The following is a 72,089-nucleotide window of genomic DNA, read 5'->3' as shown; positions in this document are numbered from 1 at the left end:
AACATTTTTAAAAGGATGAATGAAGTTTAAATGAATTTTGAACTTCATCTCTAAATTTACTTTTGCATATGCTAAGTTAAAATTCTATCAATAATGGACTCATTTGCATTATTTGATTATTATAGTTGTTTTTGAGTCCTAAAGAAGCCATGTAAACCATTATCAACATCACATTTTATTTTTTCATAGAACTATAGTCTTATATAGATTGTTTATGGGATGCGTAAACACATTACATTTTTTAATGCTGATTATATGAAGATCTTGTGCACTCATAAAATTCATTAATTATTGATTGGATTATTGTGAACTGTTTAGTGTAAACACCCAGGTTTCGAACATATCTATATGGAAAGTGTCCTATTTACAGGAGAAATGCTGCCAAAATTTCTCAAAATTGATAAAACCTTAGCTATTTAAAATTGTATCATTTATTTTTTAACTTTGTCCGAATGTCTAATTATATTTCTATCAAATCATTGATACTTATGGTCAAAAATCGTATACTAATTTTCTTCATAATTCTTAATTTATAGGGTTTGCGGGTGTCACACCTTCAACATGATGTCATACATTATAGAAGGACGCAACTTTTGATTTTTTTTTTTTTTGCATTTTTTTTTTTGTTTTTGTTATCTGAACATATTAGATTCATGTATAAAATATTTGAAATTTGTATAATGTATTTTTATTTGATTTTTAATTAGAATTTTTATTAATTTATGAATTTTTTTCAATAATTATGGTTTAATGTTATCTATGCAAAAATGTAATTACAGATTTTCATAGGAATTAATGATTTTAAAAAATATTAATTTCAAGTTATTAGCGACGGTTTCTATAGATATAAGTGAGGGATCAAAACTGTCACTAATACTATACTATTAATGACAAATATTGATCGTTTACTAAAGGCCAAGTATTAGTGACGATTTTGATTCTTCACTAAAGCCCAACTATTAGTGACGAATTTAAAACCGTCACTAATACTACACTATTAGTGATGAATTATAATCCTTCACTAAAGGTTAATAAGTATTAGTGAGGGTTTTGATCCTTCACTAATACTCTACTATTAGTGAAAAATTTGAAATCGTCACTGATACTACACTATTAGTGATGAATTATGATCCTTCACTAAAGGCTAGTAAGTATTAGTGACGGTTTTGATCCTTCACTAATACTCAACTATTAGTGACAGTTTTGAAATTCGTCTCTAATACCCCACTATTTGTGACGAATTTGTGTCAAGCCAATATAGAATTTATAGTGATGGTATTGGGGTTTTAGTGACGGTTATAATCTACCACTAATACTACAATATTAGTGACGATTTCAAAAATTTTCACTAATAATTAGTAGTAATGACAGATATAGCAACTAATTTAAAACTGTCACTAATACTTATAAATTTGTCACTAATAGTGATGAATTTATAAGTATTAGTGACGGTTTTGATCCTTTCACTAATAACCTTATTTTTTGTAGTGGTATGTACTTCTCAATTAGTCTTTGTTTTGAAGCTCTTAGGATAATTATGTGGACTTAGATACCTTTTCAAAGACTTGCAAAATATTTTACAAAGTCCAAATATCATTTCCAAAGGATAAAAATCAGTTTTGGAATCAAAATATTAAGAACATTGAATTTCAAAGTGTTCGGGTGCCTAAGGCTTATGCTCTGTCGACTGAATGCAGGAGTTTGAACAAACTGATTTGGCATTAGAGAGTTCGGGCAACCAAACAAATGGTTTATTCGATCGAATGGTTACTGCCATTGTTGAAGTTTCAGACAGTGTTCATTCGGGTGATCGAACCTCGTGTTCATTCAACTGAACAGGTTCGGACAACCAAACTTAGAGTTCAGTCAACCGAACATGTTCAAGCAACCAAACTTAGAGTTCATTCGACTGAAAGGTTACTGCGAGTTTGAAATTCATAATTTAAACTGGTTCGAGTGATCGAACTACCAGTTTAGTCAGCCAAATTGCACGATTAATTTTGTGAATGGCCTAAAATCTTTTCGATTGTGAAATAAATGTTACCAAAAGTTGCACAAATGGTTAGTATTCAAACCTAACTATCTATAGCTAACCCTAATCGTGTTAGGGCAATAAGAAAGTAAGACCTAAGTTTTTATCTTTGTATATCTTTTTGATTGATGTCAAAAGGGGGATAAATATTTTCTAGAGCAAAAATATTTTTTCTTTTAGCAATAGGGAGAGAAATGGAAAACAAGTGTTTTTGGGCATATTGCAAATTGAAGCATATTTTAAGTAACACCGAGCATATTTTTTTTGGTAAGAAAATTTGGGAGAGACTAAACTGTGTAAACTTCTTCATATGTCATATTCTACAACATATCTGGATCACACTGCAATATTATCAATTATGCATTATCTTAGGGGGGGCCTTGTTTGGCTTAACCTACTTTTGCTTGTGTATTTGTCATCATCAAAAAGGGGGAGATTGTTGACTCTATGAGTCTTTGTTTAGATAATGACAAATCACTTGGTATTTTACCTGTGCATTGAGTTTTTGAATAGGTTCTTGACTTAGCATGCACGGAGGGTAAGTATGCTATGGAAGCCACGAGGAACACAAAGTGCATATAACTTGGCTCAACTCATGGAAGTCGAAGAGCACAAGGATAAAGGCAATCCAATTTTCCAATTGTAATATGCATTAGGTTTTATTGTATTTGCATATCTCATATGATATGGTTGGAAGCTCAAAATGACTTATAGATTGACCTTAGGATGCATGTTTTTCATGACATATTCACATGCATTAACCTAGGTTGGACCGAGTTGAACAACAGGCAGCTCGTTAACGATTCCCCTGGTCTTGTCGAAAAATGACTGCAGGCCACTAGTCACCGAATGCTCTGTTCTCATCAACGAAAAAATACCGAGAGCTTAAAATTTTCAAATAGTCCACCCATTGACAAATCCCTGGTTTTGTCACCGAACGAGTGTTGAACACTCATCGACGAATGTGTTAGCTTTATCGTGATCTCAAGAGGGGGGTGAATTGGTATTTTAAAACTTAAACCCCTAGGTATTCCTCCTAACACCAGTATGTTCACACCCTTAAGGACAGTCTAGTGCAAGTAAAGTAAATATGCCAGAAATTAAGTAAAGTAGATTGAATCAAAACCCTATGCACCAGAAAGCAGTAAAGTAAAAGTGACACAAGATATGTTATCGAGGTTCGGCCAACTACCTACGTCTTCACCTTGGCTAACCAACACAAGGATTATCACAATAACTTGCTCACTTAAACGGGTGAAGCGGCACCTATACAAACCAAGTCAAATTATCATAGGGCTGACCTCAACCTTAACCAATCCTTACCGGGCTAGATTACCACCCCCTTAGGTCACACCTGGAATCTCTCAGATATACGATCGAAAGGTACAATATTGGGGTGCCTTCATGTAAAGTAAATTTGTAGCACAAATGCGCACAATATCACATACACCACAGATGATTTAATAATGTAAGCTCAGTGTGATCTAAGTAGTTCAACTCTCAAATAGATTTTCTATCAGTGTAGTACGCACGTGAGAGTGTCAATAATAATCTGTGTATTTCAAAATATTCAATCAAATATGTTCACACAGAATATCAAATAAGCCTTAAGAATGTCAATCAGTAGAATATCTCAATCACACAAATATGTATATGCTTGGACTTGCAAAATATATATGATCTTTGTTTTTAGCAAAAATATATAAGTGAATAAATATTACAACAAAGATGTTTCACCTCAAACACAAATATCTCCTCAAATGGTTTTCAAAATAAAGAGCGATAGATATTTGTAAATGATTTTGAAAATATTTCACAACCAAAAGCAAATATGAGTTTCTCAAGATATTGCAACGAATATGCAATCTCAGAAGACCTAGTAAAGTCTTCTTAGGATGAACTTATTGGCTAAGTCCCCTAAGAATCCTTTTGGTTCAGCTCTCAATAAAAATAGATCAATCTCACAATCAAAGAGAGAGCAAACCTTCCTATTTAAACACTCAAGAACACTTACAGATGATCTAATGAGTTTTGGATGTAAGATAGAGTGTCTTTGGAAGAGTATGAGCAATGAGAATCAAAAGAGAGTATTTTTGCTTGAGAGAAATTTTCTTAATCTTTTTTCTAATCGATGCTTAATTCTCCCAAATGAAAGGATATATATAGACACACTAGGATTTTTGACCATTGGGAACCTATTAGGGATTGTTAGAAAAGTTTAATGACATTTACCCCATTTTAACCCTATTTAAAAAATATTTAACTGCAGTAAAAATAGGTGCAACCCGAGAGGTTCGGTCGATTAGAACAAGTTCGGTCGACCAGGACTCATATGGTTCGGTCGATTAGGGGAATTCTGAACTAAGTGGTGGTTGACCAAAAGGCCTTTTCCAAAGGCAATTTTTCATTTCTTCGAGATTCGATTGACTAGGCCTTTTTGAACTGGCTGGTTCGGTTGACTGGACCGCTGGGATTTCTCCCGAGGACCCTCTGGTTGACCAGGTAGTTGGAGAACAAAAGTGTTTGGTCGACCAGATGGTTAAAATGTTGACTAAGGAGGCTTTCGGTCGACCAGGGATTTTTGAACTGAGTTGATTCGGTCGACCGGGGCCTTGGTCAACAGTTGACCCAAGTCTGGTTCGGTCGACTAGGCCAAAAATGAACTGATTTGGCTGGTCGACCGAAAGTGCAACAAGTGTGCATTTCGGTCCTGCCTTGACACAATCAAACCCTATTCGAGTGCCTAACAAACATATATACAAATTTTTGTATCCTAGGGTCACTTGGGGTCCAAAGTTAAGACACCGAAATAGTCCGGTGTCAGTCGACCGAAGGGTACACCCTAAGGTCATGCTAAGGTCATTTTTGGTTTGTATCTGGTTTGAGCTTACAAAATAAATCATACGTGTGATGTGTGTGTTTATTACAAACCGAATACCCTAATTACTATTACAAACAAATTTCACTACAAAATATTACAATTAAGATCATAAATTTGTCTTCAAGCTTTGAGCTTTCACATGCCATCAATGTATCTTCTAATATAGACCTGCACATGAACTAGATGTTTATTAAATACAAGAGTATTTGTCATTATCAAAACCGGGGGTGACCTATAAGGTCAACAAAACGTATCCACTCGTCAATGAGTACGTCGCATCGAACGATGCTCTAGCATGGACACAGATGGAAATTCCTTATTATAAATGATCCAACGGCCAGAAATCTTTCAAATCGTGAGAACAATTATAAATACAAACTTTGAACCCTAGGTCGTCACTTTTTGCATACTTCTTGAGAGCTTTGAACTGAATGTTAAACTTTTGCCTGCATTCCAAAGCATTCACATCAATGTTCAAAGGGCATTCATATACACATCTTGCAAGCAATCCTTGGGTATTGAGGTTTGATACATAAGTAATTTCTCTATGTATTCAATATTTATATCAAAATTTTTTTCATATCTCATATTCTTATATCTATTATTTTATTGAGAACAAAAACTCTTGTTCTTCATCTATCTATTACTTAAAAATTTTATTTGGGAAAAGTTTTTGCTAAAGGTCAAATCTCTAAAAGCACTCACACGTTTATACTTTATTCAAATATTTCATCGTAATTTATCTTTGCAAAAATTATTTGAGAGTAAAATCCTAAAATCTCCAAAATACATAATCTTGATATATTTTTTGTGGAGAAATTTTTTAAATATAGTTTAGATCTTTGGAGCAAGCTTATCATATAGATTTTATTTACAAAGATCATATATTTGGAGAAATCTTGACATATATTCCTTTCACACAAAGGTCATACATTTTTTATTGCAAAAACATTATTGAAAACATCTCATACACTTATTGAGCTTCATATTATATCTGGTGAGTGTGTTTTAGGAATTTATTGTACTCACTAGCTTGTTAAGGAACATTTGAGTGTGTAGAAAATTTTATTCAATTATTGTATTCACGGTACAGGTTGTGAACCAGGGTGAGGAGGAAGCTACGCCTCCTGTAAGCAGCGAATTGTAATGGAAAGTTCCATCCCAGTTAAAGGAGCAGGTTAGTGGAATCCTTGGGTGTTTTGCTCAAGGCGAGGACGTAGGCCAGGGTAGGCCAAACCTCATAAAAATATGGTGTTTGTATCTCTCTTCCCGTATTTCTTTTTATTTTTCCGCTTGTGTTTGATTGCTAATCTTATATGTGTTTATGTTTTAAATATTATGTGCACTTGAGATTAATTAGGTGTTACTAAATTTATTGAGATATTATTTTTATTAAATCTATTAGGTAGTGTAATAATTGAAATCTAAGTATACCCAAACTTGTGCTTGTTTTATCGAAAATTAAATTAGGGGTTAAGAGCCAAATTAATTTTTTTAAATACCTAATTCACCCCTGTCTTAATATTACACCAAAATTAACATACATTGATTTTAAGTTGAAAATCTTTTGTGCGTCATTCCCTTTGCTAAAAATATTTTTTTTCTGGATTATACTTCAATGTTCTTAGCTTCTAAACCCAAAAAACTGAGCCAATCTCCTTGAGCATCATAGCAAATACTTTCTGAGAGTATTATAGTGTTTATTTGTGTACAAATCCGCTCTATTAAGAGAATTTTTCATTGTACAAAATCAGTTATTGATTTCCTTGTAAACTGATGGTTCTGGTTGTGAAAAGTTGACAAGCGAGAGGATTGTTCTTGCTTGAGAGGTGTCTCCTCCTACTAAAAAAGAGAGGTGTCTCCACCTATTGAATGGAGATAGTGATTCCTCATAGCAAGTTGCTTGAGGCAAGGACGTAGGCACGGTTGCCGAACCTTGTAAAAAAAAATACTAGTGTCACTCTTTTCCTTATCTCGTTTATTTTCTCAACATATTTATATTGAAGTATATATGTTGTGTATGTTGTGAACATTTTATTTTGATTTGGGAATGTTGTGATTGTTGTGAATGATTTGAAACCCCATTTTGATCAAACTTTGTTGTAGTTAGGAATTTAAGTTTCATTTAATCTGCTGGAATTGTATTGTATTGATTCATTACTCACTCAGGCTCTAGCATAAATTTTAGTGTGGTTGACTATATTCTTTATTTATCAATATTAATCTACTATAAGTTTTGTTAATGGTGTGTAATTGATTACATATTGAAATCTCAGTTTAGGTTATCTTATGCTTAGGAAAATTGATATTGGCATAGTTATTTGCTGAAAATACTTTGTGGTCATTAAAGTATTTAAAGCATGTGTAAAATAAGTTTTAAAATCGATTAAACTACCGTGCAAAAAATTTTAAAATACTAAATTCACCCCCTTTTGGGATTACACCTTAACTTTCACTACATTATAAGATGCGCATGTCATGGCCTATTTCTCATAGTAGTCCAATAGTCAACATGCAAGTGGTAATGGAATATAGGAACATATAAAATACATCATAAATCTATTTTTGGGATCCATCCTTTAGGCTTATGGATATCCTTTCTTTTTAAAAAACTATAGCACTATTGAGTTATTCTTCAATTTTTCTTTTGATCTAAATGACTCATTTTTTAAACTCAAAATGACATTATGGCTATGATTTTTGGAGTGAAGGAAAGGAAGTTTCTCTCTCTCTCTCTCTCTCTCTCTCTCTCTCTCTCTCTCTCTCTCTCTCTCTCTCTCTCTCTCTTTCTCTCTCTCTCTCTCTCTCTCTCTCATCCTACTAATCATTTAACATATTAATTAATACTATATATACAAATGTTTGTTTGTTTATTAGGGGTTCTTATATTAAGGCAGGGCTTCAAAGATGTGTGAAGAGTTTCCATTTGAAATGGATCAACTACTTAAGACCTGATATTAGAAGATAGAGGTTAACTCCTAATGAGGAAAAGTTTATTATCAACCTTCATGGTATTGTGAGAAATGGGTTCATTAATTTAACTGTAGAAATACACTCACTCACACACACACACACACACACACACACACAAATATATGTATATATCTTCTTGCTCTATCTCCATTATTTACCCTTCTTTTCATTGCACCCAGACTAGTTCTAGGTTATTGTGTGTTCTTACTTACACATAAAATTAGTACCAATTTAATTAATTTAGATGTGTAATATGTGCAAAAATATGCATGCCTGCATTTATCTCGACCTTCATTATTTTCTAGAATTTCAACTAGGCACTATTAAAAAAGACTTCTCTACTTAAAATAGTATTCGAACTTGATTGTTGTTCTATGCAAATTTTGAATTGGATAATGAATTTCAAAGTTACATTAGTGGTTTTGTATATTTTTCTTCTCATGTGTGGGAAATGCTTATTTAATTTTATCACTTATTTGTAATGCGCTAACATGTAATGTTCCCTATGAAACCTAAGGTGTAGTCCCAAGAGGAGGGGGGTGAATTGGGTTATTTAAAATTCCTTATAGAGTCTTTTTATGAGTTCTTGACTTTTTACAATTCTTTTAAAGACTTCTTATATTATTGCTTGTTAGGAAATCCACACAAATATTTACTTCTTCTATTCAATCCACAACCACAACATACACAACCAATTGATTAACTGTTCAAACCAAACAAACACAATACAAGTAATCAATATATGCTTTGCAATATTCAGCAACCCTGTATATGAATGTGCAAGTCCAGTAATTGGCCTTTGAACTAAAAATTAAAATAATATCTAGTCACTCTTTTCAATAACTCAGATTTTAAATAAACCCTTAGCTAAAAGAATTTAGGAATTGATTAACCAATGTACTCCCTTTCAGTTTCCGCAATCAATGATAATCAACCCAATCAATTTTAATCTTTGGTTTATTTAATATCCAAGGCTGTTTGCAAGATTAACACATCCATGTAGTTTATATTGTTGTTGGAATTTAAAAGAGAATAAGTGAAGAGAGTGAGACGGTGTTTTTATGAGGTTCGGCTTACCCCAGCCTACGTCCTCGCCTTAGGTCAACCACCTAAGGATTTCACTATAACTTATTCCTTTCGGGAGGAACAAAATCCTTTACAATAACCAACCTCTTGTCCACGAAGAGAAACCTCTCTAAGCAACAGCCTATGCTTGGTGCGACGACCCAACTATACCTTGAACTGTCAAAGATCTAGTAGAAAGGAATGGATATATGTGTACAAAAAAACTCTCAAACACAGAGCAAGTTGTACAAGTTAAATCATTAATCGTACTTCAAAACTAAAACTAAATAGAAAAGATGAAGCTCAAGGTTTAGAAATCACCAATGGTTCTTTCTTATTGATATAGAAATTTTTTTTGCAAATCAAAACCAAATCTTTTTAATCAACCAGTAATTTCGTAGAGTTTCCCCCAACAAGAGTGTGAGCAAGTATAAGCTTTAGGAGAACTTTAGCGTAGAAAGCATGTATTTCTTGAGTGTATTTTTTCATTGAGTAAGAGAGGTATTTATAGACTTCTTAAAGAAAAGTTTCCTCATTTAACATTGAGTATTTAGGTCACTTTTCGAAAGACAATCATAAAATTAATTTTGAAAAACTTCTCGTATAGTTTGAAATTCAAAATCTCTGTTGAGTCAATCGGCTGACTCACTTAACTGGGTCATTTTTCTACTAGTCAATCGGCTGGACAGGAGGCTAATAGCATTCTGTCTCTCAAAAAATTAATTTTGATAAATTGTCAGTCGGTTGGACAGGTGGCTGACACCATTCTTTCTCTAAAAAAATAATTCAGATAAATTGTTAGTCGACTGACTTAACTATGGTCAAAATAGTCAATCGGCTGGATAGACCAGGGAGTTAGTCAGCTGACAGATCCCAATTCAAAAATGGTCAGTCAGCTAGACAGATGTTTTTCCATTCATTGTGCTTGTTAGTCGACTAGCCAAATATGGTGTGTTTTAGTCAGTTGGCTGACCAGTCCTTTTTTTTTTTTTTAATTTTTGATTTTTAAACTCTAGTTCATTTTGAAAAACTCAAGTACCACTCTTTCAAAATAATTTTCAAGGGTTTTAGAAGAAATGGTTTCTAAGTCTTCTTATCCTAAAGAGCTTCACATATCTAAATAGTAATGAATTTTAAGTACTTACAAACATTCTTCTAAGCATCATCTCCTTAATCACTAAGTTTTGCAGCCTATTGAGGTTCAGTCCTTACTTCAAGTCCTGCCTAGCCTTTAAGCTCTTCATTTGTCATTCATTGCTTCAATATATTGAGAAGCTTTCACTTGATTGACTTTGATTTCCAGCTTACTTTCATGATTAACCATGAGTGTTCCTTTACTTTGATTTGAAATAAAACCACTCAACAACACATATTAAAACATCGTTCATTTGTTATCATCAAAATAAGATTGAAAAACTCAGTTAGGACAACATCCTATATGTTATAGGTGTCATTATACTATCTAATTTGGTTTAGAGAGAAGGAATCAAGATGGGATGGGTCCATGTTTGCAGAAGCACCATAACTTTTCAATGAAATAATCATGGTATGTATGTTCAAGGAAACTATTTAAATAATACTGGTGCATATATTATTTTATACATAGTATAAATTTTTTCAATAGACTTTACTTTTAAAATTTTAGTTAATTTGTTCATTGTAGTTTACTTGTATTGTTGGCCATATTTGCATAAAAATTTTGTTCCATCACTCCACCCATGTAATAATATGTTATTTAGATAAATATTGGACAAATTATTGCTTAGATCTCTTTCGCTTGTATTAAATTGATTTAACACTCGCATGCAAATTTGGAATATATGTTGTGTGTCTTTTATGGCCTTTTTCGATCAATATATGCTTGACTTCAATCTTGAGATAATCAAGATATATGTCATGTCAATCAATTCACCTAGAAACTAAATGCTATATTGTAGAGACCCAAAAATTATAATAATTAAATAATAAAAATAAAGGAAAATTTAGAGGAGGTAAAGCAAGATTCATCAATGAACGCTCTGGCTTCATCGAAGAACTCCCTTGTATGGCTCGTCAACATGATGTAGTGTCTCGTTGACGAAGAGACACCAAGAGGGGGTAATTCAGGCCTATTGATTCGTCGATGAGCTCTTCACATTTGTTGATGAACAGTTTACTTCAGTTCCTCGATGAGACCACGTGTCTCGTTGACGAGGTCACGTGGCCAGCCACCTATAAAAATGAAAAAATCACATTTTCAGCGAGGAATTTCGTCCATTTTCTTTTTCTCTCTCTAGAAAATGACTATTGTTGGCCTAACTGAGCTTTTCAATATTGTTTTCTTGATAACAAAATGAAGGAAGAACAATGTCAATCTAGTGGAAGCTCCTTAGAATATTGAAGCAATGAATGGCAAATGAAGAGGTTAAAGGCCAAACAAGTCAAAAGTGAACCTAGTGAGGCTGAAGGACTTAGTGATTAAGGAGACCATGATTAGAAGGATTCTTTTAAGTGCTTCAAAGTCAATGTTATTTAGATATGTGAAGCTCCTTAAGAATCAAAAACCCAGAGATCATTATTTGAAAAAATCTTTAAAATGTTCCAATTAAGTTTTTCAAGTCAACTAGAGTTTTAAAGATTGTCAAAATTGAGAATTTTTTAATTTCAAACTTGCGGGAAGATTGTCAAAATGGAGAATTTTTGACTTGTGGGAAGATTGTCAAAATTAAGAATCTTTGAATTTCAAACTTGTGGGAAAATTTTTAAAATTAATTTTATAATTTAATATTTTTTTGAAGAGTTAACTAAATGGAAGATTTTCAAAATTAATTCTATAATTTAATATTTTTTGAAAAATTTACCTAAATGGAATATTTTCAAATTAATTCTATAATTTAATACTTTTTGAAAAGTTACCTAAATGCTTCATGTTAAATCAGAAAACTTTTCTTTGAAAAAGTTTATAAATACCTCCTTTGAGCAATGAAAAAATACACAAGAAAAAGTAGCAAAAAGATCAAACGAGCAATACGCCAAAGTTATATACGATCCCTGCACTAAAATTCTCCTAAAAGTTTTTGTGTGCTCACATCATTTTGTTGGAGAAAAACTATATGATATTGGTGGATTGACAAACAAGAGATTGGTCCCGAGTTGCATTCAAAATTTTTTTAAGAACCGTTGGTGACTTCTAACCTTTAAAGCTTCATATTTTCTATTTAACTTTGGTTTTTGAAGTACGGTTTAGAATTTAATTTGTACAACTTGCTCTGAATTGCAAGAGTGTTTTTGTACGTAGATCTATTTCTTTCATCTTGATCTTTGATGGTTCAAAGGTTTATTGGATCGTTGGACCAAGCACAAGTTGTTGCTTGGAGAGGTTTCTCTTCCTAAAAAAAAGGGTAATTGTTGTAAGGTTTTTATTCCACTCGGAAGGAATAAGGTATAGTGAATTCCTTAGGTGGTTGACCTAAGGCGAGGACGTAGGTTGGGGTAAGCCGAACCTTGTAAAAGTGGTGGTGTAATTCTTTTTCCCTTACTCACGTTAACATTTCAGCAACGATATAACATACGTGGATGTTTTAATATTTTTTAATCATAAAGTAACGCATATTGGAAATTACGTAAACCCAAAGTCTAATTTGTTTTTGGGCTTGCAGAAACCAAAAGGGAGTACGTTGGTTAATTGATCTTTTTCGAAAACAGAAAGGAAGTACGTTGATTGGTTAACATCTCAAAACCTATTAGCTGAAGGTTTATTTAAATTCTGATATTAAAAAGGTGCTTGGATGTCATTTTAATATTCAAATTCAAAAGCCAACTACAGGAACTTCACTTTCATATACAGGGTCGCTAAATATTGCAAATTGATTTCTCAGTGTATGGTTGTTTTTCTTAAATAGTTGATTGATTGATTGTGATTGTTGTGATTGTGGATTAATTAGAGGAAATAGGAGTTTGTGTGGATTGCCCGGTTAACAAAAATACAAGAAAGCCTTAAAAAATTATGAAAATGAACAAAAAGGATCTAAGGAATTTTTAAAAGACCCAAGTCACCCCCCCCCCCCTCTTGGGACTACACCTTAGGTTTCAACTACTCTGACTTCTCTCTACAAATCCACCCTTGTTTCTCCCCAGTTCGACGATCAGAAGCTACCATGATGATCCTGGGGAGATTCTCTACAACTTAACCGAAGTAGAATTTTAGTTTGAGGGTTTGGGCACCATCCCAAAATTAGGGTAAGTAGGGTATTTTTTAAGTTATATTATTAATATGGAATATATAGGCTTTAGGGAATGATAAAATAGGATTGTATTGAAGTTTGGGTTGATGATCTCGGGTTTTTGAATTAGGGTTTAGTGAGTGCCGCAAGCGACGTTTCGGGGTTTTCGTGGGCATAATCTAGGAAACCAAGTAAGGGGAATTAATTATAGTATGGTTTTTATCAAAATTTAAACCGGTTAATTTGGGAATATAATATATATATATATATATATATATATATATATAGGTATGATGTATTTGAACAGTTGATCATTTGGGAAATTGACCTTTGGTATATATATATACATATATATGGAAAAAAAAATTGTGTGGCAGGAATATAACTTTCATAATTTTAATTAGCTGTTGTAAGTACATAATGATGAAATATACTATTGTATTGTGATCAATGGTTGGTTATGATACTAGCATGTTGTGAATACTGACGAGTGATAAATACTAATCGATTGTAAATACTACTGTTGAGATTGTTGCGTGACAAATATTGTGACGTGTGTATATGGGTTATTTTGTGTGGTTATTCATGTGTATCACAATATAACATTGGCAGGTCTGAGGAGTTGATTATATTGCCTAAATGTAATCATGATATACGTTGGCAGACCTAAGGAGTTCATATATTGTCATTATATATTGGGGTAGAGCATTGGCAAGCCTAAGGAGGTAATTCTATTGATATACTACGAGTAGGTCATGGGGATTGGTATGGCGGTTAGTGGTACCTGTGTGGGCCACAATATATATTTTATGAGATGTTTGTCCTGTGTGGACCTGTAAAGACCCGAACCCCTAAATAAGGAAAATAAATAAGAAAAGGGGTAAAAAAGGAATTACAACAGGGTTCGTAGACGAAGGCAGTATGTTCATCGACGAAGTCCCTTCAGTTCTTTATCACCGAAATTCAAAGAGTCATCGACGAAGAGATACCGAGTGAAACCAAAGAAAATAACTAGATGGGGTTCATTGATGAAAAAAAAGCTTCATCCACGAACTGAGTGGCTGGTTCATTGACGAAGTGGCCGCTTCGTCGACAAATTTGACTCGGTCAAAGGCTCTATAAATATAATTTTTGGTTGCTTAAGGTGTAAGAAAACCCAAAAGCTCTATCTCTCTCTCTCTCTCTCTCTCTCTCTCTCTCTCTCTCTCTCTCTCTCTCTCTCTCTCTCTCTCCATCTATCTATCTATCTAGAACCGGCGAGTTCTCTTTCTCTAGGATTCTTCACCGTTCGTCGTCCGTTTCGACAATCAGAGGTTTCTGCGTAGATCAAAAGGAGAATCTCTTTAGTTATAGCGGATCAGATCATCATTTTGAAGATTTTTGGGTTTTTCCCTAAAGTCAAGGTAAGGATCTGAATTCATTTTCATTTCGATAGATATATAGTAGATTGAATAATATTGAAGTATTGTTCTTCGCTTCTTAGGTTTTGAGGTTTCTATGTCGTTGTTTTGGATTGTTGTGTTCATGTTCCAATTTTTGGGATTAAGGTAAGGGGATTTGTTTACATCAGTATTTTTAGAAAAATGAAACCACATGATATCTAGCTTATGTTTGTATGTGTTTATTGATTTCTTAGTTACAAAGTTTTACCAGGTATAAATGTCGATTCTTACAGTTTTCGTGATTTTACAGTTTTCGCAAAAATGGTGGTTTTGGCATATGATCTCCAAATTTCTTAAATTACTTTATCTTCACTAAAACTAAAGTAGGAGAAGCTTGAAACTCTTAATAGTAGCAGAAATGATATTTTACGAACCAGTTTATATGAAATGTATATTTGACCAAATAAGTAGGACGTATGATATTAATTGAATCTATACTGATTTGAGATGTATGTATATGAACTATGGGGACTAAGGTTCCAAGTGGTTATAAAAAAATGTAGAAAATTGGTGTCGGTCAGATACTGTGCCAAGTATAAGAAAAGGGTAAAATTGAGAGGTTACGAGCCGATTTTTACCACAGTTTGAATGAATGTATGCATGAATGAGATTGTGAAAATGCTGTAATTGCATAGGTTATTATGTTTTAATGTAAATTATATATATGATATTGGGACCACAACTTGTTACACAGAGCATAAGTAGCTCAATAGTATATGTAGCCTTGAAAGGCATAGGCTCGGTACTGTTGCCAAAATAGAGGTATAGTACAACCACACGCAGATGTTTTTCAGGGTGGGTACCTAGTAGTAAACTTGGTAAGAAGGACCACTGGTTAAAAGGGATCAAGGTGGTTATGGCCAAGTCAGACTGCAGTATGTTATGATGTCTGATAATGTCTACATGAACATGGCTCGATCAGTGCTTTCTTATCACACAACCCTTGCCACAGGAAGTTACTGACATAGTTCTGATAGTTTCAAGCTTGGTGGTGTTTTAAATATGCATATACATGATTTAAAGGCTTTAATGGGCAAAGTCACAGGTTTGAGTACTGGGTGGAGGGATTGAACATTGTATGGGCCAGTACCCTACCCTAACCTCGGGAACTCTCACTTGTAATGATGCTGAGTTATCTATTATCTGAAATTTATATATATGTACATATATATATATATATATATATATATTACAGTATTGAGAATGTGCAATCTATGTAACTGTTTTCAAACAAGAATATAATTGTACTATCATACACTAGTGCAATATCTTCCTCCTTAGTGAGAAGTGTCTCACCCCAATCTTACAACCTTATTTCAGAAGTAACAGAAAATCGGTCCTAGTCTTCTAGAAAGACTTTGGAGCATAGAATCTGCTTAGTTGACGTAAGTTTTGTATGAGCTCTAGGTTTTTAGCCAGGATGGGTTTATTTTGGGAATGTAATTACAATTATGTTTTACGTACGGATGAATGTATGTAAGGAACAGTTAGATACTCTGGTACGTCTATTAGAATCCATATGAATGTTTATGTTTTCCGCGATATATGTGAGTACAGATCGGTATGAAATACCCGTATGTCCCTGTTTAGAGCGCGTATTTATATATGTTTTAAGGATTTGTACAAAATATGTATGTATAGCAACACTTTGGGTCTGTATTATGGGCCGGGGCGTTACAATTTAGTATCAAAGCCAAGTTGCCAGCCGGAAGTGTGATGTGAATTACACTGCCTGGTTATGGATACGCTCAGAGCTTAGGTTTCTAGGTTCTATAGATTAGACTTTACCAGAGTTTAGGATGTGAATGTGATTATCGAGTGTAGCTTTGAATACCTAGAGATAGAAATCCATTGGCAATCTTCTGTGCTTTTCTGGATCATTCGAAGGGTTCATAAAATCATGGCATTCTATTGATGGTGTTGTTTCTAAGTGGAAAGGCGTACTCAAGTAGGAATGAGAATGTTGAGTTATTAGAGTGCGTTAGTAATAGGAAGGTTTTTATGAGATAAGTTTTAGTCTCGTGTTAGTAGCTGATAAGTAGGTTGTTAAGCTTCTAATCGATGTTTCTCAATTAATTTTCAAGATGGAATCCAAGGATATTACTACCAACGTTGGAGGTAGCAGTAGTGAGGGTGCTAGCCATAAGGCTAGCAGTGACTCTACTAGTGTGCCACGGGACTTCGCTCAGCAACTTATGGTTGAGGCTACCTAGACGAATAAGGGTCAGGATCATCTCCTTGTTGAGTTGGGATGCTCCATTGACCAGTTCACACGACTGAAATCTCTTGTCTTCGTGGGGAGTGCGGATCCGATTTCGGTCGAGAATTGGATCGGGGAGATTGAGAAGATTCTAGATGTCTTAAACTGCACTGAGAAGCAGAAGGTAGCCTTTGCGACGTTCAAGCTAACGGATGAAGCAGAGAGGTGGTGGAAGTCAGTTAAGATGCTTGAAAAGCATCAACCTTCTCCTATAGTTCTGACATGGGTTCAGTTCAAATATTTATCCTTTAAATGGTATTTTCCAGCCACGATTAGGAATGCCAAGATGGAGGAATTCATGAGTCTAGAGCAGGGGCAGCCGTCAGTTCAGTAGTATGCTGCCATATTCTAGGAGCTATCCCGTTTTGCTCCATTTATGATTTTGAACGAGACAAAGAAGGCTTGGAAGCTTTGGAGGGGGCTGAAGAAGGAGATTAGGAAGCAGACTACGATCTGGCAGATGCAGGACTTTGTCACTCTGGTTGACAAAGCCACTGTAGTAGACGAGAGTTTGCAAGAGGACCTTAAGGTTCAAGTTTCGAAGTAGAGACCTGCGCTTTCTAGTTCTTATGGAAGGGAAAAGCAAGGCAACTAGAAGAAGAACAATTGTGGTGCTTCTCAGAGTACCGTAACTACTCCAGCATGTTCCAAGTGTGGGAGACCTCACTTAGGGAAGTGTTTGTTAGGTTCTAGAGCTTGTTTTCTTTGTCGTAGGATGGGACATCGGAAGAAAGATTGTCACATGTCGATGAACAGCAAGACTCCACAACAGTCATATGGAGAAGGTGTGTAGGCACAGCGGGGTGGTCAACAAGGGGGGACGGCCCAAGTTAGGGTGTACTCCCTGACTGCTGGCGACGCAAAGAATGTAGGAGACGTTGTCACATGTACCATTTACATGCTTTCCAATAAATGTATGTAAGGAAAAGTTAGATACTCTGGTACGTCTATTAGAATCCATATGAATGTTTATGTTTTCCACAATATATGTAAGTACAAATAAGTATGAAATACCCATATGTCCCTATTTAGGGCAGGTAGTTATGTATGTTTTTAGGATTTGTATAGGATATGTATGTATAGTAACACTCTTGGCCGTATTATGGGCTGGGGCGTTACAGGACCACTCCTATATGGACCATGTGTTGATGTTTGTCCTGTGTGGACCAGTCTTGTGTGGACCATGTGTTGATGTTTGTGTTGTGTGGTCCAGTCCTATGTGGACCATGTGTTGATGTTTGTCCTGTGTCAACTAGTCCTGTCTGGACCATGTGTTGATGTTAGTCCTATGTGGACCGTGTGTTTTGTATGAATAAGAGTCTTGTGTGGACAGTATGTTTATATGGAATGTGATCTGATAAGATTATGATATAATAATTTAATTATATGTATGTATATATATATGGCAAGGTAAAACTTTCCGCCAAGAACTTGATGAGAAAGGCGAGTGCCCTAATATTTTCAGTTTGATGCTAGAGTAGAGGGAAGCTACTTGTATGGGTGGGTAACCTTCCCTTTTCTTGGAGACTGTGTCTATATATAGCCTGAGGGCTTACTGAGTAAGGTGAGTGACCTGATACTGGTATTAGAGTAGAGGCAAGCTACTTATATGGGCGGATAATCTTCCCTATTCTTGGGTATTATTATTAAAAATAATTATGAATGTGAGTGTGAAATCAAAAGCTAGTACTTATGCATATTAGATGTGAGTATGAAATCAGAGATCAATATTGGTATTAATGATGTGTTTCTTAGCTGCGGTTGATGGTGAATGGCAAAAGAATATATATATTTTGTAACATTTAAAAACTTTGCCACACAGTGTTATGATTTGTTCTTCCTTACTGAGATGTGTATCACCCTAGTGGATGATCATGTTTTCAGGTCCATCAGGAGATCGAGCTTAGGCAGGGTAGCATTTTGGGTAACTTTCGAAAGTTTGTATAAATAGCTTATGTATAATTAATGCTTTTAATTACTGGTATGTAATATAAACAAGTAGTGGCAGTTGTTTAGGGGGTACATATATGTATACAGGCAGACTCTAGTATTTAAATCTAAGTTTGTATGTTTTAATTTTGCTACATGATTGTGGTGTATGGTATTAGAAACAGGTGAATGTAACATGTGACCTCTAGGCCCCACTTGCTGGGTTCGGGGCACTGCATACATACATTCATATTAAAAGTGATCATAAGAGCACAAAAGGTATGTGGCTGGTTTCCTAACCCTCTGAATGCAACACATCTGTGATAAGCCCTAAATTCAAGCTATGTTTTCACCAAAATCTTCATCAATAGATTATTTTTAGGAAAAAAATAGGTTTTTTCAACTATTTTGTAGCCCTTATTATTATTATTATTATTATTATTATTATTATTATTATTATTATTATTTTTTGAAATATTTGTTAATGAAAGAATATTTGTAAGAATTCCTAATTTATTATGAGTTTTTAATTTATTGTTTGGGTGTCGCTCTTTCCTCTCAATTCATAATTAGTAAACAAAATGTAATAGTGATATAGTTGAAAGCTATTTCTTGATAGATTGGATTTCGAATATGAATTTTGTATGATCATAATGTGGCATGTTCAAAACGGAAATGATGTATACATTTTTGTGTATGTTGTTGAATTTTTTAGTCTGATCCTTCGTTTTGATAATGACAAATTGCAAGTTACTTGTGTGTGTATTCAGTGCTTGAGCAAGCTTAATATTTTAACGCACACATAAGGAAGAGATGGAAGCAAGGAGGAACATAAATACCATATCATCTGGCGCATTTCATGAGGAAAAAAGAGTAAAGATGAAGAAAAAGACTTATGTTTTTAATTTGTAATACATTTTGTTTTATATTTGGTCTGTAATAATGTATGACATACATTATATGAATGAGCTCAAAATGCCATAGAATGACCAATAGGAACCAATACCCGTAAACCTAAATGTCGTATGCTTGTTTACACAGGGTTGATGAAGCATTAGGGCTTAAACAAGACATAAATACACATGTTTGAATAGACTCGGGCGACCGAACACTTGGCACTTTAAATGCCTCAGTCGAATGAACAGGGCTGAAGTCAAAATGTTGACTATGCCTCAAGCGACCGAATGTCTTTGAACGTATCTTCCTCGGTCAATCGAACATTAAATTCATATTTCTCCACCTGACTCAGTCGATCGAATTGATAGTTTAAAATAGGCACGGTCGACCGAACTTCAAGGTTCGGCAGATCGAACCACTCACCGGGCGACCGAAGCCACGTAGCTTTGGAAAATCACCTCGTTAGTCGACCGAGTATGTCCACGGTCAACTGAACCCAAAAAGAAGCTTTAAATTTGTGTGAGTGCTCGGGCGATCGAACCTATCCGTCGATCGACCGAACCTATTAGGTTGGTAAATTTTTTACCGCAATTAACTGAGATTATATTTAATTAAACATCATTAATCTTTTTCAAAAAGACTTCCATATCCCCAACGGTCATAATTTGTTGAAAATTTATATATACCCCTTCATTTGATTAGATTAGAAGCTTTGATTAGCTTCAAAACCTCTCAAATTATTTCTTAATCAAAGTTCCCACAAAATATTTTTCATCGCAAAAATCCTTCTTTGGGCAATTTTTTTCAAACAAATCTCTCATACTCTCTTTCTTTTCATTCTTTTGAGAAATCTTTTTGAAAGAGAATATTTTACTTGAGCATTTATTTCATTTAAGTGCTTTTAACTTTCTCTTAGTTTGTATTTTTGAAAAACATTTTTGAGAGCAAATTCTTGAGTTTCTTCCAACCATTCCTTTGATAAATTTTATTGGGAGAAGTTATTTATTACGCAAATTTTTTCTTGAACTTAAACTCCATATTTTCCAAATATTTTTCATTAGCAAAATATTTGTTGGAGACCATATTTCTGATTTATATATATCCAAATGTATTATTTGTGCAAAAATTATTTGAAAAGCAAAACCCTAAGTTCTCATATATTTTTTATTGAATATTTTTAGAAAAAATTTCTTAATAGGGTTTGAATCTATTTAAGCACTCTTACTCTAATGAGCATAACTCATATCATAAAAAAGTGCATGTATTTGAGCTTTTAATGTGTAAATTCATGCTTGTATATAGAATATTTTAATATGTACAAAAATATTTTCATATACTGATTGATTTCAGTCTGAAATTGAATTGAGAAGTCTCAACCTTATAAGTGAGACCTTTTCGATTCAGTGCGAAAATTAAAGTGAGGTGTTTCCACCCGCAGGGGTGAGAGGATTTTAGACCTTTTCTTGACATGTTTCACTGTGATGCAAAGTGAATGGACCACAGACGCAAACAAATGACTTCAACTTTGTGACGTCATCCATATTTCACATCCAAACGCTGCTTTCAATTTTTATTTTGATCCTCCTGGACGAAGGGCGAGGCCCAGCTTTTAATTTTGAATTAAAGCCAGAAGGAGAAGACTTTGACGTGTAGAAGATATGTACGTACGAAGACAGCCGTGCTGTGCTCAGGTATATGTTAAACCTTCTTATGGTATCACCTGTAAGGAAAGACTTTCCACTTCGTTTCACACGGTGTGTATTAACGCAAATTCAACAGCCACATATTTCATTGAACTTCTCCACATGCGGGAGATGCGGCCGAGACATTGAGAACCATTTTAACTGTTTTAATCTTTATCAATTTGTGTTGACAATTTAGTCAAACTATTATAACTATATATAAATAACACTGTTGAATTAAAATTTCTTTCTTTCTTATGACTTTGATTACCTTAAAAAAGATAAAAAAATATTTTGAAGGACGGATGGTATAGATCGGGAGATCACTCCAATACTTAATTTAAGAAAAATTATAATAAGGATAGAATGAAAAAAAATATAAGAATTGGTTGTTCATGGGATGTCTTACCTCTTCTTTTACAAGCCTCCATTTACTAATGTCTAGTTATGGAGGAATTATAAGATAATTTATGATTTTTCCATCAAAAGTTACATAAAATTTATATTGATCTAATTTGGCTTTTATTGGGGAGTTAGAAGCATTTTATTATTCCACTTAAGGATATTTAATTTCATCCACTTCTTAGCCTATTGATTTTATGTAATATTCTTGTCATTCAACTTTTATTTGGGTGCACATTATACAACAACAACAACAATAATAAAACTAAGTCTTAAGTTCCACTAGGTGGGGTCACTTATATGCATCATTTTTTGTCAATTTATGCAATCATGGACCATTTCTTTTGAGAAATTCAGGAATATTAAATTCTTACTCACTATCTCTTTTTAAAATATTTCAGGTCTACCCCTACCACTTCCACTACCCTCCCAACAATAACTAACTTACTATTCCTTACTGGCGCACTATGACTCACTCTTCCTCACTGGCGCACTATGTGGCCTACGTTGCAAGTGTTCATACCATTTAAGTCATCTCCCTCTTATTTTATCTTCTATAGGAGTTATACCCAACTTACCGCAAATATAGTCATTTCTTAATTTATCTTTTAGTGTGTTAGATTTACTGTAATCCCAAGAGGAGGGTGAATTGGTATTTTAAAATTTAATCCTCTAGGTCAATTCACTAACAGCAGTATTACACAAATCTAAGGTCAATCTAGTGCGTATAAAATTAAACAATATATATATTTAGCGAAAATTAAACCACAGAATTTATTTGATCAAACATGCACAATAAAACAGTAAATGTAGACGACGCTAGAAATGTTATTGAGGTTTGGTAAACTGCCTACGTCCCCGCCTAGACTCATAAGCAAAAGGATTACATTATGGGCTCACTTAATGAGTGGAGCGGCACCAAATACAACTAGGTCAATTAACACAGGGCCGACCTCAACCTTTACAAATAATCCTTCCGAACTAGATTACCGTCCCCTCAGGTCACACCTGGAATACAACAGATTTCACAATAAAATTTACATACAAACTATATGCTTCTCAATCAAGAAAATTTGCACCAATATAATCAACACACTACTGAATTATAAGGCATGATAAGTTCAGTATAGTCTTAATGTCTACTCTCAAAGATTAATGCAAATATGACAATCAGTTTGTGAGAGTGTATGTGAAAGGATCTTTGTGTCAAAATAATAATATCAATCACAATGCAGCAACAAATTCAAGCACATTTCAACAATCCTTAATAAATATTTTTCTTAAAATAAATCACAAAGGATATTTGAAATCGGTTTGTAAAATAGTATTTCACAAACAAAATGCAATATAAACTCTTAAGAATTGCAATGAAGATGCAAAACTCACGAGCTCTGTTTTCTTACGAAAGGCTTATTTACAAAGCCCCCTAAAAAATCTGGAAACTTACTCTCAAAGAAAAAGTTAATCTCAATCAAAACGAGCAAGTGAGAGTTTAAGCTTGGTGAGATGAACACAAGAACACTCTTACTAAGTGGTATTTGCAATATGGATGAGTAAGAATGGGAGTATGGATCTTGAAATTAAGAAATAGGCTTTTTGAAATTCAGAGAGTATTTGCTAATTATGTTAGCTAATCATGTGCTAATCTTTGAAAATGAGGGGGTATGTATAGACACCATTGAATTTTTAACAGTTTGGGACCTATTTGTGATTTTTGTAAATGTTTAAATGAGGTTAATGAAAAATAAGAGCGTTCTAACCTCTGTAAAATCCGAGCAATCTGAGAGGGTCGGTCGACCATGGGGCTCAGCTTAGTCGACCAGGGACAATTTGAACTACGAGTTCAATTGACCATTGATAAGGCGATTTCCAAATTTCCAAGGTTCGGTCGACCGTTTTGGGTTCGATGGACCGAGCTTTGGTGGTCGGTCGACCAGACAATTTTTGAACTAGAGGTTTGCTCGACTAGGGCGTTGGAATCCCCCCACTTGTTAGTTCGGTTGACTAGAGTGTTGTAGCACATTTTAAGGTCAGTCAACCAAAGGGTCAAACTGTTGACACGATGAAGGTTTGGTCGACCGAAGATCCCTGTATATTAAGATTCGGTCGACCGAACATGCCCTTTTTGTGCATTTCGGTCCTATTCTCTTTATAAGGTTGTCCCTATTCATATGATAAATAATTTGAAGTCAATAAGGAGCATTTTCATGCATAATTTATGAGCACTAAGGTCAGTCTAAGTTTTTTGAGCTTATCTATCATATCGTGCATGTAATGTATTAATTATTACAGACCATTGAGTTTTAATATTATAGACTCAAATAAAAGCTTAATTAAATTACAATGAATAAAAATTTTGTGTCTTTGTCTTCTTCAAGTCCAAGTGCACCAAAATGAAACCTCTAATTGATCCTACACACAAACTCATCAAACATTTAATAACACAGTATTTGTCATTATCAAAATTAGGTATGACCTATAAGGTCAACATTCTCCTTATTTTTAATGATGACAAATATATAATGCAAAAGTGGGTATAGCCTTGAAAGGCTCCATCTGACAATATGCATAATGGGAAATTTAAGGATTTAATGTTCATAACATGTTACACAATACCCAAATTTGCCTCGTCTCCCCCTTTTGGCAACAGCAAAAAGGGCTATGATAAATAGTAAAGTACATAGGCAAGGCTAGAGTATGAATCAGTTAAATACAAGATATAGTTTGAAAATTTTTTTAAAATTTTCGACAGCATGCCGTTTGAAAATAGAGCATTTCCCAAAAATACCTATATAAAAATGACTTGCTTGAGTTCTATATTAACAATTTATCCACAACTACTACGTCAAACAGTCCAATATGATCAAGACATAAAACATAAATATATCTATCAAACATGCAAGAGATATGAAAATCATGCATATCGAAACACAACCAAATTCATAAAGTCTAAATCAATGATAGATTTAAAATGATACCTATTGTTAGACTTAAAATTGTTAGAAAGCTCCCCCTAAGTTTGTGCAATCTACCAAATATCTAGGAGGCATCTTTACAATGCATTAGATCTAACTCACGTCTAATCTATGTGAATCTGTCTTCTGGAAGTGGTTTAGTGAAAATATCAGCTCACTGCTCATTTGTGCACACAAACTCAAGCATCACATCCCCTTTCTGCACATGATCACTAAGAAAATGATGTCTAATCTCAATATGTTTGGTTCGTGAATGCGAGATAGGATTTCTAGAAATATTAATTGCACTAGTATTATCACATTTAATTAGAATCGTATCGTAGTGCAATCTAAAATCCATGCGTAACGTGCAATAACTCCGAGCTACAATATATTCTGCTTTTGCTGTGGATAAGGCAACTTAGTTCTATTTCTTGGAGAACCAAGAAACCAGAGATTGTCCTAAATAGTGACAAGTGCCACTAGTACTCTTCCTATCAACCTTACTACCAACAAAGTCAGCATCAATATAATCAACAATCTCAAAGGTCATATGCTTAGGATACCATAATCCTAACTCATTAGTTCTAACTAGATACCTAAGGATTCTCTTGACATCTAGTAGATGGGATTCCTTAGGAGCAACCTAAAACCTAGCACACACAAAACATAATATCAGGCCTGCTAGCTGTAAGATATAAAAGACTCCCAATCATGCCACAATATAATTTCACATCAACAGGGATCCCTTGCTCATCTTTATCTAATTTGGAGGAAAAACTCATAGGAGTGCTAAGAATTTTACCATCTTCCATATTGAATTTCTTGAGCAAATCCCTAACATAGTTAGATTGACATATGAAAGTCTCATGTTTAGCTTGTTTAATTTGCAGCCCAAGGAAGAAACTAAGTTCACCCATCATGCACATTTCAAATTCACTTTGCATGCATTTGGCAAACTCATTACACAAATCATCATGAGTTGCTCGAAAAATAATATCATCTACATAAATTTGCACAAAGAGCATATTATCATTTTTAGATTTGATGAAAAGTGTAGTGTCAATTTTACTACGGGCAAACCCATTTTCTAATAGAAAACCTCTAAGCCTCTCATACCAAGCTCTAGGAGCTTGTTTCAATCCGTACAAGGCTTTGGACAACTGGTGTACATGATCAGAATATTTATGATTTTCAAACCGGGTGGTTGTTCTACATACACTTCTTCATTAATGTAGCCATTAAGAAATGCGTTTTTAACATCCGTTTGATACAACTTAAAAATCTTAAAAGCGGCATAAGCAAGCAACATACAATTTATGCAAATATGGATAACAGTCATCTCAATAATACAGCTTTAACACAACCAACGGTTTTCCAAACAAAATAGAGATGATACCTGAAATTCCCAATTTTCTCGAAAACTATAACCCGAAAATCCCGCATTTTTACCTTATAGATTTCCCTAAATAAGTGGTCAACTCATACATACGATCATAGCCTACAAGCTTACCGATCCCGATTTAAAAAAAAAACTGATAAAAAACATAATCCCCTTACCTTAACCTGAATTCCAACTATGAACTCTACGGTCCTCAAAACTACGAACCGAGACTCCAAAACCTACAAACCACAGTACATAACATACTTACAATTCGTACTACTACACATATACTGAATTAGAAATGAAAACCGAGCCTTACCTCGATTTTAGCCGAAACCCAAAATCCTCCGAAATGAGATTCCGATCCGCTAGAAACATAGAGAATCCTTCACTAATCCTCGCAGTAACTTTGGATTTGCGATTAAGTTGACAAATGGTGAGGCAATCGAGGAGAGAGAGAGAGAGAGCTTTGAATCTTAGAGAGAGAGAGAGTATTTAGGGAAACTTAGCCCCAAAGCAACAAAAATATCTTTTATAGACCTTTGACCCGAGGTGATTCATCAACGAATCGGTGTCTTCGTTGACATATTCTTCACTAGATTCATCAATGAATTTGTGGCCTCGTTGACGAATTAGATGTTTCCACTTTTCCTAGCCCTCTCGGCATTTACTCATCAACGAGCTTCTGAATTTTGTCGACAAATTCTTTACTAGCTTCGTCGATGAATTTTGGCCTCATCGACGAAAGCTACAGAATTCCATTTTTACCCCTTTTTACATCATAAATCCACATCTCACAGTTTGGGTTCTTACAATCTCCCCTCCTTACAAAAATTTCATCCTCAAAATTTACAATCTCTCATTTCAAACACATTTATACTACTACATACATACTCACTCTGAAGTGAAACCAAACTGTCACGATACATACATACTCTACAAATATGGCGGCCATTTATACACAACCTCGTCATGATACATACATACATACTCTAGAGAATACGGCGGCCATTTATATGTAGCCTCAATATGATATATACATACATACTCTAGAGAATACGATGGCCATTTATACGTAGCCCCGTTACGATACATACATACATTCCCTCAGTTATGGCGGAGGAATACCGTGGTTACATATATACACAGCCTTGGAAGCTCACAATACTACACAACTCTCCTAGAGACTAACCACACAATACAATATGACAACAGAGTATTACATATATACATACATACTCATACCACCCTACTATCCAATACTACTCAAACAACTGCGGATACTTCCGGCATATTTCCGTCTCTAGTACCCAAGAAGCTTCCTCGATATCGTGGTTTCGCCACAATACCTTTACTAATGGTATAATGGTATCTTTTTGGTACGAAGCTTCTGAACTTTACAGTCCAGAACCTGAACAGGTATTTCCTCATAAGCTAAAGTATCCCCAATTTTCAGCTCATCGTAACTGATAACATGTGAAGGAGCACGTACCTCCTCAACATGGATACGTGAAACACATCATGGACCCTCAAAAGTGTTGGAGGTAATGCTACTTTATAGGCTACCGAACCCACTCATTCAAGTACCTTGAATGGTCCGATATACCTCAGGCTCAACCTACCCTTCCTCCCAAATCTTATCACCCTTTTCATCGGAGCGATATGCAGAAATACCTTACCACCCACCTCAAACTCTAACTCACGGCGGCGAACATCCGTATAACTCTTCTGCCGACTCTGAGCCAATCTAATCCTTTCCCGGATCAAACCTACCTTCTCAAATGCCTGCTGTACAAGTTCAGGTCCTAAGACTTGACGTTCACCGACCTCAACGCAATACAAAGGATATCGACACCTCTGACCATACAAAGCCTCAAACGGTGTCATCCCTATACTAGCTTGGAAATTGTTGTTATAGGCAAACTCTACTAGTGGCAGAAACTGAATCCAACTACCACCAAAGTCCAATACACAAGCCCGTAACATATCCTCCAAGATCTGTATCGTCCTCTCCGACTGTCCATCAGTTTGGGGGTGGAACACTGTACTAAAAGTAAGCTTCGTCCCCAATTCTTCCTGCAAGCTCTTCTAAAATTGAGAAGTAAACCTCGGATCTCAATCTGAAACAATGGGCACTGAAACTTCGTGCATTCTCACTATCTCATGCACATATAGGTCTGCCAGTCCACTCAAAGGGTAGCTGACCCTCATAGGTACAAAGTGAGTAGATTTCGTCAACCTGTCCACAATTACCCAAATAGCATTCTGCCCGTAAAGTGCTGATAGCAATCTAGTAAAGAAGTCCATGGAAATATGCTCCCATTTCCATACTGGAATAGGCAAAGGCTGCAACAGCCCTGTTGGCCTCTCATGTTCAGCTTTTACTTGATAACACGTCAGACACTGCTCCACAAATCGAGCAATATCCCTCTTCATATCACTCCACCAGAAAGACTCGCGCAAATTCCAATACATTTTCGTACTACCCGGATGTACCGTATATAACGAATGATGCGCTTCCTCAAAAATCTTCCTTCTGATCTCATCGTCATTTGGAACACACAACTTGGTCCCAAACCTCAACACACCTCTGTCAAAAATGTTAAAATCTGCAGCCAAACCCTGCTGCACTTTTTCCACAATCACAGCTAAGTCTGCATCATTTTCCTGCGCGACTTTAATACGCTCAAACAAAGTCGACTGAATTACCAAGCTAGCAATGAAGGCCTAATGATCACCAAATACCAACTCTATGCCAAGGCTTTTCAGATCCCGCATGACATGATGCTGAGCTACAACTGCAAATACTACTGCATGTTCTAACTTCCGACTCAATGCATCAGCTACCACATTAGCTTTCCCTGGGTGATAACTGATTGTGCAATCATAGTCCTTGATAAACTCTAGCCACCGCCTCCACCTCATATTCAGCTCCTTCTGCATGAAAAAATAGCTGAGGCTTTTGTGGTCAATGAAAATCTCACACTAAACACCGTACAAATAGTGTCGCCAAATCTTCAAGGCATAAATAACAGCAGCTAACTCTAGGTCATGCGCAGAGTAATTCTTCTCATACTCCTTAAGTTGTTGAGAAGCATAAGCTACCACCTTACCCTGTTGCATAAGCACACATCCCAAACCCTTCAAGTATGCATCACTATAGATCACAAAACCCCCATTCCCCGAAGGAATGATCAATACTCAAGCGGTAACCAGTTGGTGCTTCAACTCCTGAAAGCATTGCTCACACTTACTAGTCCAGTCAAACTTCACTTCTTTCCTAGTTAATCATGTCAAAGGTTTAGAAAATTTAGAGAAACCCTTCACGAACCGACGATAGTAACCCGCCAATCCCAGAAAACTCCGAACCTCCCGCACACACTTCGGTTTAACCCAGTTGACCACAACTTCGATCTTGCTAGGATCAACAGAGATACCGCCCTCAGACACCACATGGCCTAAGAACGCGACCTGATTCAACCAGAACTCACACTTCTTCAGCTTAGCATACAGTTTCTTCCCCCGCAAAACCTATAACACTAACCTAAAATGTTCCACATGCACTTTCGTACTCCTCAAGTATACCAGAATGTCATCAATGAATACCATCACGAATCGATCTAGGTACTCATGGAAAACCCTATTCATCAGATCCATGAACACCATCGGTGCATTGGTCAACCCGAACGACATAACCAAGAATTTATAGTGGTCGTATCTGGTTCGGAAAGCAGTCTTCGCTACATCTTCCACTCTTACCCTCAACTGATGATATCTCGACCGCAAGTTAATCTTCAAAAAGACCCGCGTTCCCTATAGCTGGTCAAAGAGATCATCTGTACAAGGGGAAGGATAGCGGTTTTTTACCGTCACCTTGTTGATCTCACGGTAGTCAATACACATACACATCGACCCATCCTTCTTTTTCACAAACAATATTGGAGCTCCCCAGGGCGAAACACTAGGTCGAATGAAACCCTAGTCTAGTAGTTCCTGCAACTACTCCTTCAACTCTCAAAGTTCTGCTGGAACCATCTAGTACGGAGCTTTAGAGATCGGTGCCTTACCAAGCAACAACTTTATCACAAACTCCACCTCACAATCTGGAGGTAAACCGGGTAAATCATCTGGAAACATGTCCGAAAACTTGCTGACTACCTGAATGTCTTCGAGCCTCAACTCATTCCGCGACAGTTCCTACACACAAGTTAGGTACCCCTGACATCCGTCCAAAAGTAGCCTCCTCATCTGTAGTGCCAACAGAATCTGTGGCGTTGGACGCACACACGATCCCACGACTTCATACTCCTGTTTCCCAAGAGATCTGAGCACTACTACCCTCTTCCGACAGTCAATCACCGCATAACTAGAAAACAACCAATCCATTCCCAGTATAACGTTGAACCCCGACATGTCGTATACTACAAGATTCGCCGATAGCAGTCTCTCCTGAATCACAACTGGGCAGTTTCCTAACATCTTACTACAAATCGTTACACTCCCAGTCAGCGTAGCCACAGCCAAAAATCCATCCAAAAATTAGGTTTCAACCCCACACAACTTCACAAAACTAGCAGATATGAATGAATAAGTTGCCCCTAAATCAAGTAAAACAACAGCTCTATTCGAAAGCAATAACATGGTACTTATCACCACGTTCCTAGTGTGTTTCGCATCTGTTGGAGTAAGTGAATATACCCTCACCGAAGCCGTGGTTTCCTGGTAGTTCCTTCGAGGCATCTGATTACTCCCACGGTTCTGACTTTGTGCAGGCATAATCCTCCCCTATTCCTGACAGCTCTTTGCCATGTGGCCTGACTTGCCATAGTCGTAGCAGACACCCCAGAATGGCTGACATTCACCATTGTGCCATTTATGACGCTAGGTGCACGGTACGGAGGATGGATCCCCTTGAGAACTCGGCCGCTCGGTGTTCTGCCGATACCTGGAGATGTAATTCTTCTTCTTCTTCCACTGACTCTGCCGAGGACTACTCTGAGGACTAGAAGATATTGGCCTCTTCCCTTGTACTTGCACTACCTCATCTCCCCGAAGTTCGTTCTCAACTATTGTGGTTTTATCCACCAAGACATAGAACTCATGAATTTGCAGCATCCCCACAAGACGGCGGATGTCTTTCCTCAGACCGTTCTCGAACCTTTGAGACTTCTCGTGCTCATTTGGAACTACGTATGGCGCAAATCGAGATAACTCGACATATCTTGCAGCATACCTCTGCACCGTCAAAGTTCCTTGTGTTAGGCCCGAAAACTCATCAGCCTTTGCATCCCGAGTGGAGACTAGAAAGTACCTCTCAAAAAATACCTCCTTGAAGCTGCCCCACGTCATACCAGATGGACCAGCTCTCTGCCTCTCCAACAGGCTCATTGTCGTCCACCATCGCCCTGCCTCCCCAATCAGTTGGAAGGTAGCACAAGATCTTCTACTTCTCAGTGCAATGGAGGACTTCCAAAATCCTCTTAGTCTTCTTGACCCAGTCCTCCACCACTATCGGATCAAGTCCTCCTATGAATGTCAGAGGGTGCATGCATATGAACCTCTTGATGGTACTCCCCACATCAGTAGGAGAGTTCTCATGTCTCCTAACACTCCACCCAATCTCTCGGATCACCTGTCTCACTAAATCATAAGACACAGAAGGAGACTCATCGCTTGCCATCTCCTCGGAGCCACTCTCCAAGTTATTATCCTTGGGCTCCATTCCGAAAACAGAGTAGGAATCAGTTAGAATTCCTATATCGTACGCACACAATCATAGAACTAATTATGTCAACTATTACTCTCACAAGTCTAAGCCTGTCTTGTCACACCGACACGAATCCATCAATGGTCTGCCCTGCCTTTATTGGAATCGTCATTCCAGGAAAAACACGGAATACCGCCGACAGATCCCGATCTAGCAACAGAACAACCATTGACCAACATTACCATTTCCTACATCCTATACTCTGGTATGTATACATCAATACTCCTAACCAAGTCTATAAGAACTAACAACCTGGTTAGCTCTGATATCAAACTGTCATGCCCCAAACCCGTAGGAGGGTCCCAGTTGTGAATAAAGTAACCTAACCTATCTCTATATCAATTAAAACATACATGATACAACATAAAAAGAGGGTCCGGCCCCGTGGGGTGAATGGATGCTCTACATACATACATACAATCGTCCAAACTCATCAAAATATGCAGCAAAATACGGTCTTTCTATACATAAATTGTACCATACCAGAGTCTATACCATGCAAGGATATACATTCCTATGAATACCATACATACTACGGGCATCTACAAAATCCATCACGACAACCCGGTTACAAAAACTCATACCTATCAAGCACTAGTAGTAGCTAAACAACACCCCTGTCTTCTGGATGCTAGGATGCTAGTTTCGGCTATCCGAAGGACCTGAAAAAAATTTGTATATATACAAGGTGAGACACCTCTTAGTAAAGGAGAAAACAAGTTATATCAGTGTGTGGCATACCAGTGTTATTTTACATACTTCATAACACAATAAAATACGATACAGTTTGAAACATTCCCATACAGTTTCATACAGTTCCATACAGTTTCAAAAAGTTCCAGTATTTTCACAAAAACCATTCCAGTACATACGATACCCAAAATATATGGTCAGTGTCATCACTTTAGTTCGCAACTACACAAGGTCACCTCGTTTCATAGCGATTACATTGCTACATACGCAACTACGCTGCCACGACCAAGACCCAATACTGATTACATTGCTCCATACGCAACTACACAAGGTTACCTAGTCTCATAGCGATTACATTACTACACATGCAACTACGAAGTGACAAGTCATGACCAATAGTGATTACATTGCCACATACGCAACAACACAAGGTTGCCTAGTTTTACCACGATAACATTGCCACATGCACAACTACGCTCCGATGACCTAGGCCCACAGTGATTACATTGCTACATACGGTGTAGAACACACCCTTCAGTGACCAGCCGAAACATACTGGTGATATTTCACACCTCGGAAATAAAGTCGGCCACTCTCGCCCACAGTAGTTAACCTGTACATGGCGCAACGTACGGTAATTAGCCACCACATAGTTGTTTCGGCGTATGGTAATTAGCCACCTCTAGCCGATTTCACAAAACTTGGAATCATTTTGGAACTCACGTTCCTATACATTTCAGTGTACGGTAATAAGCCGTCATGTAACTGTTTTACAAATACCTAGAACAAATACATACATTCATACATACTACACTTATTTTGTTTACTGCAAATCATATCATTTACAAATTCAAGTATACAGTTTATGCAAATATGGATAATAGTCATCTCAATAATACAGTTTTAACACAACCAACAATTTTCCAAGCAAAATAGAGATGATACCCGTAATCTCCAATTTTTTCGAAAACTGTAACCCAAAAATCTCGCATTTTTAATCGATAGATTTTCCCAAATAAGTAGTCAACTCATACATATGATCGTAGCCTACAAGCTTACCGATCCTGATTTCAAAAATAAATTGATATAAACAGAATCCTCTTACCTTAACCTGATTCCAACTACGAACTCTATAGTCCTCAAAACTACGAACCGAGACTCTAAAACCTACAAACCACAGTACATAACATACTTACAATCCGTACTACTACACATATACTGAATCAGAAATGAAAACCAAGCCTTACCTCGATTTTAGCCCAAAACCCGAAATCCTCCGAAATGAGATTTTGATCAGCTAGAAATGTAGAGAATCCTTCACTGATCCTCATAGTAACTTTGGATTTGCGATTCCGGCGACAAACGGTGAGGCAATCGAGGAGAGAGAGGGAGAGAGCTTCGACTCTTAGAGAGAGAGAGAGAGAGAGAGAGAGAGAGAGAGAGAGTATTTAGGGAAACTTAGCCCCAAAGCAACAAAAATATCTTTTATAGACCTTTGACCCAAGGGGATTCTTCGACGAATCGGTGTCTTCATCAACGAATTCTTTACTAGATTTGTCGACAAATTTGTGGCCTCGTCAACAAATAAGATATTTCCATTTTTCTTGGCCCTCTCGACATTTACTCGTCGATGAGCTTCTGAATTTCGTTGACGAATTCTTCACTAGCTTCATCAACGAATTTTGGCCTCGTCGACGAAAGTTGCAGAATTCCATTTTTACCCCTTTTTACATCATAAACCCACATCTCACAGTTCGGGTTCTTACACTCTAAATGCTTTACTATTAAGTGAATAGCCTAGGAAAATACCTTTATCGGATTTAGAATCAAATTTCCCTAGATGTTCATTATCTCTAAGCATAAAACATTTACAACCAAAGGCATGAAAATAGGAAATATTAGGTCTATGGCCGTTCCAGATTTCATAGGGTGTTCTATTGAGAGATGGACTGATTACAACCCTATTCATTACAAAACATGCAGTACTAATTGCTTTAGTCTAGAAATATTTAGTTAGCTTATGTTCATTTAACATTGTCTTACCCATTTCTTGTAATGACCTATTTCTTTCTATCACACCGTTTTGTTGAGAGGTCCTAGGTGCAGAAAAACTATGTGATATGCCCTCTAGGTCACAATAATTTTCTATGTCATCGTTTTTGAATTTAGTATCTCTATCACTTCTTATGTGAGTTATCTTACAGCCTTTTTCATTTTGAACTCTCCTACACAGCTTAGTAATCTGTTCACATGATTCATCTTTATGTGAGAGAAATAGCACCCATGTGAACCTAGAATAATCATCAACAATAACAAAGGCGTAAAATTTTCCACCTAGACTTTGCACTAAATTAGGACCAAATAAGTCTAAGTGTAGCATTTCAAGTGGTCTAGTGTTAGATATGATTTTCTTTTTCTTAAAGCTTGATATAGTTTGCTTACCCATTTGACATGCATCACATAGGCAAACCTTTTACTAAGTCCTTTCTTACTAGTTTTGACAACAAATTCATGCTAGCATGTCCTAAGCGCCTATGTCATAACTAACTAGCTTCATTTATTGCAAAAAAACAAGTTACTTGTTGTGAAGCTAGATTATCAAAACTAGTAGTATATACATTTTCATGGCGATCTGCAGTGAAAAGAATTTTATTATTTGATTTACTCTCAACTATGCATTTATCATTTTCAAATGATACCCTATAGCCTTTATCACATAATTGACTAATGCTCAACAAATTATGCTTCAAGTCATCAACCAGTAAAGCATCATCAATGACAAGAGAAGGCTCCTTACCAACCTTACCTATACTGATGATGTGCCTTTTAGCGTTGTCGTCAAATGTGACGTATCCTCTATCCTTGGGAGTGATGGATGCAAATTTGGCCTTGTCACCGGTCATGTGCCGTGAGCACCCACTATCCAAGTACCACTTGCCATTCGAAGAGGGCGATCTCAAATACACCTGCAAGAAAGTTTAAGTAACTGATGCTGGTCCCCAAACCATGTTGGGTCCAAAGGGGTTAGTGCCTGGTGCGCCTTTAACTATCCACACCTTTTTGATTCTCACATGTTTATTCCTAAGTGGACAATCAAATTGAATATGGCTAATATACTTGTATTTAAAACATTTTATTCGACACCTTAGATCTTTAGGTGGGATTTGGGATTTTGATTCACGTGTAAAATGTTCCAAGTAAAGATTAGGTTGTCTAATATTTTCAACACCATTAAAACCAAGACCCTCTTTGCTAAGAGAGTTTCTTTAGGCACCAAGAAGTTTTTAAAATTTCGTTTACCCTCAGTGAATTTATAAATAATCTTAGAGCTATCCTCCATTTTTATTTCAAGTTCAACCATTTTCACATTCTTTTCTTCTTGCCAAGCAGAATGAACAGATTTTCCCATTTCAAAAAGTTTTGAATAATTTTCACATTTCTTTTTCAAAAAATCATTTTCCCTGATCATTTTATTTAGCAATTTTGTCACACGAATATATTCATATTGCAACTTTTTTATAAGTAGGCATCCTATCAAAATCACAATCATCATCATCAGAATAATATGAAGATAAGGAGTAGGAAGACAATACCTCATCATCATGTGCCATCAAGCACAGGATAGCAATCTCTAAATCACTATAGTATGAATCTGAATCACTGGTACTTAGTTGATCCCACAAGGTGCCTGCTTTTATGGCTTTCTTCTTTTTCCTAGACTCCTTTTTCAGCAACGGGCAGTCAGGTTTGATATGTCTGGCCTTGTTGCAATTATAGCATATGGGAGCATTCAATTTTTCTTTTCTTTTACTAGACCTTCCCTTCTTAAATGCAGACACTCTATACTTTCTGTGTGGTCTATTGTTCTTCCTGAAGAACCTGCTAAATTTTCTAGTAAGCATAGTTATGTCATCTTCAGATTTAGGTTCACTGTACTCACTAGAAGTATTAGCAGACGTTTTTAACGTAGTTACCTTTTTCAACTTATTGTGCTCATTCAGTCTCTCATTAATAGCAAACTCATAAGTGATAAGTGACCCTATCAATTCATCTAATGACATAGCCTTAAGGTCTCTACCCTCAGATATGGCAATAGCCTTTTCTTCCCAAATAGAAGGAAAACTTCTAAGTACTTTCCTAATCATCTCATATGTAGGATAGGTCTTTCCTAATGCATGCAGTGAATTAATGATGTGTGTAAATCTAGTGCACATGCTCTAAGTAGACTCACCAGTGTTCATCCTAAATGCTTCATACTCACTGGTCAACATATCAATCCTATTGTCTTTTACATCTATAGTACCCTTTTATGTGACCTCCAACTTATCCGATATCTCCTTAGCATATGAACATGCCATCACTCTATTAAATTCATTCACATCAAGACCACAATACAAATTATTCATGGTAGTAGCATTTAAACTAATATCTTTCATATCATCATCAATATATTCCTCTTCAATCTTAGGAACTCTAGTTTCACCTTCAGTTTTCATAGGAACATAGTTTCCCTTAGAGACAACTCTCCACAGCTTTCAGTTAATATTTTGAAGATAGATGTGCATCCTTTATTTCTAGAAGGTGTAATTAACACCATTGAAAACCGGAGGTCGTGTGGAAGAGGGTCTCTCAAAGAAAGGGGTTATAGTGCTATGAGCCATCTAGATCTTTTGTAAAATAATTATTAAGTCTAAGCTACTAGCCTTGATACCAATTATTAGCTTTACTATAATCCCAAGAGGGGGATGAATTGATATTTTAAAATTTAATCTCCTATGTCAATCCACTAATAGCAGTATTACACAAACATAAGGTCAATCTAGTGCATATAAAATTAAACAATATATATATAGCAAAAATTAAACTACACAATTAATTTAACCAAGCATGCACAATAAAGCAGTAAATGGAGACGATACTAGAAATATTATCGAGGTTCGACAAACTTCCTACATCCCCACCTTGGCTCACAAGCACAATGATTACATTATGGGCTCACTTAACAGGTGAAGGGGCACCTGATACAATAGGTCAATTAGCACAGAGCTTACCTCAACTTTTATAAATAATCCTTTTGGACTTAATTACCGTCCCCTTAGGCCACGCCTGGAATACAACAAATTTCACAATAAAATTTATGTACAAACTATATGCTTCTCAATCAAGCAAATTTGCACCAATATAATCAACACACTACCGAATGATAAGATGTGATAAGCTCAATGTAGTCTTAATGTCTACTCTTAAAGATTAATGCAAATATGACAATCAGTTCGTGAGAGTGTATATGAAAGGATCTTTGTGTCAAAATAATAGTATCAATCATAATGTAGCAACAAAGATCTCAAGCACACTTCAAATACCCTTAATAAATATTTTTCCTAAAATAAATCACAAAAAGATATTTGAAATCGGTTTGTAAAATAGTATTTCACAAACGAAATGCAATATAAACTCTTGAGTATTGCTATGAAGATGCAAAACTCACAAGCTCTAGGAAGTTTTCCTACGGAAGGCTTATTTACAAAGCCCCCTAGAAAAACTAGAAGCTTACTCTCAAAGAAAAAATTAATCTCAATTAAAACGAGCAAGTGAGAGTTTAAGCTTGGTGAGATGGAGCACTCTTACCAAGTGGTATTTGCAATATGGATGAGTAAGAATGGTAATATGCAGCTTGAAAAATGAGAAATAGACATTTTGAAATTCAGAGAGTATTTTCTAATTATGTTTTCTAATTATGTGCTAATTTTTGCAAATGAGCAGGTATATATAGACACCCCTGAATTTTTAACCATTTGGGACCTATTTGTCATTTTTGGAATGTTTAAATGAGGTTAATGAGAAATAAGAGCGTTTTAACCTCGGTAAAATTCGAGCAACCCAAGAAGGTCGGTCGACCATCTTGATGGTTTGGTCGACTGTGGTGCTCAGTTCGGTCGACCAGGGAGAATTTAATCTACAAGTTTGGTCGACCATTCATAGGGTGATTTCCAAATCTCCAAGGTTCGGTCGATCATTTTGGTTTCGATTGACCGACATTTGGTGTTTGGTCGACCATGAAATTTTTGACCTAGAGGTTCTGTCGAATAGGGCATTGGAATCACCCTACATGTCAGTTCGGTTGACAGAGCGTTATAGCTCATTTTAAGGTCAGTCGACTGGAGGGTCAAACTGTTGACCCGGTGAAGATTCGGTCGACCGAAGATCCCTATATATTAAGGTTCGGTCGACTGAACATGCCCTTTTTGTGCATTTTGGTCCTATTCTCTTTATAAGGTTGTCCTTATTCATATGATGATTAATTTCAAGTCAATAGGGAACATTTTCATGCATAATTTATGAGCCCTAAGGTCAGTCTAAATCTTTTGAGCTTATCTATCCTATCATGCATGTAATGAATTAATTATTACAGACCACTGAATTTTAATTATTACAAACCTAAATAACAACTTAATTAAATTACAATGAATAAAAATTCTGGGTCTTTGTCTTCTTCAAGTCCATGTGCACTAAAATGAAACCTCTAATTGATTCTGCACACAAACTCATCAAAAATTAAATAACATAGTATTTGTCATTATCAAAATAGGGTACAATAAAACTTTCCTTTTAATTTTAAGGGTATTATACGATCACAAAACACATTTAAAACACTTTTCCATCTTACCCAACTTGCTTTAACTCTATGCATTACATCATCTTCAATTTCTCCTTCAACTTGCATAATAGATCCAAGGTATCGGAACAAGTGCTTATTGTGAGGAATGGTGTAATACCAAGAGTGGGGTGAATTGGATTTCTAAAAGACTTTGGAAAATTATTTTACCAATTCACCGACAATAATATCCCAATAAAAAATAAAGAATGTATGTAAATCAACAACAACTATATAAATAAAAACATGCATGTAGGGAAAAGGAGAATGATACTGAGATTTTTACGAGGTTCGGCTATACCCGCCTACATCCTCGCCTTGAGCAAACCACCCAAGGATTTCAACTATACCACTCCTTTAACTGGGCAAAGCAACCACTTGCACACTGCTTATAGGCGGAGCCACCTCTCCGAGCAATATTCCCTTACTCGGTCCACTCTTTAAAGATGGAGCCACCTCTCCAAGAGATACCGCATGCTCGGTACACTCCTTATAGGCAGAGCCACCTCTACAAGTGATATCCCCTCACTTGGTATGGTTCACAACCCAAACCATAAAGGCAATGATTTGAAAATATTGTGTACAAGGAATGCTTCTACAAAAAGCTGAATTGTACAATGAAAATTATATCTATATGCACTCTCAAATGATTTGAAAATACTTGGGATGGAAATTCGCCGAGACATTTCGGCTATCTTAGGGTGGTTATGTGCATAAGGTGTTGGAAAGGTTTAGCATGGTTGATGCAAGACTGATAAGTACATCTCTAGTGAATCATTTTAAGTTGTCTACTGTAGATTGCAAAGTACGGATGAAGAAATTTAGGAAATGTCAAAGGTCCCCTATGTTAGTGTTGTAGGGAGTTTAATGTATGCCATGGTATGTACGAGACCAGATTTGGCACATGTTGTAAGTGTGGTAAGCAAGTTTCTTTCTAATCTAGGAAGAAAACATTGGGAAGCTATAAAATGGATACTTAGATACTTGCGGGATACATTAGATTATGGCGTCATGTTCGGCAAACAACAGGGTTGTCCTTCAGTTATAGGGTTTGTAGATGCATATTATGCTGGAGATATGGACGACAAACGGTTTACAGCGGGATGTGTTTTTACTTTTTTAGGAGGACTAGTATGTTGGATATCCATGGTTCAGTCTTTGGTAGCATTGTCCATGATTGAAGCGGAGTATATGGCAGTCGCCAAAGCTACAAAGGAAGCCTTATGGCTTACTAGTTTAGTTAGAGGGCTAGGAGTACAACAAGATGGAGTGGTGCTGCATCGTGATAGTCAGAGTGTCATTTACTTGGCGAAGAATTAGGTATACCATGCTAGAAACAAGTACATTGATGTGAGGTTCCATAGAGTTCAAGAATTGATTGCTTCAGGTGAACTTGTGTTAGAGAAGGTTCACACTTCTGAAAATGCAGCAGATATTCTAAAAAATTTAGTTACTTCTGAAAATTTCAAGCATTCCTTTGACTTACTCCATGTCTCCAAGTGATAGGAGGGAGATGAACCTAACCTAGCATTTTTAGAGTTTGAGGTGGAGCAGCTAAACATGTTTTTTCAGGATTCTTCTAAGGGGCGTATAATTGCCAAGGTGGAGATTGTTGTTTATGGTGTGGCTCTTATACTTAGAGTTTCTTGAACAAAGGAATAAAATCATAAGAAGTGTTGCACAATAGGAACTCGTCGATGAGTGCCCTATCCTCGTCGAGGAGGAGATCCCGAGAGGCCCAAAAGTTAAGAGATCCTGAGATACCGAGAGTAAGAAAATGGGCTTGTCAAAAAATGCCTTGTTCTCATCGATGAGTGTCTTTTTTGTTCTCGTCGATGAACCCATCTTCTCATCAACAAAAATGCCTGGGCTCTGAGAAGAAAATTGAATTTCAAATTTGAACATTGGGGTGGTTAGGTTATCGGAGGGAAACCTTTGAAGGACTTCTATATATATTTTTCCGAATGTATTTGTATATAGAAATCACTGTAACACTTGTGTATTATGGTGTTTCACATTGTAGTGAATATTGAATGTCATTTGCTTTCATTCTTGTGTTATTGGTTGTTGTTCTCTCATTTATATTGGTTAAGTGTTATTAAGACTTGGAGTTTCTTTTGTTTCTACATCTTCCATTGTGTGTGTGTCCTATACTGAATTTTACAACAAATTGGTGTTTAAGCCATTGTTGTCATGGCATCGAGATCATTTTTTGCAAGATTTCACATCGTTAAATTCGATGGAACCGGGAACTTTGGTTTATGACAAAGGAGAGTTAAGGACATTTTTGTGCAATAAGGAATGACTAAGGATTTGCTTGACACTCAACCGGAAGAAATGGATGAGGAAACATGGGTAGATTTGAAAGCAAAGGTTGCTTCTACAATACTCTTATGTTTGGCTGATGAAGTACTTTATTGGGTTGTTGGAATTGGTGTGATCCCAAAAGGGAGGTGAATTGGGTTTTAAAACATTTTAGCTAATTTAAACTAAGGGCTGATTCACCATATATCATATCCCATTAAACATATACATGTGTATGTAAAATAATTGAACAATGAAAACATACATACATGAGTTCCGCAAATCTCATTTAAATTGAATGTGTGCATGCAAACAATTATAATTGTAAATGAACAGACATACACATATGGAAATCAAAGTGCAAAAATTAAATGATATAAGGAGAGAGAAACACATGATATTTATTATCGAGGTTCGAGCAAACCAGCCTATGTCCCCACCTTGGGCATACCCCCCAATGATTATACTATCCCAGCTCACTTAAACAGGTAGAGCAAAAGCCGTTACAACCTCTCCTTACTAGGCAAACCCCAGCTTAATTTCAAGGCTTTACCCAACTTGGTAGCTTTACTATAATCCCAAGAGGGGGGGGGGGGAGTGAATTGTGTTGACCTTATAAGTCACACCCGGTTTTGATAATGACAAATACTGAGGTATTTGATGGCTTTCAAGTGTATGTGCAGGTTCATTTTAGCAGATCAAGTAATGACACATGAAAGCAAAGCATGAAGACCCTGAAGATTAGTTTCATGTTGTAATTCATTTTATGTAATATAAATCTGTAATAGTAATTAGGATATAAGTTCTGTAATAATCTCTGCATGTCATGCATGTAGGTTTTGTAAGCTCAAAAATGACCGTAGATTGACCATAGGGGCCGCATGACCTTAGGGCACCCTTCGGTCGACTGACGCCAGATTTTTGGGACTATCTCAAAATGGCCCTTGAAAATGCCTTAGTGAGACTTTAGGTCCCCACACATATGCACCAATATATCCCCACAATATCTTGACAAACAGAGGATTAATTTGAAATGGACTGAACAAGATAAGCATAAATTGAGTAAACTCGGGCGACCGAACCCCAGGGGTTCATTTCACCTTGGGCACCTAAACTGTTGGGAAGTCAAAAGTTTGACCATGCTTCGGGCAACTGAAGACATTTTGACCATATCTTCCACGAGCGACCGAACCCCTAGATGTGACCTCTTCACCAACTCGGGCTGCCGATGAATTTAGTTTAAAACCCTGGGCGACTGAACAGGTGCATTCGGGCAACCGAACCTAGGACCAAGCACCTGAACCTATGAACAAATGTTTATGACTTTTGTCTGGGCTACCAAACCTACACTCGGGCTGTTGAACAACTTTTAAGGGTTTTTTAAAATGTGTCTGTTCGGGTGACCAAACCTCGATTCAGCCACCCAAACCCTTCCAGGTTAAAATTATTTTAACTGAGGTAAATTGAGTTAATGAGGGTCAATACTTCCTAAACACTTTGGAACTTTTCTAATAATGCCCTGAAGGTCCCAAACGGTTATATTTTTTACCTTGCCTATAAATATAGGTTCATTTGTGAAGATTAGTATGTGATTAGCAAAAAATCATTAGTGGAAAATCCTCTCTTTTTCAAAAACTCATATTGTTCAAAATACTCTCAAATACTTATTCCCTTGATACATCTTAACATTGTGAGAGCTTATTGAGTGGGCTAGTGCTTATTAGAAGTTGCTTATACTCCCATTGTTTTTCTTGATTGTTTGTCATTGTTTTTGGGGAGTCAAGCAAGAGTTTTCCCATATATTTTTATTTGATAAATCTAGTGTTGAGAAAAACTCATTAGCTTAAGGATCTTTGCATTGTCGTTGCAAAAATTCCTATAGCTTGATTTTGTTGTGCAAAAATATTTTTCTACAAGCTAGATTATTCTTTCAAACAACTCTTAAGCGTATTACATTGAAGAAAATATTTTGAGTTGTTCTGAATATTTGTAGCATCTTTGAAACCCTGATTTATTATTGAGATTTGATATATGATGTTTCAAAGAAATAGCCTGACTAGAACACTGATTACGCGCTTAAATTGCGTAATTAGGTGCTTTAATTTATGCATTGGGAATCCTATTTTGTATTTAAATGCCTAAGTACTCTCAATATTTTAACATTGCGTTCTATTTTTAATATTTGAGTTTTATTAAGTAATTTATGAAATTTTGGTATTTTTTATTGTAGGGCAACTATCGGAAGCTAAAAACCGATGACACTTTTTAATATGTGCGTAACTATCTCATCCAACCTTTCATTCAGATGATTCAAGATGCCATAGAAAGATAAGAAAATGTCCTACAATTTTCATGTTTTGCATTTTACGAAATAGTGGATGCATCAAGATCGAAATCAAACGTGAAGTTAGCATATGCCATTTTATGGATTATTTCGATAATTCTTCGTAATCTTGGCGTAACTTTCTCATCTGAGCTCCGATCGAGATGATTCAAAATTTTGGGAAAAACTAAAAAAGAGCTCTACATCTTTTGTGTTTTAATCTTTGAGAGTTACAAGCTGTACGATGGTTGAAAGTGGGCTTGTTCGTGTACCTTTGAAAAAAAAAAAAAAAAAGAAAAAAAAAAAAATATATAAAAAAATGAGATGTGACCCGGGCATGCAGCCGAGTCATCTCAGAAGGGTGAGGCACTGGGTACAAAGAAAGGAAAGACAAAAGAATGGAAAGACAAAAGAAAGGAAAGAAAAGCAAGGAGGTTGGAAAAGTCAAATGGGAAAATAAGCATAGGGTTTCCTTGTGAGAGGCTGTGCGCAAGAAGGGATTTTTGGGGGGAGCTTTGGAGATTATGGGGGTGCTGGGGCTGAATGGAGGCCGCACCATAGGAGAAAAAAAATTGATTTTTCTTGGGAGACACACAAGGGAGGCCAAGCTACAAAAAGTTGCTTGGGAAAAATTATTTTTTGGGAGCTTTCTTGTGATTTTCTTTTGAGGGTGCTGCGAAGATACACACACAACTAGCAAAGGAGAGTTGGAAGTACGTAAAAATAATATCTTTTCAGAATTGAAAGACGGCGAACAACGGCGATGTTCAGGGTGTTCGTGACGCACGACGGCGGTGCGACGAGTGTTGATCTTTTCCCTACGCTCCAAATAGAAGAAAATATGGTGAAATCTGTTATGTTGGATTTAATTTTCCAAATGAACTAAATTTTTCTATTCTAGGAAAACAATGTAGCCAGTTTCGAACTATGCTTGCTCTTTGATGCTAATCTGAAGTAGTTTTCATTAATGTTTGTTTGAGTTATTCTATGCCTAATGCTTTTAATTAACTGGCCATTAATTAAATGATTTTAGTCTTGTGATTTGCTACCGAAAGGGGGGATTATAGAATAGTTCTTGGTTAATTTAGCGTAGGTAAATATAAAGATCGAAAGACTTGTATGAACCTACGTAGCATTAAAAATCGAAGGTTTTACTATGTTCTTGTGTTATTAATTTGCATACTCTTATGTTAAATAATAAACAAGAATAGATTCTGATTGACTATCGAAAGAGGCTTTTGGAAAAATTGGTGATTTGCTAACAAATAGAGAAAACGAAGTTGAATTAGCTAAATGAGTAAAGCATAGTGAGAAACTAGGTGAAATCGGTTTCCTAGAAGTTTTCACCATCATTAATTTGACATGCGGTATCCAGTTTTAAATTCTCCTGAATAGTTTATTTAAAGTAGCTTTGTTTAAATTTCGCAGTCTAAAATTATTAATTTTTCTAAATAAAATCAAGGTTGGTAAAATTTCAGTACTTGGTAAAATTAAGACATCAATCCCTGAGGACGATACTCTACACATCATTATATTATAAAACTATGATACTGTGCACTTGCAGTTTGCACCGGTCAAACACTCTTTAGCATATTAGTGATAATACCTTGTTGAGTGTTACTTGCACAAAATCACATCACTGAGCTTACATTTCCTATATTGTTGATGTGTGGTTGATTGAGTATACTATGCGTATTGTAGTACATACCTACTTAGTTGAGAAGCATATTTCCATGTACACAAATTTTATATACATTGGTTGTATTCCAGGAATAGGCCTGAAGAGGGAGACTAGCCCTGGTAAATAGTACTGGATTGGCTTAGACCTGGTTAGGAAAGCTAAGTGCGTCATCCTAGTAAGGCGTGTTAGTTGAGGTCAGCTCCTTGAATTGACCTGGTTGTAATCGGTGCCGCTTCACCCGTTAAGTGAGCTTTAGTGGAATCCTCGGGCTAACGAGCTAGAAGCAGGGACATAGGCATAGTTGGCCGAACCCCAATAACATTTCTTGTGCGTGCTTTTAATTTTCTTATTTTAAATTCCAGCACATGAATGTTTGTATTTTACTATTGTGAATGATTAGGTTTATAATTGCACAAATAGACCCTAGGTTGAGTAATACTGTTGCTAGATTAGTTGAACCTAGGAGGAAATTTTTAAATGCCCAATTCACCCCCCTCTTGGGAATACACCAAAGCTAACAAATTTGTATATTAAAATTAATCCCCTAGGTCAAACCACTAGTAGTAGTATTACACAAGCTTAAGATCAATCTAGTGCAGATAAAATAAATCAATATATATTCTGCGAAAATTAAACTATACAAGTAATCTAATTAAGCATGCAAGGGAAAGTAGTAAAGAGAGACAACACCAAAAATGTTATCGAGGTTCGGAAAACTACCTACGTCCCCGCCTTGGTTCACCAGCACAAGGATTACTCTATGGGCTCACTTAACGGGTGGAGTGACACCTAAATATAATCAGGTCAATTAGCACAGGGATGACCTTAACCTTCACAACCAATCCTTCTAGGCTAGATTATCGCCCTCTAAGGCCGTGCTTGGAATACAATAGAATCACAATAAACTTTGTGTACAAATATTATACTTCTCAATCAAGTAGATTTGCACCAGTAATAATCAAAACACACTGATCATATAAGAATAATAAGCTCAAAGGTGTATATGTGCAATCAACAATCAGAATAGTGACTATCTCAAATCAAGCACAAGACTGTATCTACAAGAAAATCTTTGAAACTAAGTAATGATAAAATCTCAATCTCAATTTAGGGTTTCAAGATTCAAACCAATAGAAATTTAGAATATCTAAAAAATTGTTTTTTCAATATCAAAGCACTAGGAGATATTCAAATCTGAGCTTGTAAAAATATTTTTGCACAAAAAAATACAAGCCCTAATGAGTCTTGCAATAATAATGCAAAGACCCACAAAGCTATAAGATTTTTACCAACCAAAGATTTATTAAATAAAAACAAGCTAAACCCGCAATCCAAAAAATCAAGTGAACACTACACAAATGAGGGTTTCTAGCAATATAGAATAATGAATAAAACACTCACAATGCTAGATTTCTCAAGGGAATGGAAATATATGAGTGTATGGACTTAATATGAGAGAATGAGATTTGGAAATTTTTAGAGAGTTTTTTGCTAATCAATTTGCTAATTATTGTCTAATCCAAGCAAATGAACCCCTATATATAGAATAGACTAAAATTATAACTGTTGGGGGTATGTAGGGTATTATTAAATTTGTTTTAAAAATGTTTCAAAAAATTAACCCTATTTAACCCTTCTTAACCGCGGTGAAAATTAAAACAACCCGAGAGTTTCGAGTGCCTGGCCCATGGTTCGGTCGCCCAAATAGGCACAATAGAAAAAGTTGATTTTTGAGATTCGGGTTCTTGAGTGTGGGTTCAGTTTGCCGACCAAATGCAATTTCTATTCTGTCTGAGGTTCGGTTGCTTGTTCTAGAGTTTGGTTTACCAAACTCATGTGTTCGGTATCCCAAGGCAGTTTTGAACATGAAGTTCGGGCTATCGAGTTGGTGGGAAAAGACAGAATTGTGGTTCGATTGACTGGGGACGCTACGTTCTTTTTAGTTCGATTGCCCAAAACCAAGTCAACATTCTGATTGGTCAATGGTTTGGTCGCCAAAGTGTTTTGAACACAACAGTTTGGTCATTCGAAGCCTCACTAATTTTACCCTATAAGTCTAGTTTTACTTCAATTAATTCCCTTGATAATATGTGTTTTTGGGGACATGTTTTGTGTATGTGTAAGGACCTAAGGTCTTTTGAGCTTATTGCATCTACATGCATGATATGCAGGGATTATTACAGGTCTTTTTCTATATTACTATAGACCCAATCATTGAGGCATACATTGACAGTGAATGTCTTGCATTTCGCTCAATGTATCTATATGATATTGACACAAGGTTCACTCGTGAGGAGCGAAATGTAAACATTCATGCTATTAATGCTAAAGATGAAGAACTAAGGAGCTCTATATTTTGAGAAATTGTTCGGCCGTTCGGTGCACAGGTTTATGATTTCATTGTTATAGATGACTTACAAAAGACCTATTTTTACGTCCTCAATAATTGTGATGAAATTGTTCCATATATCGAGTACATGGTTCCAAACTCCTTACTTTGCATTATATTTACATATGCATATTTATATACTTAGTTGACATTAACAGGTACTATTGTTGCATATAGTGAACATAAAACTGAACTTCTAGCCCAAAATGAAAGGAATGTTGACGAAAGACGTAAGAAGGAATCTGTCAATTGGTTTAGGAGCCGTGTAAGTAATAAATATTGCTTGAGTACGAAGCAATGTACATTTTCAATATTGACGATCTACTCATCTAAACTCTTGTTTATTTAATAGATGAAAGTCATGTATTACAATAAAGAACCAAAGACAAGTAAAGATTTGTACACGTTGGCATGTAACCCCGATCAATGAGTTAACCACTACAGCAGTTGCATTGTCAATGGATTGTGATTTCATACAAAGTCCCTTGAACTAAATAGAAGAATCCAAAATTGTGGGGTTGCGGTGCTAGGCACAGAAGGAGATGAAGAAATTGACCACTTTAGTGTCTTGGATGACATTATAAAGCTTAACTATAAACCCAACAAACTCGTCCACCTATTTAAGTCTACTTGGTGGGACATTGGCAATAAAAAGACTAGGATAAACACAGATGCCTACTTTACCAGTGTCAATTTTAGCAAGACATGGCATCAAAATGACCTTTTGTGCTAGCGAGGCAGACAGAACAAGTGTTTTACCTTAAAGACACAAAATTGAAGGGTGAATGACATGTGGCCCAAAAGATTCCTCCTCGAAGTTTGTATGCTACTAAAGAAGTTGCAGATGGGGAGAAGAGTGCTAGTGAGGCTGCATTCCAAGAAGATAAGTCATATGTTAGTGCAGCAGCATAATCTGCTTTCAATGTTGTCAAAGAAGGAGCCGATCCTATACCATTGAATAGGGTTGGTGCCATGGCAGAACGCGTAGGGACTGCTGACATTACAATTGAACCTTCTGTAGATGTTCACTTCATTGACGATGAGGAAACTGATGGGGAAGATGAAACAGGGGTCGAGTATTGTAGTGAAGAGGAAGATACCTTAGAAAGTGAGGATGATACTGATATTTAGGACGTATAGGGGGTAAGCATGTTATGTTGTCACCATGTATCTGACATGTGTAAATAGCTAAAAATATATTTATTATGCATCTATCTAATATTTGTACTTCTCATATTTTCTTGTCTAATATTTTGCAGAGATGGCACTTGGAGGTCGTCATGGCCGACTTCCTTTTAGGCTCTCAACTACATCATCGCATGAGGATGATCTGATGTCCTTGAGACCAATGGAGCATGTCGGTCCTAATGTGGCACCATTATTTTTTGAGTCATCGGGACCTTGGCCAGACATGGAGACCACAGTTGGGAATGAAACACAGGGTGAGTTGCCCACCATGATGAGCAGCATTGGTAACGTTACCATTAAATTATTTAGATTTAAACTATTGATGGTTATTCACGTGTATGATTAAAATATTGTTCTTAATTTAACTCTTCTTTCAGCATCGACATCCACGGTGAGGTTAGGCCATGTTGTAGCAAAGAACACGATGCTTAAGAAGCATCTAGAGAGGATGGAGGAGTGGATTCGAATTGACATTCCTCTAGGCTCCATGGTCATTCTTAACAATTGGTGCCCAGCGTGGACACGGGAGCTTAGCATTATATGCTGACGGTATGCTTCAGTCACCGCCTTCAACTGGCCGTAGGTAACTGAGGCACAGGGCATGGCTTTTTACATGCACATCTTGGTAAGTAATCCCAAACCTTTTTTTTTTTACTTTTAATATACCAGCCAAACAACTATCTAACATTCCAATTGTATTACCTATGCAGGAGGAGTTTGATGTGGACATTCTCCAGGCAGACCATGTGAAAAAGGCAGTGGATGTGCAACTGTGCAATAAATTTAAGACCTATTGTGCCAAAATGCGCAAACATTTTCGGGTGATGGGAGATCAAACAGAAGCACACTCATATGATAAGATATCCCAAGAGGATTGGGAGGTGGTGTGTCGCCATTTCCACAACCCACACTATCAGGCGATGTGTTTGTATTATAATAACTACCTTTTCACATTGTTGTGGCTAGTAAAAAGTCATTACATCTTCTTTGTAGGCTATATGTGAAATAAATGCTACGAACCACAAAAAACTCCCTACGACACATTGTGGTGAGTCGAGGTTATTCGTAAATCATCGAAGGGTAATTGTTATATATAAAACTATCTGACCATTACCTGAATTAATATTAATGATGTTTTATATGATAATATAGCATGATCCCGAGACTGCTGCAGAGGAGCCGCTTTCGAATCTTTATCAGAGAACACACCAAAGGCGATTGGAGGAGTGGTGCGACGGTGCGCAAGGCAAACATGTAAGTCAAAGAAAATATTTAGTTTATAATTTGAATCAAAACATCAAATTTGTATTCTTATTTATTCCTTTTTTTTCATTTTCATGACTGAAAATAGGCTCAAATGGTCGAGCTAAGGGATGCACCTATTCCAAAGGGGAGTTAGCATATGACGAATTATCAGATAACCGCTCAGGTGCTAAGAGAATGAGCGGGGTAGGGTGAAAGGCTTGGAAGTGGATACATCATCCCAATAGGATCATCTTCAATGGGTGCGGCATCTCGTGCTGAGATGGAATGAGCACGTTAAGATACCAAGTCTCGGGCGGAGGAGATGGTTTAGTGAATGCATATGATGAAAATGGAGAACCAGCAATTGAAAGACATGGTGTCTAGCGTCACAGTGGAGAACCAGAGTTTGAAAGACAAGGTGTCCAATGTTGAAGCAACGTTCGCAGCAATTCTGAACAGGCAAGCACAATTCAAAGAAATGATGCGCCAATTTTGACGAGATGATGCAGGTGGCTCCTCTCATTAGAAGGTATGCAAAATGTAGTTTGAACTCCATGCTCGTAGTTCTATTGCTTGTTTAATTCTATTCATATACTGCATTGTGAATTATTGGGAGATAATGGAGCTATATTGCTTGTGCTAATAGGACTTGATTTATCTTTTCTGCAATTTCATATATGCGTAGACAGACCTTAGGTTGTGTACTACTACTGCTGGCTTAGCTAAACCTAGGAAGAACTTTTGTGACTTGCAGGTTTGGGAAATGTCCTATCTGTAGATGGCATGCTACTGAAATTTTGTTAAATTAAAATGCTTTCTTAACTTCCTTCCAAATAAATCTTCCAAACAGTATAGCCTACAAGTAGTGTAGGAGCCTCCCAACTCCTTAATTGAAGATCTAACAACATTAAACTCCCAACTTAAGACCTAATTAGGGAAATGAAGAACAAAAGCATGCATAAAATCTAGTCATTACAGACTGCACATATAAATCAATAATATTTTAGGGGGAAAAAACTAAAACTTGGCCATCCAACACACACACACATACTAAAGTGGGGAGTAAAAGAATCGAAGCCATAGCAGCCACTACAGACTGCCACTACGGATTGCTACCATTACGCAGACCCTTTAGTCCAGTTTATCTTTCCTATTTAGAATAGAGAACAAAATTAGTACTCAATAATTTTTTCTTTGAGCTAGAAGCATCGAAATTGCATAACCTTGTTGTGAATTCTTGTATTTTCCTCTATACTGTCTAAGATTCAAAATAACTCAAAACAACTAAGAATTCTTACAGTTCAAAGCATGTTATATATTAGCTTCAATCCGAGGCTACATTGGAAAATAGAATGAAGAATATCTTTTCCTCTATTCTGATGATAATGATAGTGAGGAACATTGGATTGCTTCTCCTCCTTTTGGGATAATAAACTTAAATTCTTTTTAAAATTTAAAGCCAATTCTATGGGTTTATGATGCATATAGTAGGCAAGCAATTCCCTAAAAATAAGGATACACACCTTCCTAAAATAACTAATTTGAAATAAAATTAAAAGAAAATAAATTAAAATCCGTATCTTTTAATAAAGCATCTCTCTTTCCTGCCATCAAGTAATGTACGTTCTAAAAATGTGCACGTGTGTGCTTGTTTAATTCTATTCATATGCTGAATTATGAATTTTTGGGAGATACTATAACAGTATTGTGTGTGCAGTTAGGACTTGATTTATCTTTTCTACAATTTCATATATGCATAGAAAGACCCTAGGTTGTGTACTATTGCTGCTGGCTTAGCTAAACCTAGGAAGAACTTTTGTGACTTGCAGGTTTGGGAAATGTTCTATTTATAGATGACATGCTGCCGAAATTTTGTTAAATTCCAATGCTTTCTTAACCTCCTCCCAAATAAATATTCCAAACAGTATAGCCTACAAGTAATACAAGGGCCTTCTAACTCCTTAACTGAAGATCTAACAACATTAAACTCCTAACTTAAGACCCAATTAGGGAAACGAAGATCAAAAGCATGAATAAAATCTAGTCACTATAGACTGCACATATTTAGGGGGAAAAAACTAATACTTGGCCATCCAACACACACACACTTACTAAAGTGGGGAGTAAAAAAATCGCAGTGATAACAGCCACTACAGATTGCCACTACGGACTACTACCATTATGCAAACCCTTCAGTCTAATTTCTTTTTCTTGTTCAGAATAGAGAACAAAATTAGTAGTTAATAATTTTTTCTTTGAGCTAAAAGCATCGAAATTGCATAACCTTGTTGTGAATTCTTGTATTTTCCTCTATACTTTCTAAGATTCAAAATAACTCATAACAACTAAGAATTCTTACAGTTTAAAGTATATTATATCTTAGCTTGATTTTGCGGTTGCATTGGAAAATAGAATGAAGAATATCTTTTCCTCTATTCAGATGATAATTGTAAAGACCCGAAAATTTTTATAATTAAATAATTGAGAAGAAGGATAAATATAAAAGGAGAAAAAGCAAGGTTCGTCGACGAATTTGTTCTTCTCATCGATGAACCACCTTCTTTATTTCGTCGACGAAGCCACATTGTTGGAAAAGGTGTATTCCCAAGAGGGGGGGGGGGGTGAATTGGAAATTTTAATTTTTCTCCTAGGTTAAGTTAGAAGTCAATATGTTTTGGTAACCTAGGGTCCTTCTACACGGTTCCAAATGTGCTGATAAATAAAATACGTGGAATTTAAATCATGCACATCATTCATACAATAACATATACGTGCGGTAAATATAAAGTGCTGAAATGTAAATAAACACATGATATGTTATCGGGGTTCGGCCAAATTGCCTACGTCCCCGCCTCTAACTCGCAAGCCGGAGGATTCCACTAATAGCTCACTTAAGGGTGGAGCGGCACCGTTTACAATCAGGTCAAATTAATATAGGGCTAACCTCAACCTTAACCAGGTCAATTAGCGGGGCTGACCTCAACCTACACGCCTTAAGAGGACGACGCACCTAGCTTTCCTAACCGGGTCTAAGCCAATTCGGGACTATTCCAGGGCTAGTCTCCCTCTTCAGGCCTATGCCTGGAAATACAACAGATGTGTATAACATTTGTATAGGGAAATATGCTTCTAGAAAAGTAGATGTGTGTACTAATACAGCTCAATCAATAAAGCAAGCACGAATGATATGTAGATATGTTCAGTGCTCTAATGTGTGCTAAACACTCAATCAAGTATGATAATCAATCAAGATCTAGAATGTGTATCTAAGCAAGATTTGAAACACAATATTCGAATATCACAAAATCAAATTAGGGTTTCAAATATGCTAAGCAAGATAGATCAAACAAACTCAATACAATATTTCAATATCTAAAGCACAATGGAGTTGTTTGAAAGACTAGCTTTTCGCAAAAGGATTTTTGCACACAAAATCTAGGTTTAGGTATCTTGCAACAACAATGCAAGAACCACAACCCTCAAAGTCTTCCCACACAAGTTTTATCAAATGAAATCCGTGGAAGAACTTTAGGCTATACTCTCAAATAAAATCAATCAAATTTTTTACCAAAAGAGAGTATGAGCTAGAGAGATTACGCACTATAGCCTTATAGAAATACTCACAATGCTTAGAGAAATCAAGATTGAAGAGTATGTGAGTGTTTACAAGAAGTATTTGGCTAATATATGATTTTGAGAGTTGAGAGAGTTTTGCCCTAATCAAGTTTTGCTAAAATCCCCGCTAATAATGATAAATGAATGGGCATGTATAGGTAAGGAGGTATTTTTGACCGTTGGGGACCTATTGGGCATTATTAAGAAAGTTTTAAATCATTTTAAAATAATTAACCCTGTTTAAAATATGTTTAACCGCGGTAAAAATCAGGGCAACCCTGGATTATGAATATGAGTACTTTTCATGAAATTATTATGAATTAAACAATATTTATTTTCACGAAGATATGTATGATTTAGAACTATGTTTGGGAATACTGTTGTTGAACAGAGAAATTATTTTAACACATTTCATATGGAAACATGATTTCTGAGTAAATATGAGTTTACAAGGTTATGTACATTTGTGTGGCATGAGTATAACATATCCATAAAAATTATGTTATATTGAAGTATTATGGTTTTTCCAAGATAAGTATGCTATGAGAGCTCCAGGAAAACCCTAAAAAAAATAGCACAAGAACTATATATTTAAAGATTATGTTAAGTAGTACAAGAATGTATGATTATTATGTTATGAAATATGCTAGTGCTATTGCCGTGTGATTATTACGTTATGAAATATGCCAGCGTAAATGTCGTGATTTTTACATTATGAATTATGTCAGCGTAAATGTCGTGGTTTTTACATTATGAATTATGTCGGCGTAAATGTCGTGATTATTACATTATGAATTATACCAACATAAATGTCATGATTATTACGTTATGAATTATGTCGGCGTTGATGCCGTGATTATGTATGATATGTAAGAAATCATGGAATACGTTTATGTTAAATATTAAGATGAATTACGATACAATTATGTTTTATTATGGAATATATTATATGTTATCAGAACCCAGATAGCTTAGTTCAGTTTTATGAAGCACGATACCATAGCTATATGTTTATGAATATGTTAGTGCTACCACACATCTTATGCAGAGTGTGGGAAATGACAGTCGATGTGGCTTTATAGGAGTGTCGTAGTTCCCCTAGTAGTTCGACACAGGTGGAACAGGCCCATTGTACTTACACATACCTATGTTTGACTTAGCATGGTCGGCCAGCCATTGCTAGGTTCCGCCTTCAAGCCGCACAACTGTATCATGTGAGGGGGAGGGAGGGGTAAGACATGAAAATAGCGAACTAACTATCTATCATGGATAATAATTCAAATATGATCTGATTATAGAAGATGATTTCTCAGTATAGATATTTAGTATGTTAAGTGTTGTTATAATAAACCATGCTTTATTCAGATATGATACGACTGTTATACCAGTTATGAATTATGTACTGTTTATATGCATTTCATGAAAAATACTCATATTGCCACACACTGATATTAATTTGTCTCCCTTCCTGAGAGGTGTCTTACCCTAGCTATACCAACATTTCATAAAATCCAAGTAAAAGGGCAGATAAAGCTCTGCAACAGTAGGAGTTGGCTGAGCTACCCTTTCAGAGGGATAAGTAGATGAGATAGGGTCAGATGGGTTTTTGTGATTATGACCCTAGGATACTTTTTGGTCTTATTGGGATGTATCTATATGTATTTGATAGATTCAATAGAACTCTGGTATGGTTTCTGGTGTTTATGACATGTATATGATTTTATGTTTCCCATTGCTTAAGTATCAGAGTTGTATGACAGGTATATCCCTGGTATCCATTGGTCCAAGTTGATTATGACTATGATAGCTAGCAGGATTATTATGTATATTATTATGTGGAAAAAATATATATGGAAAAATAGGCAGGTTGTTACAATAATGATAGTGAGGAACATTGGATTGCCTCTTCTCCTTTTGGGATAATAAACTTAAATTATTTTTAAAACTGAAAGTCAATTCTATGGGTTTATGATGCATGTAGTAGGTAAGTAATTCCCTAAAAATAAGAATACACACTTTCCTGAAATAACTAATTTGAAATAAAACTAAAAGCAAATAAATTAAAATCAGTATCTTTTAATGAAGCATCCCTATTTCCTGCCATCAGGTAATGTACATTCTAAAAATGTGCACGTGTGTGCTTGCTTAATTCTATTCATATGTTGAATTGTGAATTGCTAGGAGATACTGAAACTGTATTGCTTGTGTTGTTAGGACTTGACTGCAATTTCATATATGCGTAGACAGACCCTAGGTTGTGTACTACTACTGCTGGCTTAGCTAAACCTAGGAAGAACTTTTGTGACTTGCAGGTTTGGAAAATATTCTATTTATAGATGACATGTTGCCGAAATTTTGTTAAATTCCAATGCTTTCTTAATCTCTTCCCAAATAAATCTTCTGAACAATATAGCCTACAAGTAACACAGGAGTCTCCTAACTCCTTAACTGAAGATCTAACAACAATAAACTCCTAACTTAAGATCCAATTAGGGAAATGAAGATAAAAAACATGCATAAAATCTAGTCAAAATAAAGATCTTTATGTATGTATGTATGTATGTATGTAAGTAGGTGTGTGTGTGTGTGTGTGTATAAATTTAAATAGATCATAGTGTTTCAAGCTGACTTTTTTTTTTTTTTGTACCACTTATAAGATGCAGTCATTACTGGTTGGATTGTTCTAAGTTGTTTAGTGTAAATACCTAGGTTTGGAACATATCTCTATGAAAAATGTCCTATTTACAGGGGAAATGCTGCCAAAATTTTTCAAAACTTCTATAATTTTGGAAAACATAATCCTATGGACTTTCATGCATATCATTGTCTTTATTTTTGAGTTAAAAGATTGTCTTGAGCACATTGAGCATCTGTATAATGCAAAAATCTTCTGAATTGCATGCTTTTGTGACTTACAGGTTTGGAAAATATTCTATTTTCAAACAGGATGCTTCCAAAAATTTGTTATATTTCTCCCAAAATAATCAAAGTCATATACCATATTTGTGAGAATGATTATAGTGTGCTGAATATTAAAACATTTTTGAAAGGATGGGTGAAGTTTAAATGAATTTTGAACTTCATCTCTAAATATACTTTTGCATATGCTAAGTGAAAATTCTATCAATAATGGACTCATTTGCATTATTTGATTATTATAATTGTTTTTGAGTCCTTAAAGAAGTCATGTAAACCATTATCAAAATCACATTTTATTTATTCATAGAACTATAATCTGATATAGATTGTTTGTGGGATGCATAAACACATTATATTATTTAATGCTGATTATATGAAGATCTTGTGCACTCATAAAATTCATTAATTACTAGTTGGATTATTGTGAACTGTTTAGTGTAAACACCCAGGTTTCGAACATATCTTTATGGAAAATGTCCTATTTACAGGGGAAATGGTGCCAAAATTTCTCAAAACTGATAAAACTTAGTTATTAAAATAGTATCATTTTCTTTTTTAACTTTGTCTAAATGTTTGATTATTTTTTTATCAAATCATTGATACTTATAGTACATATATGGTCAAAAATCGTATACTAATTTTTTTTCATAATTTTTAATTTATAGGGTTTGCGACTATCACACCATCAACACGATGCCATGCATTACAGAAGGATGTAGCTTTTGAGTTTTTTTTTTTTTTGGTATTTTTTTTTTATTTTAAGTTTTTGTTATTTGAACATATGGGATTCATGTATAAAACATTCGAAATTTATATAATGTATTTTTATTTGATTTTCAATTAGAATTTTTTAATAATTTATGAATCCTTTTAATAATTATGGTATAGTGTTATCTATGCAAAAATGTAATTATAGATTTTCACAAGAATTAATGATTTAGAAAAATATTAATTTTAAATTATTAGTGACGGTTTTTATAGATATTAGTGAATGATCAAAGCCGTCACTAATACTATACTATTAATGACGAATATTGATCCTTCACTAAAAGCCAAGTATTAGTGACGAGTTTGATCGTTCACTAAAAACCAACTATTAGTAACGAATTTAAAACCATCACTAATACTACACTATTAGTGGCGAATTATAATCCTTCACTAAAAACTAATAAGTATTAGTAACGGTTTTGAACCTTCACTAATACTCTACTATTAGTGAGGAATTTAAAATCGTCACTAATACTACACTATTAGTGACGAATTATGATCCTTCACCAAAGGCTAATAAGTATTAGTGACGGTTTCATGATTCATCACTAATAGTAAAGCATTAGTGATAGTTTTGATCCTTCACTAATACTACACTATTAGTGACAGTTTTAAAATTTTTCACTAATACCCCACTATTAGTGATGAATTTGTGCCGAGGCGATATAGAATTTATAGTGACAGTATTTGGGTTTTAGTGACGATTATAATCCACCACTAATACTATAATATTAGTGACTTTCAAAATTCATCACTAATAATTAATAGTAACAGCAGATATAGCAACTAATTTAAAACAATTACTAATACTTATAAATTCGTGACACTATTAGTTTGATCCTTTACTAATAACCTTATTTTTTATAGTGGTAAGTACTTCTCAATTAGTCTTTGTTTTGAAGCTCTTAGGATAATTACGTGGACTTAGATACCTTTTCAAAGACTTGGAAAATATTTTACAAAGTCTAAATATCATTTGAAAAGGATAAAAATCAATTTTGGAATCAAATTATTAAGAATATTGAATTTCAAGGTGTTCAGGCACCCGAGGTTTATGCTCAGTCGACCGAATGTAGGATTTTGAACAAAGTGATCTGGCATCAAAGAGTTCGGGCGACCAAATAAATGGTCTATTCATTTGAATGGCTACTGCCATTATTAAAGTTTCAGACAATGTTGGTTCAGGCAACCGAACCTCGTGTTTAGTCAACTGAACATGTTCGGACAACCGAACTTAGAATTAGTCAACCGAACATGTTCGAGCAACCAAACATAGAGTTCATTCGGCCGAAAGGCTACTAGTAGTTTGAAATTCATAATTTAAATTGGTTCGAGTGACTGAACTACCAGTTCAGTTGGCCGAATCGCGTGATAAATTTCACGAATGGCCTAAAATCTTTCTGATTTTGAAATAAATGTTACCAAAAGTTGCACAAACGGTTAGTATTCAAACCTAACTATTTATAGCTAACCCTAATCGTGTTAGGGCAACAAGAAAGTAAGACCTAAGTCTTTATCTTTGTATATCTTTTTGATTGATGTCAAAAGGGAGATAAATATTTTCTAGCGCAAAATTTTATTTTTTTTTAGCAATAGGGAGAGAAATGGAAAACACATTTTTATTTTTTGGCATATTGCAAATTCAAGCATATTTTAAGTAAGATCGAGCAAATTTTTTTTTTTGGTAAGAAAATTTGGGAGAGACTAAACTGTGTAAACTACTTCATATGTCATATTCTACAGCATATCTGGATCACATTGCAATATTATCAATTATGCATTATCTTAGGGGGAGCCTTCTTTGGCTTAACCTATTTTTGCTTGTGTATTTATCACCATCAAAAAGGGGGAGATTGTTGACTCTATGAGTCCTTGTTTTGATAATGACAAATCACTTGGTATTTTACCTATGCATTGAGTTTTTGAACAGGTTATTGACATAGCATGCACGGAGGGTAAGTACGCTATGGAACCCACAAGGAACACGAAGTACATATTACTTGGCTCAACCCATAGAAGTCGAAGAGTAGAAGGATAAAGGCAATCCAGTTTTTCAATTGTAATCTGCATTAGGTTTGATTGTATGATATAGTTGGAAGCTCAAAATGGCATATAGATTGACCTTAGGATGCATGTTTTTCATGACATATTCATATGCATTAACCTATGTTGGATCGGGATGAACAATAGGCAGCTCGTCGATGATTCCCCTGGTCTCGTTGATAAATGATGAAGGCCACTAGTCACCGAACGCTCTGCTCTCGTCAACAAGAAAATACAAAGGGCTCAAAAATTTTGGATAGTAGACCCATTGACGAATCTCTGGTTTCGTCACTAAACGAGTCTTGAACACTCATCAATGAATGTATCCACTCGTCGACAAGTACGTTGCGCAGAATGATGCTCCAACACGAACAGGGACAGAAATTCCTTATTGTAAATGATCCAATAGCCATAAATCTTCTAGATGGCGAGAACACTTATAAATGCAAACTTTGAACCCTAGGTCATCACTTTTTGCATACTTCTTGAGAGCTTTGAACTGATTGTTAAACTTTTACCTGCATTCCAAAGCATTCACATCAGTGCTCAAAGAGCATTCATATACACATCTTGTAAGCAATCCTTGGGTATTGAGGTTTGATACATAAGTAGTTTCTCTACGTATTCAATCTTTATATCAAATGTTTTTCATCTCTTATATTCTTATGTCTCATATTTTATTGAGAAGAAAAACTCTTGTTCTTCGTCTGTCTATTACTTGAAAATTTTATTTTGGAAAAGTTTTTACTAAAGGTCAAATTTTTGAAAGCATTCACACGTTTATACTTTATTCAAAGATTTCATCGTATTTGATCATTGCAAAAATTATTTGAGAGCAAAATCCTAAAATCTCCAAAATACATAATCTTGATATATTTTTGTGGAAAAACTATTTTAAATAAAGTTTAGATCATTGGAGCAAGCTTATCATATAGATTTTTGTATACGAAGATCATATATTTGGAGCAATCTTATCATATATTCCTTTCACACAAAGTTCAAACATTCGTTATTTCAAAAACATTATTGAAAACATCTCATGCACTTATTGAGCTTCATATTATATCTGGTGAGTGTGTTTTAGGAATTTATTGTACTCACTAGCTTGTTAAGGAGCATTTGAGTGTGCAAAAAATTGTATTCATGGTTCAAGTTGTGAACCGGGGTGACGAGGAATCTACGCCTCTTTTAAGTAGCGGACTATAACGAGAAGTTTCATCTCAGTTAAAGGATTGAGTTAGTGGAATCCTTGGGTGTTTTGCTGAAGGCGAGGACGTAGGCCGGGGTAAGCCAAACCTCATAAAAATATGGTGTTTATATCTCTCTTCCCATATTTCTTTTTATTTTTCCGCTTGATTTTGATTGCTAATCTTATATGTGTGTATGTTTTAAATATTATGTGCACTTGAGATTAATTGGGTGTTATTGAATTTATTGAGATATTAATTTTATTAATCTATTAGGTAGTGTAATAATTGAAATCTAAGCATTCCCAAACTTGTGCTTGTTTTATCAAAAATTAAATTAGGGGTTAACAGAAAAATTATTTTTTTTTAAATAGCCAATTCACCCCCCCCCCCCTCTTGAGATTACACCAAAATTAACATACATTGATTTTATGTTGAAAATTTGTTGTGTGTCGTTCCCTTTGCTAAACATAATTTTTTCTGAATTATACTTCAAAGTTCTTAGCTTTTAAACCCAAAAAATTGAGCCAATCTCCTTGAGCTTCGTAGCAAATACTTTTTGAGAGTATTATAGTGTTTATTTGTGTATAAATCCACTTTGTTAAGTGAGTTTTTCATTGTACAAAATCAGTTATTGATTTTGCTGTAAACTGACGGTTCTGGTTATGAATCGTTGACAAGCAAGAGGATTGTTCTTGCTTAAGAGGTGTTTGCACCTACTGAAGGAGTGAGGCATCTCTACCTACTGAAGGAGAGAGGTGTCTCCAGCTATTGAATGGAGATCGAGAATCCTCATAGCAAGTTGCATGAGGCAAGGACGTAGGCACGGTTGCCGAACCTTGTCAAAAAATACCAGTGTCACTCTTTTCCTTATCTCCTTTAATTTCTCAACATATTTATATTGAAGTATATCTCCTGTGTATGTTGTGAACATTTTATTTTGATTTGGGAATGTTGTGAATAATTTGAAACCCCATATTGATCAAACTCTGTTGTAGTTACAAATTTAAGTTTTATTTAATCTATTGGAATTGTATTGTATTGATTCATTACTCACTCAAGCTCTAGTATAAATTTAGTGTGGTTGACTATATTCTTTAACTATCAATATTAATCTACTATAAGTATTGCTAATGGTGTGTAATTGATTACATATTGAAATCTCAGTTTAGGTTATCTCATGCTTGGGAATATTGATATTGTTATAGTTATTTGCTGAAAATACTTTGTGGTCATTAAAGTATTTAAAGCACATGTAAAATAAGTTTTAAAATTGATTAAACTACCATGCACAAAATTTTAAAATACCCAATTCATCCCCCTTTTGGGATTACACCTTAACTTTCACTACATTGTAAGATGTGCACGTCATACCCTATTTCTTATAGTTGTCCAGCAGTCAACATGCAAGTGGTAATGGAATATAGGAACATATAAAATACATCATAAATCTTTTTTTGGGATCCATCCTTTAGGCTTATGGATATCCTTTCTTTTTTCCAAAACTATAGCACTATTGAGTTATTCTTCAATTTTTCTTTTGATTTAAATGACTCATTTTTTTAACTCAAAATGACATTATGGCTATGATTTTTGGAGTGAAGGAAAGGAAGTTTGTCTATCTCTCTCTCCCTCCCTCTCATCCTACTAATTATTTAACATATTAATTACTAATATATAAACAATTGTATGTTAGTTTATTTGGGGTTCTTATATTAAGATAGGGCTTCAAAGATGTGTGAAGAGTTTCCATTTGAAATGGATCAACTACTTAAGACATGATATTAGAAGAGAGAGGTTCACTCCTAATGAGGAAAATTTTATTATCAACCTTCATGGTAATGTGAGCAATAGGTCATTAATTTAACTGTAGAAATACACACACACACACACACACACACACACTCTCTCTCTCTCTCTCTCTCTCTCTCTCTCTCTCTCTCTCTCTCTCTCTCTCTCTCTCTCTCTCTCTCTCTCACTCACTCACACACACACATAAATATATGTATACATCTTCTTTCTCTATCTCCATTATTTACCCTTCTTTTCATTGCACCCGGACTAGTTCTAGGTTACTTTGTGTTCTTACTTACACATAAAATCAGTACCAATTTAATTAATTTAGATGTGTAATCTGTGCAAAAACATGCATGCCCGCGTTTATCTCGATCTTCATTATCTTCTAGAATTTCAACTTAGCACGGTTAAAAATGACTTCTCTACTTAAAAGAGTATTCAAACTTGATTGATGTTCTTTGCAAATTTTGATTTGGATCATGAATTTTAACGTTACATTAGTGGTTTTGTATATTTTTCTTCTCATGTGTGGGAAATGCTTATTTAATTTTATCACTTATTTGCAATGCGCTAACATGTAATGTTCCCTATATATTATAGGTGTCACTATACTATCTAATTTGGTTTAGAGAGAAGGAATCAAGATGGGATGGGTCCATGTTTGCAGAAGCTCCATAACTTTTCAATGAAATAATCATGTGTTAGAATTGGTGTATTCCCAAGAGGGGGGCGGGGTGAATTGGAATTTTAAAATTTATCTCCTAGGTTAAATGAAGTACCCGTATAATACAACCTAGGGCCTTTCTATGCAATTCAAAATGCACCAATAATATAATGTGTGGAAATTTAAATCAAGCACATCATTCACACCATAACATACATGTGCAGTAAATACAAAGTGCAAAAATATAAATAAGGCACAAAATATGTTATCGAGGTTTGGCCAACTGTGCCTACGTCCCCGCCTTTAGCTCGCATGCCCAAGGATTCCATTAAAGGCTCACTTAATGGGTGGAGTGGCACCTATTACAACCAGGTCAATTAGCACGGGGCTGACCTCAACCTTTACAACTAGGTCAATTAGTGGGGCTAACCTCAACCTACACCTTAACAAAATGATGCACCTAGCTTTCCTAATCGGGTCTAAGCCAATTTGGGACTATTTCAAAGGGCTAGTCTCCCTCTTCAAGCCCGTGCCTGGAAATACAACAGGAAGTTCACAATTAATGAAATTGGTACAGTGATTATGCTTTCGTGTAAAGCAGGTATGTACCCAATTACGTGCAATCATATACACCACCAATAAAATATAATAAGTAAGCTCAATGTGCTTTAATATATATCGACTCTCAAATATATTTGCTATGAATGTAATTAGTGCGTGAGAGTGCAAACCTATATGATCTTTATATCACAAGTTGTTCTATCTAAGTGCTCAAACAAAGATATCAATCAAGTCTCAAATTTTCCAATCAGTAGATTATCTTAATCATGTAAATATAAAATAATATATATGCTTGGTTTGCAAAAGATGTTTAATCTTTGTATTTAGAAAATGATATGTAAATCAATGAATATTGCAACAAAGATTAATATCACATAAACAAATATCCTTTCAAAAGTATGTCAAGATAAATCACCCAAGATATTTGAGAATGTTTTGAAAAAGTTTTTGCAATCCAAAAACAAATACAAACTTCCTAAGATATTGCAACGAATACGCAATACTCAGAAGTTTAATACAAGTTCGGTCGATCGACTAGGGGCCAAATGAACATAAATGGTCGGTTGACCCAAGGTGCACATTTTGTGCAATTCGGTCCTATTTCATCCAACAATCACCCTATTCAAGTTCCTAACACATACAAGTGTGTGAATGAGTGTCCTAGGGTCATTTCTACATCTTTTTGAAGACACCAAAAAAATCCAACGTCAGTCGACCGAAGGGTAATCCCTAAGGTCTTTCTAAGGTCATTTTCATTTTGAGCTTACTTATTGTATCATACAGGTGATGCATGCAATTATTACAATCAAAGCCCTATTTACTATTACAAATCCTTTAAATAATATTGAAATAAAGACAACATGTATTGGGTCTTCCGCTTCAATTCCTTGTGCCATCATTATGATATTGCCAAGATAAACCTGCACATCAACTCGGCAGACATTAAATACATGAGTATTTGTCATGATTAAAACAGGGTATGCCCCATGGGGTCAACATCATGATATGTATGTTCAAGGAGACTATGTATATAATATTGGTGCATATATTATTGTATACATAGTATAAAGTTTTTCAATAGACTTTAATTTTAAAAATTTAGTTAATTTGTTCATTGTAGTTTACTTGTATAGTTGGCCATATTTGCATAAAATTTGTGTTCCATCCCTCCACCCATGTAATAATATGTTATTTAGACAAATATTGGATAAATTATTGCTTGGATCTCTTTCGCTTGTATTAAATTGATTTAACACTTGCATGCAAATTTGGAATATATGTTGTGTGTCTTTTATGGCCTTTCTCGATGGATATATATTTGGCTTCTATCTTGAGATGATCATGTTATATGTCATGTCAATCAATTGATCCATAAACTAAAATGCTATATACATTCATATTAAAAGTGACCATAGGAGCACAAAAGGTGGCTGCTATCCCAACCCTCTAAATCCAACACACCTGTGACAAGCCCTATTAGTTTTGGTGTAATCTTAAGAGGGGGGGGGGGGTGAATTAGGTATTTAAATTTTGTCCTACCTAGGTTTATCCAAATCAGCAGTGTTACGCAACGTAGGGTCTATCTATGCAATTATAAACCCAACCAACACATGTACTATATATAATGAATCAAGCATACAAAATACATGTGTTGAAAATAAAAGTGTGGAAAATAAATTTGTGGACATATAAAGAACATTCACGATATGTTATTGGGGTTCGGCCAATACTGCTTACATCCTTGCTTCTAGCTCACAAGCCTGAGGATTCCACTAATGCTCACTTAACGGGTGGAGTGGCACCAATTACAACCAGGTCAATTAACGGGGCTGACATCAACCTACACCTTACCAAGATGGTGCACCTAACTTTCCTAACCGGGTTTAAGCCAAACAGGAACTATTTACTAGGGCTAGTCTCTCTCTTCATTAGGCCCTTGCTTGGAATACATTAATGAAATAAAAAAATTTTTGGTACAACCAAATATGCTTCTTAAACTAAGCAAATGTGTACCAATATGCCCAACCAAATAATGCACTCACATATGATATGAATTAAAGCTCAATGTGAGAATGTGTACTTTTCACTAAATAATTATTTCTCAATAAAGACCAAGTGTGAAAAATGATTTTCTTACTAACAAGAGTAAGAAACCTTCTAAGCAGAGATATTAAAATAAGAATATGCTCAAGGTACTCTTTTCAATATGTTAGGAGTTTTCCCAAAAACTAGTTTTTCAAATAAAGCTTAAGGGAATTAGGGTTATTTCCCAAAAATAATTTTGCAATGAAGAATATATGTGTAATGACCCAAAGAATAATGAAATTTAAATAATAAAGAGAGAAGAAAATGAAAACAGTAAAAAAGGAGGTAGCAGCAGAATATGTGTGGCATGAATATTATTTGAAAAGGAAAGTATTATGTTATGATAGTTTTACGAGTAAAGTATGTTTTCAGAAAATATGAAACAGTGCAGTACACTATGGTTTCAGAATACATGACAAATGATTTATTTATTTAGAATGATATTTATGAAATGTTAGGCGTAAGGTCGTGATTGCTAGTTGGCACAAGGCCATGCATGATGTATGATTTCGACGCAACGTCATATGTATATGTATGATGTTGGCACAAGGCCACAGATATGAAAGTAATCGGCACAAGGTCGTATATATTATGTTATTACAGAAAATGTCATCAATCTATTTATGTTAAACTGTATATTAACATGTATTTTATATTATCAGAACCCGAATGATAGTCCAATTTAGTTACAGGAGCACGGTATCGTAGCTATACAGATCAAATTATTATGTTCAGACTTGTGCTAACCACCCCTACTAGTAGAGGGGGTGGGAGATGGATAGTCGGTGTGGCTTTCAGTGTAAAATTGTAGACGTCCACCTGGTACTTCGGACTAGGGTGTGGTGGGCCCATCGTACTTACATACATTTTTTACTCGGCAGTGGTCGACCATCCATTATTGGGTCCTGCCTTTGGGCTGCACAATCCGTCATGGGGTGTAATACATGACATCAGCTAGCTATACATCTTGGGTAAATTTCAGAATTATTAGTTATATCAGATATTACATGATCAGTATGAATTATTAGAAATTATGAAAGTTTATGATTATTCAGATATGTTATTATGAAAGTTTTCCAAAATATAAAATGTACTATATATGTATTATAGTATCAAATATTCATGTTGCCACACAACTGTATTTAGTTTATTTTCCCTTACTAAGAAGTGTCTCACCCCCTAAACTTATATAATTTTCAGGAAACCCAGAAAGACCGGAGGATCGAGGCCGCTGTTGAGATAGTGTGGTACTACCCTGCTAGGAGGGTAAGTTTTGATCTAGGAACAATAGATTTATGTTGTGGGTTCCTAGATATGCATATATGTATTTTGTATTTTTGGAGATTGTATATAAATACAGATATTTGGGAATTTAGTTGACTTTAGTATTTGTATTTTATGGTTATGAAAATGTTATTTATATTTATTGTTGCTTAGGTTTCCGCTGTGAAATTCAGATGTGTCCCTATTACCCATGGGTTCGGTTGACTTTAATATTAAATATATATTATTGTATGATAAGTTAAGCAGGTCATTACAGTTTGGTATCAGAGCTTAGGATACTAGGTTTTGTAGACTCTAGAATGTAGCAGTAAAAATACTAGAGTATAGGATAAGGGAATTCGAGGTTTGGTTTTGTAGTCTAGATGTAAGACTTCCGTGGTGGTTTGTGTGATTTTCCTGGGGTGACGATTTTAGGAAAGTCATGGTAAACTATCGTTGGGTTGGGTATCTAGGTTGCAGGATTAAATCTTGAATTAAGATCAGAAATGATGAATTAATTAAGGAAATATTGTACAAGTTGGATGATATGTTATGGTGATAGGATTCTAAGATAAGTTATTTGTTTTTCAGGATGGACCCTAGTGGCAGTAGTGTCCATGCTAGTGAGAATGAGGGAGCTGGGCCCTCAAGAGTTGCAGATGGTGATTCAGATGTAGTTTTACGCAACGTGGCATAGCAAGTTATGACGAAAATTGCCAGTTCCAAGGAGCTGGGTGGTTCGTCTTCAGGCCATGGAAGCTTGATCGAGAAATTCATTAAGATGAATCCTCCAACATTCTCAAGAAGAACTAACCCTGTAGTCACTGAAAACTGGGTGTAGGGGATTGAAAAAATATTTGCAGTGCTACAGTGTTTAAAGGAGTAAAGGATACTATTTGCTACATTTAAATTGACTGGAGAGGCCAAAAGATGGTGGACGGCGGTGAAACTCTTAGAGTAGTAGAGGACAGTACCTGTGGAGATGACATGGGAGCGATTTAAGGAGACATTCTTTGACAGGTATTTTCCATCCTCATCTAGGGCAGCTAAGATAGTGGAATTCCTAAATCTGAAGCAAGGATAGTAGATCGTACAGCAATACGCGGTGAGGTTTATCAAACTGACTCCCTTTGCCCTGTACATTATTCCAGATGAGATGAAAAAGGTACGAAAGTTTGAAAGAGGTATGAGGAGAGAAATATATAAGCAGGTGTCAATACTGAAGTTGCAGAATTTTGCTGAGCTGGTAGATAGGGCTATTATAGCAAAGATTGGAGAGCGGTTAGAGGTTGAGAAATAGAGATAAAAGAAGATGTCCATACCTTTTGGTTCCCAGCAGAGAGTCGGTCATGGTTCATGGAAGGGAGGTGGCTACTAAAGAGACCAAAGGTAGGAGGTAGGGAATCGTGGTTTCCAGGGTATGCAGCCATTTCCAGCTTGCCCGACTTATGGCAAGAGACACCCGGGGAAGTGTCGTGCCGGGCGAGGTATCTGCTACTGATGTGGGGAACCAGGACATGTGATAAGAAATTGTCAGGCTCAGATTGGTGCTACTCCTGCTCCTAGACCTGCTCAAGGAGGCTGTTAGGTGCCACGTGGAGGCTAGCAGAGGAACATGGCTCCAGCTAGGGTTTTTGCTCTAACGTCGGGTGATGCTGAGATCGCCGGGAACGTGGTGACAGGTATGGTTAGTATGTTTTTATTTAAAGTTATTGCACTATTTGACGCAGGGACCACGCACTCGTTTGCATCTGTGGAGTGTGTTAAATTGTGTGGGGTTGAAACACAATCACTAGATGTTGAATTACTAGTGGCTACACCGACAGGGTCAACAGTGAGGTGTAATAGGGTACTCTGTGGCTGTCCAGTTGATGTTCAAGGGAGAATTTTATCTGCTGACTTAGTGGTGCTAGATATGCATGGGTTTGATATTATCTTTGGCATAGATTAGCTAGCAGCTAATTCTGCCATTAATGACTGTCGTGTGAGGGAAGTGATATTCATACCTCCAGGAAGACCAAAATTTAAATTTACAGGGTCATGAGTGCAATCTCTACCTCAGTTAGTAACAACTATTTAGGCGAGGAAACTACTTCAGAGTGGCTGTCAGGGATTCGTGGATTTTGTGAAGGAAATGTTAGAGAATGAAATGAAGCTTACTAATACGCCAGTAGTGAAAGAATTTATAGATGTATTTCTAGATGAATTACTAGGTCCGCCACCTAATCGTGAGGTAGATTTCCCTATTGATCTACTTCCAAGTACAATGCCTATCTCTAAAGCACAGTATCGAATGGCGCCGGCAAAGTTGGCAGAATTAAAATACCAGTTGTAGGATTTCCTTGATAAGGGTTTTATACGACTTAGTGTATCTCTGTGGGGAGCTCCAGTACTATTGGCGAAGAAGAAGGACGGGTCTGTGAGGATGTGCATAGATTACAAGGAAATTAATAAAGTAACAATCAAGAATAAGTATCCTCTACCTCGTATCGATGACTTGTTTGATAAGCTCCACGGTACACAGGTATATTCTAAGATCGACCTCAGGTCAGGCTACCATCAAGTAAAGGTAAAAGCAAAAGATGTATCGAAGACAGCTTTCAGGACTAGGTATGGGCATTACGAGTTCCTTGTTATGTCATTCGATCTGAAAAATGCTCCTGTGATATTTATGGATTTGATGAATAGGATTTTCCATCCATATTTAAATCAGTTTGTTGTTGTTTTTATTGAAGATGTACTGGTCTATTCGAGGAGTTATGAGGAGCACAAGATGCATTTGAGGCAAGTTTTGCAAATGCTTAGAGAAAAGAAGTTGAACGCCAAGTTCAGTAAATGTGAATTCTGGCTCTAGAAAGTTGTGTTTTTTGGGGCATGTTATCTTAGGAGATGGAATTTCTATGGATCATAGTAAGATTGAGGTGGTAGTAAATTGGGCTAGACCGAGGAACGTCTAGGAGATTAGGAGTTTCTTAGGATTGACTGGGTATTACTGTCGTTTTGTTGAGGGGTTCTCAGCATTATTAAGGCCTTTAACACGACTGACTAGGAAGAATGTTAGATTTGCATGGGATGACAGATGTGAGTAGATTTTTCAAGAATTAAAACAGAGACTTGTCACGACACTAGTGCTGATCATCCCGTCAGGGGGTAAGGGTTATACTATCTACAATGATGCGTCCTTGAAGGGACTTGGTTGTGTACAGATGCAGCATGGTAGAGTAGTAGTATATGCTTCTAGGCAATTGAAAGAATATGAGAAGAACTACTCTACCCATGATCTTGAATTGGCTGCAGTGGTACATGCATTGAAGATTTGGAGGCATTACCTATACGGCAAGCAATGCTAAATTTTTTCCTACCATAAGAGTTTGAAGTATTTCTTCACTTAGAAGGAACTGAATATGAGACAAAGAAGGTGGTTGGAGCTTATTAAAGATTTTGATTGTACCGTCAGTTATCACTCAGGAAAAGCAAATATGGTAGCTGACGCGTTGAGCAGGAAGTCTACGAGAACAATAGTAGCAACTATGGAGATCCAGTATCCTATCATAATGGATTTGGAGAGGCTTGGCATAGAGTTGGTAGAGAGTAATCCTCTAGTGTGTATTGCCAGTTTATTCATACTGCCTACTCTGCAGGAAAGGATTAAAGTCGCTAAGAAGGAAAATCCAGAATTAGCAAAGGTCATGGTGAGAGTGCAGATTGGTCAGGGAGAGGAATTTTGTATTTCAGATGATGGAACTTTACGGTTCTGTTCCAGATTGTGTGTTTCTGTTGATGCTGACATTAGGAAGGCTATCTTAGAGGAGGCTCACAAATCTTTATACACAGTTCATCCCAACAGTACGAAAATGTATAGGGATCTGCAAGAGTTTTATTGGTGGAGTGATATGAAGAGAAAGATTGCCAAGTATGTAGCCAAATGTTTGACGTACCAGCAGGTAAAAGTTGAGCACTAGAGGCCGGTGGGTTAGTTGCAGCCGCTATTTATCCCAGAGTGGAAGTGGGATCATATATCTATGAATTTTTTCTTAGGGTTGCCGTCGACATCGCATGGCCAGAATGTGATTTGGGTGATTGTAGATTGGTTGACCAAAACAGCCCATATTCTCCCTATCAAGATCAGCTACTCCCTCAACCATTTGGTGGAGATTTACATTCAGGAGATAGTCCATTCTCACGGAGTGCCTGCATCCATAGTGTCAGATCGAGACCCGCGTTTCACGTCACGGTTCTAGAGAAGCTTGCAGGAAGCCTTAGTGTCTCAGCTATGTTTTAGCATGGCATTCCATCCTCAATCAGACATGTAGACTGAGAGGTCGATACAGATACTAGAAGATATGCTTCGAGCATGTGTACTAGATTTTGGGGGTAGTTAGACTCAGTTCATGTTGCTAGTAGAGTTCGCGTATCATAACAATTATAAGGCCAGCATTGGCATGGCAGTGTTTGAGGCACTGTACAGTAGGTGATGCCGATCTCCGTTATATTGGGACGAGATGGATGAGCTGCGAGTTGTGGGACCAGATTTAGTACAGCAAGCATATGATAAGGTTCGGCTCATCAGAGATAGAATTAGTGCAGCTCAGAGCTGACAGAAGAGTTATATCGATAATTTTCGCAAAAAAATATAATTTGATGTTGGTAATCATGTATTTTGAACATAGCTTCGTTAAAAGGGGTTATGAGGTTTTGAAGGAAGGGTAAAATTAGACCTAGGTTTATCGGTCCATTTGAGATTCTAGAGAAAGAAGGGCCAATTGCCTATAGGTTAGCTTTACCGCTAATGCTATCTAGGATGCACGACGTATTCTACATTTCTATGTTAAGGAAATA

The sequence above is a fragment of the Malania oleifera genome, chromosome 2 (assembly GCF_029873635.1).
Source record: "Malania oleifera isolate guangnan ecotype guangnan chromosome 2, ASM2987363v1, whole genome shotgun sequence".
NCBI classification, from domain to species: Eukaryota; Viridiplantae; Streptophyta; class Magnoliopsida; order Santalales; family Ximeniaceae; genus Malania; species Malania oleifera.
This window is presented reverse-complemented; position numbering follows the sequence as displayed.